This window comes from Dasypus novemcinctus, chromosome 13, assembly GCF_030445035.2.
Source record: "Dasypus novemcinctus isolate mDasNov1 chromosome 13, mDasNov1.1.hap2, whole genome shotgun sequence".
Lineage (NCBI taxonomy): Eukaryota > Metazoa > Chordata > Mammalia > Cingulata > Dasypodidae > Dasypus > Dasypus novemcinctus.
The window spans coordinates 108,159,755-108,231,843 of NC_080685.1; the positions used below are offsets into that span (position 1 = coordinate 108,159,755).

General features: G+C 39.6%; 1 long non-coding RNA gene across 1 annotated transcript; it reads right to left on the bottom strand.

The window, feature by feature from the left end:
* Positions 1-23,266: 23,266 nt before the first annotated feature.
* Positions 23,267-32,030, bottom strand: LOC101441093 (uncharacterized). Its single transcript, XR_189231.4, has 5 exons — positions 31,837-32,030; positions 30,992-31,165; positions 30,021-30,137; positions 25,317-25,442; positions 23,267-25,189 (listed from the first exon to the last, which is right to left on the bottom strand). It is a non-coding gene; the product is annotated as an uncharacterized lncRNA (long non-coding RNA).
* Positions 32,031-72,089: the final 40,059 nt, after the last annotated feature.

Genomic DNA, 72,089 nt, shown 5'->3' on the forward strand with positions numbered 1-72,089 from the left:
CCAGATATATGTGCTTGCTAGAGATCTATGTAAAACAAAATGTTAAGAAAATTTGAAAATAGATAAAGAGGATATAAGAGACAAATATTAAACTACTAAGAGCAGACAATAGAATTCAAATAAAAATCATTAAATGAGCTAAGCAAAAATTTTATTGGTAAATTATATATTCATCCACTTGTTAGTTAAACAATATTTACTAAAGATCTATAATATGCTAGATATAACACTGATCCAGAATGACATTACTGAATATATAGATGTTTAAATATCATATCATGTTAGGTACTAATTAGAGCTATGAAGAATAAGAAAGCAGATCAGGAGATGGAAACCTCTGGTTAGGGCAGTCAGAAATGTCTCTCCAAGGAGGTGGCCTGAATGGAGTGAGCAAGTCATGGGACTAATGGGGGTGGGCTGGGAGAGAAAGGGTTCCTGGGCAGAGCCACAGCATAATGCAGTCTTTGTACACAATGGGTACGTAAGTCAAGAGAAATCTACCAATACAACATCAAAATAAGTAAGGCAAAAACTGGTGGGAATACAAGGTGAAATACAGAAATACAATAATAGTGAATTACTTTAAGACTGTTTCTCAGAAACTGATAGCGTCATAGCTAAGGGTATAAATTTAAAGGTTGAATTAACAATGTTAACTGAATATATATGCATATATCTCATTAACCAAGAAACAGAAAAAGCACATTTTTTCCCCCTCAAATAGAAGTAAAATATTTCTGAAGATTGGCCCTATAAGAGTCACAAAGAAAATATAATATATTTGATAAATACAAATAAATAGGTGAAAATTCTCTATAAAATGCAATAAAACTAGATTTTAAAAATTGAAATTCACTTAGACATTAATAAAACACTCTTCAAATAAAACTAGGGTTAAAAAAATTATATTGAAATTAGAGACCAATTAGAAACATATACAAATGAAATTGCTATATGTAAAATATATGGCCAAATCAGTTCTCAAAGGACTATCAATTATTTTAAGTGCATTTCTTAGAAAACAAGAAAGAAAGAAAAAATAATTGTGTTCAATTAAAGATATAAAAATAAAACAAGCCCATAGAAAGTAAATAAAAAGGGCTATTAAATAAATTAATGGAATATAAAGCTAAAAAATGAATAAAAATTTAAAAAACTTTAAATTAAACAAAAAACATTTTTCTTTTAAATGGTCAATAAAATAGATATATATCTCATTATTTAATTAAAGTTAAAAAACAAATTGCATTATAAATGAGAAATGGGAAAAATAACCACAGATAAAAAATATTTTAAAATCTGAGAATATGCTATTATTTTTATATCAATGAGTTTGGAATGTAGATGATTTTCTAGAAAATGATTATTTTCTAGAAAAATACAAAGTTATATAATTGACTCTAGAATAGGTATAAATTATGAAAAGAACAATAACCATAGAAGAAGTTGAAGTATTTGTCAAACACGCACTTATCTCTATGAAAGGGTCAAGGTGATTTTCCTGGAAAATCCTATCAAACTTCAAGAAACATGTAATATCTGCTACATAAACTCTTTCTGAGTATAGAAAAATATGAAACATTTCCTAACTCATCTTTCAATATTAGTATAATTTGACACTAAAAATGAATAAGAAGTGTATCCAATCTTACTCCTGATCATAGATGTAAAAATCCAAAATAAGTAATTACTAAGAAAATCCAGCAAGATGTTAAACAAGTAATACATCAGGCAAGAATGGTCCAACATAAGAAATCTACTGATACGATATTTTACGTTTTCAGATTTACAAAAAAAAATTACAATGGCAATCTTAATAGAGACCCCAAAAACCTACCTCATAATAATTCCTCATAAGTAAATAGAAAACCATCTTAAGTTTGATAAAGGACATCTACCAGGAAACAATTACAATCATCATACTTAATAGTGGAACTTCAAATACTTTCCCATTGACAGTAAGAACAGGACAATGCATGAGGTCACCAAAATGACATTTGTCAAGACACAACTTGTTGATTAGAGAAAGAGAAAAATCACTGAGTTAGCCAATATTTCCACAAAGCATGCTTATTCCATGCATGCCTTTCAAATGAGACTTTTTCATACTTTTCAACCAAAGTAATTACCTGTTTTTGTGACACTGTTAAAAAAAATACTCCCTTCTAAGGAAGGGAAACTATTTTTAGACAGTGTTCAATTTTATTTTTTCATAATTGTAATTTGCTAACTACATTCTTCTGGAGCATAGCTCATAGGGCAGGAATGATATTGAGTGAATAAATTAATAGTTGGCTTTACGTGCATGGCTTATTGGAGGCAAGAGCTTCAAACGCAGCATTCAGGTGTTTCCTGGCTCTGTGCTCTGTGGAAGTCATGCCACTGACACCAACCCTCAGGCCCAGAGCCTAAAGTAATCACGCTGGAGTCCACACACGCTGCTAGAGAGCTAAAAACAGTCTCTAAAGGGGAATTCTTGGGAACCAGCGCAAGCTTTTAGAGATCTAAGAATTTTTTTTGACCGAACTTGAAGCAGTTTTAAATTACATCCACTTAGCTGACTCATGGGAATAACTGACACTCTGTATTCCCTCTATAAAAATTCCGAAGCCCAAGACTTGAGAGCATCTAGGTGGCAGGCCACTCTCCAGGATGTCCTCTCACCATTGTTCCCACCAGCTGAGTTCAATGCTTTCCAGGAGGGGTCGTGTTTATTCCCAGATGTGTTTATGCCTGTAGTAATTGTTACCGAAATTAGATAATTTAATTAAATCATATGGCAACTGATAAAAAACGATAATGTAAAATAATTACTGTTTCTCTGTAAACAAAGTTGAAAGTTTTGAAGACTTGATTAAAGTAAATGTTCTAAAAGAATAGGTGTGAGTGAAACCTTTATGAATTATTTTTTAAAAAGGTCAAAATAGGGGATCTATGTGCCAATTACTTTATGACTGTTGAATTTTTTGCTCCAGTTCAAATAAACCTGATCTCAATTGCACACAGCAACAGTCTTACTTGATGGATTTTGAGTAATAGTTTATACAAGAAAGAGAACGTGACTCTTATATGCAAGAAAATTGGTAGGTGAATGCATATGTATATATTTTAAATGAAAATAAAATATTTAAGATAAATATATCATTTTCATATCATTCTCTCTTTTAACCGACTTTTAAGGTAATCGACCATTGGCATACATAACGACAGATGAACACCTTTACTCTGTTTGTAAAGCAGAACCTGGAACTCAGGCTACAGCAGTTGATACAGTAGTGAAAAAAACTAATATTTATTGATCACATGCCAATCACTGTGGTTAGTACTTTTGCATGCACAATTCTATTTTATGTCCACAAAAAGAAATCAGCAGATTAGGTGTTAATATATATGGTAACAAGGAACAAACAAACCTCAGAGAGATGCACTCACTTGCTTACAGTCAAACAGCTTGTATGTGATGGAGATAGGATGTCTTCGGAGTTCTTTTTTTTTTTTTAAGATGTATCCCTAATTTTTTTTTCATTTATTGAAATATACCACTCATACATAAACAATAAATGTATAATAGTTGTGGACTTAAAAAAAAACATATATAACATCAAACAAACATATATATCATCTCACCCTACCACCAATTATTTGCATTGTTTTTAAAACTTTTTAGCTAATGATAAAAGAGCATTGTCAAAATATTACTACTAAACAAAGTATTTTTCCCCTAGCCAGTCCGATTATTATCTTTATAGCATTTATATATGAACATACATAAACAATTAAGTGTACAGTAAAAGTTGTGAACTTAGAACGCAAACATGTATAACATCATACAGGGGTCCTATACATCAACCTCCACCAACACCTTGCATTGTCATGAGACGTTTGTTACAAACTATGAAAGAACACTGTCAAAATCTTACTACTAATCATAGTTCTTTTCTTTCATTTGGTGTGTTTTTCCTCCAACCCACCCTACTATTATTTTTTAAATATATATTTTTTATGACAGAAGTTGTAACCTTATAAAACAATCATGCACATGTGCAGAATTCCCAAACAGTACCCCTCCATCAACACACCACAATGTGGAGTGTCATTTCCTACAGATAAAATATCATCTGATTATTGCCATGTCCATAGTGTACATTTAGCTCATATTTTCCATACTGCCTCAGTATCAACAGAGTACATCTTTTGCATATATGCAAGAATATTATATTATCACTACTAACCACCGTCCATAGGTCACTCCAGCTGTATTTTTCCCATGCTTCTCCACATTCCCAACACCCTGCAGTAGTGATATACATTTGTTCTAGCTATTAAAGGACACTCTTGCATCTGTTCCATCAACCACAATTCTCACCCACCTCTTGGTTTACTGTGCTATCCAGTTCCTAGATTATTCACTAGCATTCTGTCAATTGGCATTTACATAACTAGACTACCATTTTCAGTCACATCCCAATTTATAAACTAGCCATTACTCACTGTATGTTACCATCCACTCCACATTTCCACAATTTTACAGTAAAACTAATTAAAACTTCTACATACATTAAACATCAGTAGTCCACTCAGTCCTTCTCTTATCTCCTTTAAGAATCCACCACTAACCACCAGGTCTTGAAGATATTTTCCAATAATTTGTTCTAGACGTTTTATGCTTCTTGCTTTTATTTTAGTTTTTTGATCCATTTTGATTTAGTTTTTGGATAAGGTGTGAGATAGGGGTCCTCTCTCCTTCTTTCAGCTATGGATGTCCAATTCTTTCAGCACCATTTGTTGAACAGATTGTTGTGTCTGAGCTGTGTGAGTTTGACAGGCTAGTCAAAAATCTCTTGACCATACCTGTGAGGGTCTGTTTCTGAACCATAAATTTAGTTCCATTGGTCTGTTGTATATGTCTTTAGGCCAGTACCATGCTGTTTTTACCGCTACAGGTAGGTATTATGATTTAAAGTCTGGAGATGAGGGTTCACGTTTCCTTTTTATGATGTTTCTGGCTATTCAGAACTCCTTATCCTTCCAAATAAATTTAATGCTCATGTTTTCAATTTTTTCTTTAAAGTTCGTGGAATTTTTATCGGGATTGCATTAAATCTGTATATGAATTTGAGTAGAATTGACATCTTAATGATATTTAGTCTTCCAATCCATGAGCATGGAATATTCTTCCAGTTATTTAGGGCTTTTTTGATTTGTTTTAATATTGAGTTGCAGTTTTCTGAATACAAGTGCTTTACATCATTGGCTAAGTTTATTCCTGACTATTTGAGTTTTATCTGTCATATTTTATTTTCACCACTCTTTTGACAGTTTTAGTGACTTTTATTGATATAATCTTCATTTCTAGACTCTCTTCCAGGCCCCTCTCTCCTGTCTTGTCTTTTCAGCCTCTAGCATACCCTTTAGTATTTCCTGAAAATCTGGTCTTGCTTAGAAATTCTCTCCGTTTCTGTTTATCTGTGAATCTTCTAATTTTGCCCTCATTTTTAAAAGACAGTCTTGCTGGATACAAGATTCTTGGCTGGAAGTTTTTCTTTTGTAGTATCTTAAATATATCAGACCACTGCCTTCTTGCCTCCATGGTTTCTGGTGAGAAATCAGCACTTAATCTTATTGGAAATCCCTTATATGTTATGCATTGCTTTTCTCTTGCTGCCCTTAGAATTCTGTCTTTGTTTTTGGCCCTTGATATTCTAATGAGCATGTGTCTTGGAGTTGGTCTATTTGGATTTTTTCAGATGAGAGTATGTTGTGCATCTTGGACAGGGATATCTATGTCCTTCAATAGGGTTGGGAAATTTTCTACCATTATTTCTCTAAATATTCCTTCTGCCCCTTTTCCCTTTTCTTCTCCTTCTGGGACACACATGACACATATGTTTGCATGTCTTTTGCTGTCTTTTAGTTTCCTGAGACATTGTTCAATTTTTTCCATTCTTTTCTTCATACATGCTCTTGTATGTTCACTTTCAGAGGCCATTTCTTCAAGCTCACCAATCCTTTCTTCTGCCTCCTCAAATCTGCTATTATAGGATTCCAATGTTTTTAAAATTTCATTGATTGCACCTTTCATTCCCATAAGATCTGCTATTTTTCTATGTATGCTTTCAAGTTCTTTGTGCTCATCCAATGTCTTCTTAATATCCTTAATCTCTTTAGCCATCTCATTGAATCTTTTAAGGAGACTTGTTTAAACATCTGTGATTAGTTGTCTCAGCTCCTTTATGTAATCTGGAGGTTTATCCTGTTCCTTTAACTGGGCCATAGCTTCCTGTTTCTTGGTGTGGATTGTAATTTTTTGTTGGTGTCTTCGTGTCTGGCTTATTAGAGTATTTATTCTAGGTGCAGTTTTTCTCTTTAGTTTAGGGCTTCCTATCCTTTCTCCCTTGCTGGTTGTACAGTAGGAGCCAAGCATGTAGTTGGTGCTGTAAGCTGTGGAGGCTCAAGCTGCCCTCATTGCACCAGGGACCAATGAAGCTTCTTCCAACTTTCTCCTTTGCCAGGGGTAGGGACAGAGTCACAGCTATGTGGAATAATCCACATGTAGGCCTAGACTGTAGTTGTCCAGAAAGACTGATGAAGCTTCACATCCCTTTCTCCCCTACCTGGGACAGGGATGGAGCTGCAGATGTGGGCAGCAATCTATGCAGTGTGGGACCTAAGATGACTGCAGTTTCCCTGGTACACTTCTGATTTTCAGTCTATGCCAACCCAAGGTACCTGCAGTTACCTGTATAGGCTGGTGCAGGGCTCCTCAGCCTCCTCCCTGCCAGAAGCAGGGCTGAAGCCTAGGCGGGCTGCAGGCTGATGTCCATGAAAGAAACTGTCAGCCCAGCTTCCCCTTAGGCTGGGGGTGGAGTCAGAATGGTGGCTACTGGCCTCTTTCCAACTTGGGCTGGTTCTTACCCTAGCTGTTCCCAGGGTTATCTCTTAGCCAGCCAAGTCTCCCAATCAGTAGCTGAAATCAGCAGCCAACCGTCTCCTCCCATTTCCGGGAAATGGAGCTTCCATTTCCCATCACAGAGCTGCTCCTGGGGCAGCTTGTGCTGCCAGAATGGGACAATTACCAGCCTCTGCGGCTTGGCTTGTAATTTCCCAGAGAGGCTGGCGCAGGTCCCCGCAGCTTCCTCCTTGCTGGAGGTGGCACTGGGGCCTAGGCTAGACCTACAATATGATGTGGATGGGAAGAAGCCAGTCCCCACCAGCACTGGGATTTTCATTCCGCCCCACTTCCTTGTGCCAGGTATGGAGTTAAGATGGCGGCTCCCAGCCTCTTTCTGACTTGGACAGGCTCGAACCTTAGCTGTTCTCAGGATCATACTGTAGCCCATTGAATTTCTTCATCATAGGTGAAATTGGTGCCTAACTGTCTCTTCCTCCCCCATTTTGGGAAAATAGAGTTTTCAATTCCAGCTGCAGAACAGCTCCTGAGGTGGCTTGTGTCTCCAGTGGCACAGAAGCTCTACTTATGAGTCTTCTCTGCAGATGGGCAGTCTCCTCCTTCCACTCCTTCAGGGACGTTGCAGGATGCTCTTCTGGCCTCCCAGAGCCCCCAGACAGGTGCTTCAGCTAGCTCCAGAGAGTTCTGGGTGTTTACTAACTGCCCTGTAGCAGGAGCTGACTCTAGGAGCGCCTTACTCTGCCGCCATCTTGTTGGTTTCTGTTTGGAGTTCTTTTCGATGTTAAAGCCCATGTTTCTTTTTTTTAAACAAATCAATTTTATTGATACATATTAATAAAGCATACAATTCATCCAAAGTGTACAATCAGTGGGATTTGGTATAATCACATAGTTGTGCATTCATCAATTTAATCATCTTTAGACCATTTTCATTATTTTAATAATAATAATAGTAAACAAAACAACAGACAAACAAACACGAAAATTCCTCACCTCTCAATCTCTCTATGCTTCCCCAGTGTACATAGCTGCTGTTTCTGGCTAGTCTATCAAAGATATATAATCAATGGCTTTTAGTGTAATCACAATGTTGTATGTTCATCATCTCAAAAAATTTAAAGCAATTTCATTATTCCAAAAAGAAAGACTCCACACCCCTTAGCATTCCTTCTTCAGACCTACATAAATACTAATCTCATTTTATCTTTATAAAATGATTTATATTTACCTTTTATATAAATGGAATCATACAATATGTAGTACTCTGTGTCTGGTCTCCTTTACTTAGTATAATGTTTGATTTTTAGGTCTGATATTAACATTTTGGAGTATAACTTACATTTCTTCAGCTTCAAAAAAAATGGTCTTATATATGCAATTCTATCCATATTTATATTTCACATAATACATTTAGTTAATAATAGGGCAATCAGACATTATTTATCCTTTTGTGTCTGGCTTGCTTCACTCAACATGATGTCCTCCAGATTTATCCATGTTGTCATATGCTTCATGATTTCATTTTTTCTTACCACCACATAATATTCCACTGTGTGCTTATGTCACAATTTTTTAGTTCCTTCATCAGTTGATGGACACTTGGGTTTTTTCCAACTTTTGGCTATCATGAATAATGCTGCTATGAACATCAGTGTGCAGATGTCTATTCGTGTCACTGCACTCATTTCTTCTGGGTATAAACCTAGCAATGCTATTGTTGGGTCCCATGGCAAGTCTATATTCACCTTCCCTAGGAACTGTCAAACAGTCCTCTAAGTGGCTGTACCATTCTACATTCCCACCAACAATGAATAAGCATTCCTATCTCTCCATGTCCCCTCCAATATTTACAGTTTTCCAACTTTTTTAATAGAGGCCAGTCTAATAGGTATGAAATTATATCTCATTGTAGTTTCGATTTGCATTTCCCTTGCTAGTGATGCTGAACATTTTTTTGCATTTCTTCACCATTTGTATTTCTTTCTTGGACAGTTACTTTTTTAAGTCTTTTGCCCATTTTTAAAATCAGATACTTTGTCTTTTTATTGTTGAGTTGTATGATCTCCTTATAGATCATGGATATTAAACCCTTATTAGATATGTGATTGCCAAATATTTTTTCCCATTGAGTCATTTGCATTTTCACCCTTTTGAAAAAGTCCTTTGAGGTGCAAAACTTGAATTGTGAAGAGGTCCCATTTATCTATTTTTTCTTCTGTTGCTCGTGCTTTGGGCATAAGGTTTAAGACCTTACCTCCTACCACAAGATCTTGAAGACGTTTTTGTACATTTTCTTCTAGGAGTTTCATGGTTGTTATTTTTATATTTAAGTCCTTGATCCATTTTGAGTTATTTTTTTTGAGTTAATTTTTGTATGAGGTGTGAAATAGGGGTCTTCTTTCTTTCTTTTGGATATGTCTAACCAGTTCTCCCAGCACTATTTGTTAAATAGACTGTTCCGGCCCAGCTGGGTGGGTTTGACAGCCTTGTCAAAAATCACTTGATGTAGATGTAAGGGTCAATTTCTGAGTTCTTAATTCAGTTCTATTGTCAATCTATTTGTCCTTATACCAATACCATGCTGTGGTTGTTTTTTGTTTGTTTGTTTTTTTTTTCCCTCATTCATTTGTCTGTTTGTTTTTATCACTGTAGCTAAGTAGTATGCTTTAAAATCATTAAGTGGAGTCCTCCAACTTCATTCTTTTAAAAGACATTTTTGTCTATTTTGGGGCTTCTTACCCTCCCAAATAAATTTGATATTGGCTTTTCTATTTCTGCAAAAAAAGGCTGTTGGGATTTTTATTTGGATTGCATTGACTCTGTAAATCAGTTTGGGTAGAATTTACATCTTAACAATATTTAGTCTTCCAATCCATGAACATGGAAAATCCTTCCATTTATTTAAGTCTTCTTTGGTTTCTTTTAGGAATGTTTTGTAGTGTTCTGAATACAGGTCCTTTATGTCCTTGTCTAAGTTTATTCCTAAATATCTGATTGTTTTGTTATTATAAAAGGATTTTTTTCTGACTTCCTCCTCAGATTGCATGTCAGTAGTGTATAGAAACATTATTGATATTTGCCTATTAACCTTGTATTCTACCACTTTGCTGAAGTTGTTTGTTAATTCTAGTAGCTTTGTTGTGGATTTTTCAGGATTTTCTAGATATAGGATCATGTTATCAGCAAATACTGAAAGTTTTACTTCTTCCTTTATTATTTGGGTGCCTTTTACTTCTTTATCTAGCTTAATTACTCTAGCTAGAACTTCTAGCAAAATATTGAATAATAATTGTGACAGTGACATCCTTGCCTTTTTCCTGATCTTAGCAGGAATGCTTTCAGTCTTTCACCATTGAGTACAATGCTAGCTGTAGGTTTTTCATACATGCACTTTACCATATTGAGAAAGCTTCCTTTTGTTCCTATCTTTTGGAAGTTTTTTAGCAAGAAATGGTGTTGTATTTTGTCAAGTACCTTTTCTGCATCAGTTGAGAGTATCACGTGATTTTTCTTCTTCAATTTATCAATGTGATTTATTACAGTAGTTGATTTTCTCATGTTGAAGCACCCTTGCATATTTGGGATAAAACCCACTTGATAGTGGTGTATAATTCTTTAATGTGCTTTTGGATTTTGTTTGCAAGTATTTTGTTGAGGATATTTGCTTCTATATTCATTAGAGATATTGGTCTCTAATTTTCTTTTTTTGTAGTATCATTATCTAGCTTTGGTATTAGGTGATGTTGGCTTCATAGAATGAGTTTGGTAGCATTCTTTCCTGTTCAATTGTTTGGAAGAGCTTCAGTAAGATTGGTATTAGTTCATCTTTGAATGACTGGTAGAAATCACCTGTGAAGCCATCTGGTCCTGGGCTTTACATCTTTGTGAAGTTTTTGATGACTGACTCAATCTCTTCACTTGTGGTTGGTTTGTTGAGGTCTTCTATTTCTTCTACAGTCAATGTGGTAGCTCATGTGTTTCTAGGAATTTGTCCATCTTGTTTACTTTTTCTAGTTTTTCGGCATACAGTTGTTCATAGTATCCTCTTAAGATCTCTCTTATTTCTACAGGGTCAGTAGTAATGTCCCCACTCTCATTTCTGATTTTATTTATGTCTGTCTTCTCTCCTTTTTTCTTTGTCAGTCTAGCTAAGGGTCTATTGATTTTGTTGATCTCAAAGAACCAACTTTTGGTTTTGTTGATTCTGTTGTTTTTTGTTCTCGATTACATTCGTTTCTGCTGTAATCTTTACTATTTCTTTTGCTTGCCTTGGTTTGGGATTAGTTTGTTGTTCTTTTGCTAGTTCTTCCAGGTTAGATCATCAATTTTAGTTCTTATTTTTTAATATAAGCATTGGGGGCTATAAATTCCCTCTCAGAACTGCCTTTCTGGTGTACCATAGGTTTTCATATGTTGTGGTCTCACTTTCATTCATCTCAAGATATTTGTTTAATTCTCTTGCAATTTTTTCTTTGACTCACTGATTGTTTAAAAGTGTATTGTTCAATCTCATATATTTATGAATTTTCCCTTTTTCTATCCATTATTGACTTCCTGCTTCATTCTGTTATGATCAGAGGGAATGTTTTGTATCATTTCAATCTTTTAAACTTGATTGAGACTTGTCTTTTGACCCAACATATAGTCTATCTTGGAGAAGGATGGGCACTTGAAAAAAATGTATATCCTGCTATTCTGGGGTGCAATGCTATATAGATGTCTGTTAGGTCTAGGTCATTTATCATATTATTCAAGTTCTCTGTTTATTTATCCTAGATCCAGATGTTCTATCCAATACTGAGAGTGGTATATTGAAGTCTCCAACTATTATTGTAGTGATATCTATTTCTCCCTTCAGCTTTGCTAGTGTGTACCGCATCTATCTTGGGGCACTGAAGTTAGGTGCATAAATATTTAGAAAAGTTATTTCTTCTTGTTGAATTGCATTGCCCCTTTTATTAATATATAATGGCTTTCTTTATTCCTTATAACAGTTTTGCATTTAAAATTTATTTTGTCCAATATTAGTATCACTTCTCCAGCTCTTTTTTTTTTTGGTTACTATATGTGTGGAATATCTTTTCCCAAACTTTCACTTTTAACCTGGTTGTGGCCTTACATCTGAGGTGAATCTCTTCTAGACAACATATGGATGGCTTCTATTTTTTTTTTTTATCCATTCTATCAGTCTGTGTCTTTTGATTGGGGAGTTCAGTTCAAGCCAATAACATTTTTTTTAATCCATCATTCTCAACTTTATTGTTTCCTCTGGCAAAATAGGATTTTGTAGAGAACTCCTCTTAGCCAGATACTAAAATATAATTGAGTATAATATTAAAAATCAAGATTATAAAAACACATTGATAAAGGAAGACATTTATTGCAAAATTGAAGGGTAAATTCCTTAGGCCAAAGAAGATATTTGGACAAATGTTATGTACCATTTTTAGTTGTTAAACAATTATTTTATAAGCCAATGACATTTAATGTTATAACTGCAAAGGCATTACTTACTAGATTCATTTTGACTTTCTGTTGTCATATTGTACTATAGTCTAGCTTTTTACCCTTTAATTTACCCTTTCTAATACTCTTCATTTCTACACTTTTTTCCAGGTCTCTTGCCCTTGTTTTTTTCCTTTCAGGCTGCATTCCCTTTAGTATCTCTTGTAATTCTGGTCTTTTGGTAACATATTCTATCAGTTTTGTTTGTCTGTGGAGACTTTGAACTCCCCTTCATTTTTTTTTCCTGTATTTATTTTGTATTCATTTCCACCACCACCCCTTGCAACTTGCTTGCTACCTGCTCTCTGTGTACATTTGCTGTGTGCTCTTCTGCATTTTTGCTTGTCTCCTTTTTTATTGTGTCACTTTGCTGGTTGGCTCTCCGCAGCACTTGCAGGCTGGGCGGCACTCCGTGACACTTGTGGGCTGGTGGCACTCCACGGCAGCTCTCCACAGTGTGCAGGCGAGCCTGCCTTCACAAGGAGGCCCTGGGATGTGAATCCAGGGCCTCCCATATGGTAGATAGGAGCCCAACTAATTGAGCCACAGCTGCTTCCCTCCCCTTCATTTTTGAAGGACAGTTTTGCCAGCTACAGAATTCTTGGCTGGTAATTTTTCTCTTTCATTACCTTAAATACATCATACCACTTTCTTCTCTCCTCCATGGTTTCTGATGAGAGGTCAGCACTTAATCTTATTGAAGTTCCCTTTTATGTGATAGTTTGTTTTCTCTTGCCTCTTTCAAAATCTTCTCTTTATCTCTTAGATTTATTCCGAATAGTAGGTGTCTCAAGATAGGTCTATTTGTGTTTATTCTTTTAGGGGTGTGTTGTCTTTCTTGGATATTGACATTTATGTTTTTCATAAGGGTAGAGAAGTTTTCAGTCATTATTTTCTCAAATATTCTTTCTGCCCCTTTTCCATTCTCTTCTCCTTCTGGGACACTGATAATGTATATGTTTTTGCATTTCACATTGTCATTCTATTCCTGGAGACCCTGTTCTATTTTTTCCATTCTTTTCTCTTTCTGTTCTCCTGTCTTTTCCAATTCAGATGTTCTGTTTTTGAAATTACTAATTTTGTCTTCAAGCAATTCAAATCTGCTCTTATGTGCCTCTAATGTATTTTTAATCTTATTTACCATGTCTTTCATTCCCATAAAGTCTGTTACTTTTCTTTCCAGACTTTCAAATTGTTCTTTATGCTCACCCAGTGTCTTCTTAATATCTTATTATCTCTTTAGTTCTTTTTTCTTTCAATTCTCTACATTGATTTAGAAGAGTTGTGTGATTATCATTGATTAATTGTCTTAAATCTTGAATCTCTTCAGGATATTTGGTTTGTTCCTTTGAGTGGGCCATCTCTTCCTGTTTCCTAATATGGCGTGTAGTTTTTTGCTGATGTCTAGGCATCTGATATGTTGGTGAATTTATTCTAATGACCAATTTCTCTTTTTTACCTATTACTATCTTTTTACAGCTCTTCTTTGATATTTGATTCAACGTATCCTAAGTCTTTAAGATTGCCCAGCTTAAGTTATCAAAATTGCACCAGGGAGTCACTAATGGCATGAAGACTTTCTCAAAAGATTGTGCTTGTTGGTGCACCTTTCCACAGAGGTATAGCTCTCTCCGCTATCCTTTGTTTACATCTGGCTAGAGCTGAGATTCAAAGCAGGCTCTGCTGGCCAAATTCACTGAAGAAAAAAATCCCACTCTCCCTCTCCTTTCTCTTGTAATTGCTGATAGGGAGGAAGAGGTCTGCTACCCTCTCAGTCTGCTGCAATGACAACAGGTTTTACCTCCACTGAATATCTCAGGGGTGGGGGAGGGCAACCCTTCCCTGTGGCCAGGAGGTTTAGTAATTCAGTTTGTGGCTTTGGCTTCTTTGTCTCTATGTCCCTCACTCTCCTAGGAGTTGTAAAGCACAGTCCTGGTATGCTGACCCCCAAAGCAGGTGCTTGATGCCCAAGTTTCTTAACCATTCATTGTTTACTACAAAACAAATTAAACAACCAATAAAAAACATGTTCTGCTCTTGAACCTCGAAGTCTATATGAGGAAGAGATAGAGAGATGTTGGATACCAACAAAATTCTGTATAAGTTCTAGAATAGACGTCTTCATAGAATGAGCAATGGGGTATTTCATCATACCACGTTGCTGAGGGTAAAGCTGAACTTTCCCAGCTGGGTATGGAGCTTAACCACCAGTATAGCATGTGCCAGTGAAAAAATACATCTTGCTTTATGAAAAGTTGAATTAATGGACTTCAAAAACATGGGGTAATCATGTCAAGAAGAATGGAATTATTCATTTATTCAAAAATATATTTTGGTGCATACTGTTTGCCAGGCACCATGCTGTGTGCTGGGATAATGAAGTACAAAAGCACACAGTCTCTGTTCTCACTGAGCTTATAGTCTGCTAGGATAGGCAGAAAACCATCAAAGAATGAAAAAACAAAGGTAAATCTGTACTGTGGCAAGTGCACATGGTGCTATGAGGGGCTATGCTATAAGGACCTCATCTTGTCAGGGAAGTCAACTGCTGTGTCTCTGAGCACGTGTCCCTTAGCTGAGATATGAAGGACAGGTAGGAATTAATAAGGTGAAGAGAGGGTGAAGGGAGAAAGAACATTGTAAGCAATGTGAAAAGCATGTGCCAAGGGCCTGAGGCATGAGAGGGAATGGTGTGTGTTTGTGTGTGTGTGAAATGTCAGTGGGGTTCAAAAGCAGAGCAAAGAATGTGTCCTGTAAAGTAAGGATGGTAGGAAGGGCTAGCTCAAGAAAAGTCTTGCAGATAGTGTTAACTGACTTTACCTTTAAGAGCATGAGGAAGGCACTGAAAGATTTTAAACAAGGGCAGACTCATTTTCAGAGCTGTGATTTGTATGAATTGCAAGGTTCTTTTTTCTTGTTACATGAAGAATGGACAACATGGGGCTAAGGTGAATGCTGCTGGGCTGATTAGGAGAAGGTGAAGTTGATAGCACCTTAAAACACATTAGCAGTGGAGGCGGTAAAGAGATGTGGACAGAGTCAAGATTTATTTAGGAGATATACTCAAAGGTATTGGGGATGGGGTGGGGAGTATTGGAGAATGAGATATCCAGGATAACCCCAATGTTTCTGGCGTACAAAACCGGAATAAAGATGGAACCAAGCTCTGCCATTTGAACCCTGGAAAAATTAACTTAAAGCTGAGGAGAAGGCAATATACTCTCTAGCCTCTCCCTTAGCAAGATAACTGTGGTTTTAAGGGGGTTGCCACACCTTAACAAATTTAACATATTCACAATGTTATCTTAAAACAAATTTTTGTTATTAGTGAAACATTAAGAAATGTGCAAAAATGCAACTTGCCCTAATTTCTCTCTAACTAGGTGATGCTTAATATTCATTTACATTTACTTATCCTTCCATCCACCAAGTCCTAACCCTTCAATAATACTGTTGGCTCTGAGAAACAGTACCATGCATGTCTCCTTATGAACACATGTGAATATTACTCTGGTATATGAACTCATACCTTCTAGGTATATTTTATTGGATCAAATACTGCTAGAGTGTTCTTCATATTGTACTAGCAAAATATGAGGATTCCTATGTCCCTTTATTCCTGGAAGCACTTGGTAATATAGTTTGTCATTTCTTTCATTGTTGCTTCTATTTTTCTAGTTGTGACTGAATTTTAGTGTCTCTTCATATGTCTGTTAGCCTTTGGATTTGCCCACGTGCAAATTGCCTGTTTCTACCTATGTCTGCTTCTCTCTTTGGGTTCTTGTCTATTTGTTGGTAAGTTGCTTGTATTAAATATATTGTAGATATTACTGTCTTCTCAATTTCTATGTTAAAAATAACTTTCTGTCATGATGTCTAATTACTTTATCTCTGTTACTCTTTATCAAGCAGAAATCAATTTTCACTATATGATTTGGATTTAGTTTAAGAAGTCTTTCCCCACCCTTAGGTCACAAAGGTATATTGCTATATAGGACTGGCCTCAAAATTTGTGGGTTCATCCAAACAAAGAAAAACCCAGGTCCAGATGGCTTCACAGGTGACTTTTATCAAATTTTCCAAGAAGAATTAACACAATCCTATTCAGACTCTCCCAAAAACAAAAAGCAGAGGGAGGAAGAAACACTACCTAACTCATTCTGTGAAGACAGCCTTACTTAGATACCAAAGAAAGATACCATAAGAAAAGAAAATTATTGACCAATATCCCTCATGAATATAGATGCAAATCCAATAGCACTTTGAAATAATTATATAACACATGATAAATTTATCCCAGGAAGAAGGCAAGGGTGATTCAAAACAAACAAAAAAAAATCAGTGTAATACACCACATTAATTAATATAGGAAAGAGGTAAACCACATAACCATCTCAATTGATGCAGGAAAGGCATTTGACAAAAACCAGCAACTCTCCTTGATAAAAACACACAGAAAACCATGAATAGACAAAACATTCTTAACATAATAAAGGGAATATACTAAAAACCCACCACCAAGATCATACTTGTATTAGTCAGCCAATGGGGCAATGATGCAAAATACTAGAAATTTGTTGGTTTTTATAGAAGGTATTTATTTGGGGTAGGAGTTTACAGATACCAGGCCATAAAGCATAAGTTACTTCCCTCACCAGAGTCTGTTGCCACATGTTGGAGCAAGATGGCTGCCGACATCTGTGAGGGTTCAGGCTTCCTGGATTCTTCTCTTCCCAGGTCTTGCTTCTTTCCAGGCTTAGGGTTCCTCTCTTCCTAGGGCTCCAGCTTAATGTTTCAGCATCAGAATTCCAACTTCAAAAACGCTCAACTCAGTTCTTTGCCATCTCTTTTATCTGTGAGTCCCCATCCACCAAGGGGTGGGAACTCAACACCCTAATCATAACCCAATTATGCCCAGGTACAGATCAGATTACAAACATAATCCAATATCTATTTTTGGAATTCATAACCATATCAAACTGCTACAATACTCAATGGTAAAAGACTCAAATCTTTCCCTATAAGATTAGGGACAAGGCAAAAATGCCCAATGTTGCCAATGTTATTCAATATATCCTGACTGAAAGTTCTAGCTACAGTGATGAAGCAAAAAAAAACAACAACAAAGAAATAAAAGTCTTCCAAAAAGGAAAGGAAGGAAGAAGTTAATTTTCCTATATATAATATATATATATTAAATATATATATTTTATATTTTATATATATTATATATATATAAATATATTATATATATATAAATTCCTGAAAAAAGCTCAACAATGCCAATAAAGCTAAAAGAAAAATTTGGCCAAGTGGTGGGGTATAAGATAAAGCAAGCAAAAATCACTGTTGTATCTATACAGTAGTAATGAACAATCTAAAGAGGAAATAAAGTAAATATTCAATTTACCATACAACTAATAGAATCAATTATTTTGGAATAAATCTAACCAAGTATGTAAAGGACTGGTAGACAGAAAACTACAAAACATTGCAGAAAGAAACCAAAGGCCTAAATAAATGGAAGGACACTCCATGTTTGTGTACTGGAAAATTAAATATTGTCAAGATGTCAATTCTACCAAAGTAATTTACAGATTCAACACAATCACAATAAAAATTTCTACAGTCTTCTTTGCAGAAGTGGAAAAGCCAATTATCAAATTCATACTTTGGAATTTGTGTTCCTGAGTGTGATGGAGTTGGACTCAGATATGACCTTTCTACACATACCTCTTCTATCACTTTTACTGAAACTGTGGTTGGCACTAGGGATGGTGCCTACTCAGGAGACTTGAATCTCTGGACTGCCCATGTGTCAGATGAGCTCTGAGTCTCAGCAGAGTTGCAACTCCTACCCTCTGGTTCATTGGACTTACCCAGGTCAGCTAACAGGGAGGTGAAGATGGTCAAACATCACACCAGCGGATCAAGAGTGCCAACAACTGCAAGCAGAGGAATTGCATCCATCATCCATGTGGAATCTAAGCCCCCTCTTGATCTAGGGGTGGAGTGGACATCACCATCCCAGGGTCCGCGGAATGGAGGAATAACATATGGATTAGAGTGGACTTACTGATATTGTACTATAAAACAATTGTGACTAGTAATAGAAGAAATTGTAGCCTTGAGGTGGAGAAAGTGGCCACAGTAGTTGCTGAGAGCAGGGGGAAGAAAGAAGAGAGGTGATGTGGGGGCATTTTGGGGACTTTGAATTGTCTTAAATGATATTGCAGGGTCAGATGCTGGACTTTATATATCCTGCCATAACCCACTGAATATACTGGGGGAGAGTGTGAACTACAGGGTACACTATTATCTATGTGGTACAGCAGTGCTCCAAAATGTGTTCACCAAGTGCGATGAGTGTGCCGCAATGATGGAGGAGGTTGTTGGTGTGGGAGGAGTGGGGTGGGTATATGGGAACCTCTTATATTTTTTAATGTAACTTTTTTTGTGATGTGTATATCTTCAAAAAAAAATTAGAAAAATGATGGGGTGGACGGTGGGGAGTGGGGTATATGAGAACCTCTTATGTTTTTTAATGTAACTTTCTTTGTGATCTATTAACTTTAATTAAAAAAGTGTAAAAAAAATTTCATATGGAATGCTAACCAGCCCCAAATCTTGATAAAGAAGAATGAAATTGGAGTACCCAGTCTTCCTGATTTTGAAACTTATTACAAAACTACAGTAATCAAACCAGCATGGTATTGGCACAAGTACAGATATAGATCTATGGAATTGAATTAAGGTTCTGAAATAAATATCTATGGTCAATTGATTTTTAAAAAAATATTTATTTATTTATTTATTTATTTATTTATTTCTCTTCCCTTCCCCCCCCCACCCCGGTTGTCTGTTCTCTGTGTCTATTTCCTGCGTCTTTTTGTCCCCTTCTGTTATTGTCAGTGACATGGGAATCTTTGTTTCTTTTTGTTGCATCATCTTGTTGTGTCAGTTGTCCATGTGTGTGGCACCATTCCTGGGCTTTCTTTCACGCTGGGCAGCTCTCCTTGCAGGACACACTCCTTGTGCGTGGGGCTCCCCTATGCGGGGACACCCCTGCATGGCACAGCACTCCTTGAGTGCATCAGCACTGCATATGGGCCAGCTCCACATGAGTCAAGGAGGCCTGGGGTTTGAACCGTGGACCTCCCATGTGGTAGATGGACACCCTAACCACTGGGCCAAGTCTGCCGCCGGTCAATTGATTTTTGACTCTCTTGCCAAGCACACTCAATAGGGAAAGAATAGTCTCTTCAATAAATGGTGCTTGGAAAACTGGATATCCATATGAATGAAAAAGAATGAAGGTGGACCCCTACCTTATACCATATTAAAAAATTAACCCGAAAGGGATGAAGTACCTAAGCAAAAGAACAAAAACTAAAACCTCTAGGAGAAATCATAGGAAAACATCTTTCGGACCTTGGGTTAGGAATGGTTTCTTGGATTTTACACCCCAAGCATGAGCAAAAAAGAAAAAAGAAAGAGAAATGGGACCTCATCAAAAATTAAAAATATGTTGCAACAAAGTGCTTTTCCATGAAAGTAAAACTACAATCTACACGATGGGAGAAAACATTTTTAAACCAGAGCTCCAATAAGGGTTCAATACTCAGAATATATAAAATTCCTACAACTAAACAACAAAGAAACAAATGACAGAATTGAGAAATAGGCAAAATCTTGACTAGATATTTCTCTAAAAAAGAAATACAAATGACCAATAAACACATGAAAAGGTCCTTAACATCATTAGCCATTAGGGAAATGCAAATCAAAACCATAGTGAGATACCATTTTGCACCCACTAGAATGTTTACTATTTTTAAGGAAAAGGTCAATAACAAGTGTTGGAGAGGATGGTGGGAAATAAGAACACTCATTCATTGTTGGTGCAAATGTAAAATGTGGCAACCACTGTGGAAGACAATTTGGAAGTCCTTCAGAAAGTTAAGTATAGACTTACCATATGACCCAGCAATCCCATTTCTAGGTATACACCTGTAAGAACTGAAAGCAGGGACTTGAACAGATAATTGCCCACAGATGTTCATAGCAGATTTATTCACAATTGCTAAAAGGTGGAAGCAACCATCAGCTGATGACTGGATAAAGAAAATGTGATATATATATATGAATATGAATATTATGTAAAAAGGAATGAACTTCTGATACATGCGATATTATGGTTGAACGCTGAAGACATCATGTTGAGTAAGCCAGATACAAAAGGCCAAATATTGTATGATTTCACTCATAAAATAATCAGGGTTCACAAATTCATAGAGTTTGAAACTAGAACACAGATTTCCAGGGACCAGGGTGGATAAAGAATGGAGAGTTAATGTTAAAAGTATCAAGATTTTCTATTTGGGATGATGGAAAAGTTTTGGTGGTGGGTGGTTGTGATGCAAGTAAAACAATGTCAGTGTAACTAGCAGCACTGAGTTACTATTTTAATGTAGCTAAAAGGGCACATTTTAGGTTGTACATATATTACTAGAATAAAAGCTAAAAACAAAAAAAAGTAGGACTGTCTAATACAAACAGTGAACCCTAATAGAAATAATAGGTTATAGTTAACAGTACAATGACAATAATATTCTTTCACTAGTTGTTACAACTATACTGAACTAATGTATCATTTTACTAATATAGGTGGTATATGATATCTCTGTACTTTATGCAGACATAAACCTACAACTTCTCTAGTAAAAATGAGAAAGTGGATAAAATGGGAAATTTTAGGTTTTACATATGTTACCAGAATAAAAACTTAAAATATATGTATAACACAAAAAGTGAACCTACATGGAAACTATGGATAAAGTTAATAGTATAATTATAAAAATATTGTTTAACCAATTGCAGCATAACCATCACACTAATGCAATATGTTAATAAGGGAGAAAGCTGTTACGAGAGGTGTCATATGGGAACTCTGTACTATCTACATGATTTTTCTGTAAACCCTCAAGTGCTCTTAAGCAATAACAAAAAGAAAAAAATGTTGTGCTTTCTTCCACCACAGACACATACCTCTGTAAAATATAACACATATTACCAAAATAAAAATAATTTGATTAATGTGTTTTAATAAACAGAAATTTCCTTTTCTGGTATAAAAAAAATTGTGAGCCCAGTACAGAATGGAAATTTGAACTCTGTTCAAAATGTATTAAGAATTTCAAGATGGTGACACTGTCTTCTATAAATATAACTGTTTTACTTTTCATATTTAAGATTTTAGTCTTGCTGGAGTCTATATTTATATAAGATGTTAAATAGAGATGTAGTTTTATTTTTCTTCATCTGCTTAGCCAGTTTTCCCCAAATCATCTACAAACAGCCTCTTCTTTCTGTATTGTTTCCTGGTGCCATCATTATTAAGTATTAACTTTTTACACGAATCTCTCTCTTGGAGCTTTCTATTCAGTTCCATTAATCAGAGTTGGGTTTTTTTTTTTTTTAACATTTCTTTGGCAGTTTCTCCCTTTCTTCTCTTCTAAATTATCTTTGCTAAACATGGACATTTGGTTTTCATATGTATTTTTAGAATAAGCTTATTGAGTACCTTTAAAAAGCTCTAGCAGGAATTGTAATGAGACTGTATTAAATTTTATAGATTACTTTGGGGGAGAATTGGTACCATTTAATATATGTCTCACCCAAGAACTTGTATTATACCTCCATTTAATCAGATTTTATCTAAGATTGTTTACTGGAATGTTGAAATTCTCTCAAAATGGTTTGTGTGATTTTCGTTGGTTTTTGTTTCTATTGTGAATAGTATCATATATATATGTGTGTGTGTGTATATATATATATATTTCCTAATGATTATTGCTAGTTTGGATAAATGTTATTGTTTTAAAAGAGTATTTAATCTGGAATTCTTCTATTAGTTCTAAGTATTTGCTATCAATTCATGTTTCTTTCCTCTATGTAGATGATCATGTCATCTGCAAATAAGGCCAGACATATAATTTTTAAGGGCCTAGTGAAAAATGAAAATGCAGGCCTCCTTTTTCAAAACACAAGGAAAAGAAGTGCTATTGAAGGTATTCATAGAGAATGCTTTTTCAGTGTTCCCTCTCCTGATTTGTTGTGGTATTTCATATTTGCAGTTTAATATTGTTCTAAGTAAAGTGAAATTAAAATTTTAACTTATCAGCATGAATTTTACCCTTCATGTTTGTATTGTGCAATGTTAGTTTTATATTTATTTTATTTTCATTTTTTAGGAGGTATCGTGGAATGAACCTGGGACCCTGTACATGCAAAGCAGGCCCTCAACCACTGAACTACATCCACTACATCCAATGTCACTTTTGAATGAAAATATAAGAACATTTAATTTGTATTCAGAACTATCACTTTTGAATGAAAATATAAGAATATTTAATTTGTATTCAGAACTATCAAAATTACACAATTCATTTTTCATGGCTGTATGTGCATATATATTTTGATCCTACCAGAGAAGTGGAAATGCTGCACAATAGTAACTTAACTTTTCATTTCACTCCTTTGTGCCCTGAACTTTCTACCAACACTGTCCCTTATGCTTACTGATGAGCAAGAAAAGACTGAAAGGAAAAGGAACTATGAGTTGCCCTACATTTCCTTTTCCTTCTGTGTCATAATTTCCAGCAGAAGTAGCTGGCTAATAAAGGGAAGCAACATGCGTGTGAAAGGATATGACACGGTTCCTTGTTCAATTGTGTTTCTTTAGAAAACCATTACCTTTTTTCTGCCTTTGAGGCAAGTTCTGGTTTAAGTAGTTCAGGGTCCCACTTAGTCATAGACATAAGCTGCTAACGTTGATCTTGCTTTGAGTATTGCCAAACTCCAGTGCATCATGGGCCCACCAGAGTTCTGTACTCATGGGCCGCACAGGCAGTATGGGCAAATGGTGTGGCAAGGAGGGGTGGACATGCATAATACAATCTGCTTCTCTGCTCCTGTGACTGCCCCATCGTCTCATCAGACTTCACGGACAGAGCTCAAGCTCAAACATGAACTTAACAGTTCTAAGATGGCAGCAGCTCAGCATGAGAACAAATTCTGATTGTATAGCTATAATTTCTTTTACTCCCTCTTTGAAAATTTTGCCATTTAGACAAATTATTTGATTATCTTTTGTAGCATCCTTCTGAATTTATCTTATTATTTGCATATTTTCTTCAGTAATTTCTAAATGAGAATTTATGTGACAACTTTTTTTTAAAAGATTTATTTATTTATTATTTTCTCTCCCTCCACTCCCCCCTCCCCATTCTGGTTGTCTGTTCTCTGTGTCTATTTGCTGCATCTTCTTTGTCCACTTCTGTTGTTGTCAGCGGCATGGGAATCTGTGTTTCTTTTTGTTGCGTCATCTTGTTGTGTCAGCATTCCGAGTGTGTGGCGCCATTCCTGGGCAGGCTGCACTTTCTTTTGCGCTGGGTGGCTCTCCTTACGGGGCGCACTCCTTGCACGTGGGGCTCCCCTACGCGGGGGACACCCTGCGTGGCACTGTACTCCTTGCGCGCATCAGCACTGCGCTTGGGCCAGCTCCACACGGGTCAAGGAGGCCTGGGGTTCGAACCGCAGACCTCCCATGTGGTGGATGGACGCCCTAACCACTGGGCCAAGTCTGCTTCCTGACAACTCTTTTTGAGGCATATATGCTTGAGAGTATTTTTATTACATTCTCATATATAAATGAAAATACCGCTGAATATGAAATTTAAAGTTCGAAGTTATTTTCCTTAAAAAAATATTTCCTCTATTTTTTGTAGGCAGGTTGCTGCCAATTAATCTGATATCACTTTGATTCTTTTTACTTTGTAAATTATTTTTTCTTTAATCTCTGGAAGCATTTAAAATAGTCTCCTCTTTTTTTTTTTAGGTACCAGAGCCAGGGGTTGAACCCGGGACCTCATGTATGGGAAGCCAGTGCTCAACCACTGAGCCACATCAGCTCCCCTGGGTTGTTTTTTGTCTGTTTGTTTGTTTTTGTTTTTTGCTTGTTGTTTGTTTTTTTGTTTTTAGGAGGTACCAGAGACTGAACCTGGGGCCATGTGGGAAGCAGGTGCTCAACCACTTGAGCCACATCCACTCACTTAAAATTGTCTCTTTACCTTTGATATACTTAGATTTCATTACAACATTTTCAGATACACTGTGAGCCTTTTAAATCTGAGTTCCTTCATCTTTCTTTAATTCTGAAGTTTATGATGATTATTTCTTTATTTTTCCTCCCCCTCTATTTCTTTCCTTTTGACACACACATTACCTATACATGGCTATTACTACTTCTACCCTCCATATCTTTTAGCTTTTCTGTTATATTTTCTACCCCTTTCTTCTCTTATTGCCTTCTGAGAGTGCTCTTTAGTCTGATCATCCAAATGTCTAATTAATCCTCAAACTTTATCCATTCTGTTATTTATCCCACCTATTGGATTCCTCATTTCATCTATTATATTTTTTGTACCTAGTATTCCCTTTGGTTCTTATTTATTACCTCTTGTTCCTGATTTATATTGTTACTACATTACTTCATCTCCTGGAGTATCTTTTTTTAATGTTTATTTTATATTATTGTTGTGTCCATTCCAATTACCCTGTTGGAAGAATTCCATACTCTTTGGCTGGTTGTTTCACTTGATAATGGATGTAACTATGTTGCTCTGCAAGCTCCTGTTGCCCCAGGATGGGCCTCCTACCCAGTCAGCGAGTGTGCTTCAGAAAAGGGCTAAACCTGAAGTCCTGTTGTCTCCTCTGGATAAATTAAAGAGAGGGGAGATGGTGAGATTCCATTTCAGGAGCTCTTGACACTGCAAAATCATTATAAACCACCTCCATCTGCTTCCACTCCACCCAGCTAATGCTCTGTGCATGGACTTACCTTTAATTGCCCGTCAAGTGATTTTATCATCTCTCGGGGTTGTGGGGGGAGTAGGTGCCCCCGCTGGAGAGTCAGGCATCATCTGTTTCTCTTGAGCTCATCACTCAGTAGGGCTTCCACATTAACCTGAGAGCATTGACTAGTCACCAGGCTGTTACTGCCCATTTTTATGACCACAAGACACCCAATGATTGTTTCACATTAAATAGGGCTAATGCAGGAGAGAACGTAAAAGCCTCCTTGAAACTTTGCCTCTCACAGCTGTGATCTGCAGCTCTCCCTTCCAGGCTGCAACCATCAACTGCTCCAGCTTTGCATGTTTCATTTTTCCCCAGGGATTTCATCAGTTTTCTTATTTGTTTGTTTATATTTCTGAGAGCTGTGTTTCCTTTCGACTTCTGTAGTTTTCTCAGAGTTGATTTAGGAGAAGCAGCCAGCAGTCTGTGCTAACTTGTCATATTATCAGGCATTAAAGTTATATCTACTTTCATAATTTCTGCACCCTGAATTGATCCTCTATGCCTCCTCTCTTTCCTTCCTTTGAATTTTGCCGTATATATTTTGAGAAGATTTCTTAAACATAATCTGCCAATACTTAAAATTTTAAAAATTATAGTACTGGCATTTTTTAAGTCCAAGATCTATTTTAAAGTTTATCGTCTTATTTAATGACTATACTACTCTCAGATCTCGGATTAACTAATTAGAGATTTTTTTTTCCTCTGGATAATATCTCCTTCTTCATTTGATCTGCTTGTTTTTCATAGTATGTCTCTTTCATTGTGATTGTTTTCTTCATTGTCCTGTGATATTTGTTTGATCATATGTCACTCAATATCTGTTAAAATGGAGAACTGATCTAATTTTGAAAAACCCAATTCACTAAAAAATGCCAGAAAGAAGTGAAAAGGGGAATCAAAAGAGAGAGTTCAAACAGAAAATAAATAATAAAATGTTATATATAAACCCAAATAAATCCATAATTATATTATATATAAATGAGATATGTCCCAGATAAAAGCCCAAGATTTTAGACTATATAAGGAAAGTGACTGTTTGCTTGCAAGCTATATATTTTAAATGTAAGGTTAGAATGTGGAAAGATTAAAAAATATGCCATGCAAAGCAAAAACAATGTAGACTCCAATATCTTGGAACTTAATTGGGTAGGATTTTCTGTTGAGCAAAATGACAGTAACGTCATCTATTTATTTATTAAATGCCAATCTTTGGGAGAAAGAATTAAAATTCACAGAAATAAAATTTATCCTTTTTTCTTCCCCTACCAATACTAGGTAAACAGATTAAGTTTTGTTGTTTTAACCGACCTCTAGCCCTAGTCATTTATTTGTGTATAAAAGTGTTTGGGTACAATGCATGCTTATACCAACTTTTGTAATCAAAGAAGCAAACTAGAATTATTTTCCATTTTGACTAGAGATGTTGAATACCAATGAAATCCAGAAGCTAGCTACCTGTTCCCCCCTAACATTTTGTCTTTGATATCCTCTCTGAAGCGATTCAGGCAACAAATTTGATGTTCAGAGCTAAACTACTGACTAGACTGGCTTCTCTCTTAACATCTAAAATTGGCCAGAAACAACTTAAGATTTGTATAAAAATAGTCAAGTGCTAACAATTCCGGAGAATAGAAGGGAGAAGACCAACCCCAGAGGCAGCCGATTAAGTCTGAGAGTGGACAAGTGACCAAGGCACGTCACCTGGCCGGGTGTAGCATGTAATTTAAATTCCTTCCTAGGAGTGGTGCACTGCAGACCACAGCTGGGGTTGGAAATGCTTGCTATGTCTATGGGAGAGCCTTCTCCAGTTTATAAGGAGCTTTCACATCATCATTATTTCTTTTAATCCTCACAATGATCCTGTGCAGTAGGCAATGCTGTAAATTCCCATTTTGCAGGTGAGCTCCCCAAGGTCACTGGCTGCCCCTGGTGGCACTGTTGGCAAGGGGCAGAACCGGGCTTGAATATAGACAGCTCCTACTGCCACTCCACACACAATCTCTTTGTGAGAGAACATGACCTCCCTTATCAACAAGCAAATAGACATAAAATTGGTGAAGGTTTGCTGACTCATTTTGGCACATTATTTAGAATGATGGGCAATAGACAGAAAAGAGTGCTGAGAGTGTAGAATTACCCTATAAAAAAATAGCTGCCTGGATGAGGGCCAGCTGGGAATTTAGCCTCAGTCGGTAAAGGGGTGTGGGGAGCTCAAGAGAAGGCAAAGGAAGGAAAGAGAAGAGAGCGAGAGAGAAAGCGTGATCTTAGCAAGAACTATTTTAGGAGTCTCCTTTCCTGTGAGTTTTATTCCACAGGATTATAAAAGCTAATCCCAGGCTGCAAATTTTTAAACAGGAAAACGGCCTCTTGGTTGACTTTCTGACCTAGCCCTCTTCCCCATAACTCAATTTGTCTAACACCCAGAGCACCAAAGTTATATTTCTTGGACCCAAACCATAAAACATTTCTAGTCTGTCCCATGGGGTTTGTTTACTGGGTTATAAATGGTTTAATCTTATCAGTTCTTCTGAGCAAGATGTTCTGACAATCTTCCTGAAGTCGGCTCTCAGCAGGCTATTCTCCACTCCTTGCTGCTTCATTAATGTCAGAAATCCTGAGGTGAGGTGTTTGCCAAACTGTGCCTCAAAGAAGAAGGGTCCTCCTAATATCCTGTGATACTCATATATAGCACATTTTCCCTGTTGTCCCTCAAACCCCTATCAATAAAAGGAGGAACAGTGTCCTCCACATAGAATGCAGGCGAAAGCATGAGTCACAGTCTGAGGAGAGCAAAAGGAACACAGAAAATGAAGGAAACAAAAGTACTCCTGGACATTGGGGCTAAAAATTATGCCCAATTACCCCAGAGACAGGTCTCAGAGCCCCGGGATCTTTCCTTTTGACCTCCTCAGGGTTTAGAATTTACCTCCGTGTGTGTGAGAAGGGAGAGGCATGGATTGAAAAGGGAGGGACTTGGAAGAGTTTAGGGAGAGGAAAGGGAGAAAGGCATGATGGTGGATTTCTGTCCTCTGTGATGTTCTGTTGGGTTGTGATGCCACTCAACACTAAGAGGATGACAGCGTCATGGCAAAGCCAAGGCAGTCTGGCTAAATACGCCCCCTGAGTACTTCCTTTCCAGTTCCCACTGCTGCCCCCCATGCGGAGACTGAGCAATGACTTACATGCTGACTGAAGCAGTGCTGGGGCGAATTCTGGGAAAACCAGGGAAGAGCTGAGCAAGCTACCTCAGCTGCCATGGAAGCAACCAAAAATTGTATGGCTCTTAAGTACAAAAATTGTGTGGCTCGTAAGTACAGCGCTTCCTCAGGCTCTGAGCATTTTCTGGACATAAATTCACTAATTCCTACTATCTCTTAAGGCAGGCACTATTATACTCCCATTTTCCAGGTCAGAAAACCAAGGCACAAGAGGATAAGTAAGGTGCCCAAAGGCACACAGCTAGTGGAAAGGCTGGGATTCAAACCCAGCCAATCTAGCCCTGGAGTGTGTGCTTTCTGGGTTACATTTGGATACTACCCTTTAAGGCTAATCAAGGATGCTCATACTTGTGTGATTTAAAAGAGTGCACCCTAAATTTACAGCCAAAGGGAGAAGTGGTTTAACTAATGTATAATATACGTTTGAGAGGCATGGAAATTCCTGTTTTAAAACAATATTTAATGACTTAATAAGACAGTCCTCATTAAATAGCATCAAAAGATAAAACACAATGTAAATAATATAGAGTGTGATCTCTACTTGCTTTAGAAACAAAGTCTTTTATAACTACATCTGTTTCACCTGTCTCTGCATAGATAAGCATAGGAAAAATACTGCAAAGAATGTTTTACAGTGTTTACAATTGTTATTCCCAGGTAGTGGGATGAATGATAATTTTTATGTTCTCCTTGGCACTGTTACATAGTGCCACTTTAAAAAAATGGTCCATGCATATCTTTATAACAAAGGAAAATTTTTCACTCTGTAGGGATATGATGTGGTTGAAGCGGAATCTTTCCTTCCAGGAAATGCATTCTGTGACAGTTTGAGATTGTTTTTGTGAATCCCAAAAAGGAGAAGGATATGTTTGTAAACTGGTCTGTTCCTCTGGGTGTGATCCCCTTCAATTATATTAGATTCACCTGGCATTGTCTCTGATTAAATTACCTGTTAAGTTTAGGGGCAGTAAGGCCTGACTCAGGGTTGAGTCCCTGCCCCCTTGGTGGGCTGGTAAGCACGGACACTCACTGAAGAAGACACAGGGAAGAGGAGAGAACTTAGTCATTTTGGTCCCACCATGTGACAGAAAGGAGAAGGCTCAAACAGCCAAAGCCCTGGGAAGAGAGGAGAGCAGCTGAGAAGTCCTGAGAGAGCAGGCAGAGCTCGCCCGCCAACTTGCTTCAACACAGGGCAACAGGCTCTGGTGAGAAAGCAGCTTTGAGTTGGACTCTTGAGGGCCTTGTAACCGCAAGCTCTTACCCCAAACAAATATCCTTTATGAAAGTCAACAGATATCTGGTACTTTGCATCGGCAAACTAATACACCTTTGGCTGACTAATACACCCTCCATCCCAAGGCATGCTATTCCCAATGCTGGCTGCTCTTCATCGGGTGGGCTCCTACCTGCCTCCCACCCCAGGACCCTGCCTTCCTCCCTCTGGTTTGCGTTCTAGAAACCCTTACCTGGGTCTATGGAAAGGACCCGTGTGGCAAACTCTCAAGGGCGCAGGCTTCTTTGCAGGGAGGTTAAGCATCTCCTAATTGTGATGTTTTGAAGTCTTGCTTTTGTGTATCCAATTTCTGTTTACAAGGCAGAGATGGTACAATGGAGCAGAATCAAGATATGCATGAAGACTTAATGAAAAGGTTTTTTTTCTTTTCATTTAAAAAATTTTTTTAAAGATACAAATTACATAAAGGTTACAGAGAATATTTAGGGGATTTCCATATGCCCTGCTCCCCACACCTCCCACATTTTCCCACATTAGTAACATCCTTCATTCATGTGGTACATTCATTGCAATTGATAAACACATGTTGGAGCATTGCCACTGAGCATGGATTATAGTTTACATTGTAGTTTCCCCTCTGTCCCATTCGACTCTGTAGATGATGGCTGGATATATAATGGCTTGTATCTGTCATTGTAATGTCACTTAATGAAAAGTTTTGGCATTAATGGTAACAGTTAATGGATATACTTGTATGTGACTCAGGAAAACAAGAAATTACAGAAGTTCATTTATAATGGATTACCGGTGGAAATACAGTGCACCCTGCTCGTCATAAGGAGTGTCCAACAGCTCCTCCAGCCTCCAGTTCCCTGTGGAGTAGGAGAACATCCACCTCTTCCTGCTGAAAGTTGCTCCCTCAGAGTGGCAAGAGATTAAGTATCCTTGCTACTTATGGGGTTTTTTTTTTTTTTTTGGTTTTGTATAACCCGGACCCTTCCTGCTGTGATTAAGCATGTTTGACTCTTTTTGTGTATTCATAAAAAGGATCCCCAAAGAGCAGGTTTTGGGACTCTGAAGTGAACTAACAATTAATGAATGGAAATGCTCCACGCAGGTCTCTTTCAGTGAGAAAATTCAAATCCATCAACTTTTAGGATCAAATAGGACCCAGGCAGTTTCCAGAATTCCCAAACCACTCACAATTACGGAGACATTTGCTGGTGTCACTGTCACCGTTGTCCAGGTGGCAAAACTGAGGTCCGGGGGTGGGAGGAGCTTGGCTAAGACAAACCCTTTGTCTGGCAGCAAAAAGGCACTATCAGGAGGGCCCAATCTGACTGGTCACCTGGATCCTGCACATCCTTGGCTGATATTCTACGATAAAATGGAGAGCAGATTAGCTCCTGGAGGGGCTGGCTGGGACCACTTACCGGTAAGGCCCGAAAGGGCCATCCCAATCGGGGTGACCGATGTCAGCCTTGGCCAGATGTGGGGCTGGCACACCCTGCCTCCAGGCAGCCCGTGAGCCAACGTCCCGAGTGCCTCCTGGGCCCGAAGGCATAAATCATCAATTTTCTATGAATCAGGGATTACAGCGAAATCGTGTGCTTTCTATTAATAGAGCTTCAAAAATGCTGCAGGTGCAGCTGGAGCTCCCCCTTTGAAGTGCTGCTTAATCGTCTCCTTTCTAAATCCTCATAATCCAGCCCTCATAAAAAACCACGGGGATTATTGATTGAGGGGGCCTTGGGGATCCCTAAAGGCCTGCAGCTCCGACGCCGGCCTGCCCCGTAGGTGCGGCTGCAGGCTGTGCCTGGGAATGCGAGCCAGGTGCAGCCCGGGCCTGCTGCGCCGACCCAGGGGCTGGGCGGTTCTGTGCAGTGGAGGAAGGGCTCCTTGAGAAGAAAGAAGCCAGAGCGGGAAGCCCTGCCCACCGGCTACCTGCTTCTGCCTCTCTCCACCTACGAGAGTCTGGGTTTCGCCCTTATTAAAACGGCTTTCCTATCACAATAGTCTTTGGAGCTAGTTTGGGCAGACTTTCTTACCTGGATTGTGCTTCCTTGTCACCATTGCGTTTCTCTCGTGGACTTCTGTGCCTTTTCTTCTGGTGCTGTACGTCTAGCCACCGGTACGGCTGCTCAGCCAGGACAGACAGGGCCACGTTTAATAGGACTCTGATGTGGCCAATGCAGTTAACATTTTTCTCTCTCCTCTCTCATGAAATCCTTCTCATCCTTCAAGGCCCTGCTCAAATGTCATCCTGCTGAAGAAGCTTTCCCGACTTCCTCATTAGAATTCGTCACTTCCCCCTTTCTGTTTCCATAATCCTTGTTCACGCCTCCTTTTCAGCACTGTTTATATTGGAGAGTATTATAGTTAGTATAGGTGTTCGTTTATTCAGCACATACTGATCACACATTGGGTTCCAGGCCCTGGGCTCTGTGCTGAAAATATAAAGATGAATAAAACCTGATGCCTGATTTTGAAGAAATCATAGGGGATGGGAGAAAGATTTGAAAATAACCGTTCAAATCAGAATCAAAAAGCTCTGGGGTCTCTGGCAGGGAGCCACCGCCGCAGCAGCAAGTCCTCTCTGGGTTGTGAAAACTTGAGAACTGCCTTATTGGGGTGACCCAGGACGGTGCCTGACTTTACCAAATGAATCTTAATGGAACTATTGATGCAGTTGAAAGAGCCCCAGATCTGGACTCATTTCCCAAGCTTGAGTGCAAGTTGTGCTTCTCAGAAGTGTAACCTAAGGCATATCACTTGAACCCTCTGCTTTCTTGTCCCATAAATGAAGTGGATTCAAGGCTGAACTTCTTCAAGTGCTATTATTAAAAGCAAATGAAGGAACAGCTGAAAGCAGGCTGAACACATTGAAGAGGGAAGTCATGGGAGTGCCCCATTGCAAATGCCCTCATCTCGTGACATAGAGCAAATCCTCCTACTGAAAGCAACTCTGTGCATGAAACCTCATGGACTTAACTACATGATCTGCAAAGCTGAAACAAGGACTGGTGTTAAAAGAGTCAGAAAGGGTCAAGAAATCCTATTCTTTCACTCCTCCTGAATGGTGGTCCATATGTTTGCATTATGATTAATTAAGTCTCTTCTACACAGAATGGGATTAGTGCACAAAGATACCCATGTCTTCCAGGAAGAATTTTCCTTATAGATTTTCAGAAGCTGATGGAAATAACTCCTATGACCCAGCAGCAGCCAGACACATGTAGCTACTCTAGGTGGGTTTTGGGAATGGCCGTCATGTTCAGATGTCTTCTCATCACATTGATATAATAGTGGTCAGGCTTGAACAAGAACCTGTCAGTGTGAGTTGAGGGTGGATAAATTTATCATTGGTTTAAGCAGCTTTGCACTGCACCATAGTGCTAAAAACCACAAAATTAATCAGCAGGTAGAAAGGCACCCTTGGAGGTGAGTGGATGGCAGAAGACGTGAATAGAAAGGAATGCATTTGACAGGGATCTATTTATCATTGCCCCTTAAGTGCTTTGTGGACCCATAAAAATATGGAAATGTGCAAGAGTGGAATGCGCAATGAAGGGAAGCCAAATCTTCCAAGGGAAGAGGTGATGCTTTTCTTCTGATAATAATATCCCCTCAAGTAAAAATGTATTTGACAAAATTCTGACTGTCCTTAATTCTACGTGGAATGGTGTTTGTTCTATGAGGAAATTTGAGATGAGAAATGAAACCCTATTCACCCTCAAAGGAGCGTTCCTTAAAAGAGAAGGGAAAAAAGCCCTTTTGACAGGTTCCAGTACTCCTCGATGCTCGGTTCAGTCAGAAGCTGGACTTAGCGTGCATACCTCGTCAGCCCCCAAAGGTGCTCGCCACGAGGGGTGAAGCTGAGACGCCAGGCAGCCATGGCTGACGGGCTGTGGGGTGGGGTGTGGAGTGGAGCGGCACAGCCTGCCTCGTGGCTGGCAAACTTCCACGGTTCCACACATATTGGTTGGCCTAGCAGGCTGGTTTCGTCATCGACCTAGCAGCCTCTGGCTTTGGTTCAGCTGCTCTGCTGTCGTAAACCGAGAAAGAAAGGAAAGTACCCACAACTCCCCCTGGAATCTGAAAACTGAACCAATCCCATCCTTATGACTTGGCGTACCAGGAAGTACTATGTGCCCTCTGACCTTTGACCTCCTACTCCCCAGACTGGCATTTTAGGGGCAGCCACACTGAACCCACTTCCTCAATAGTGCCCATGTTTTCTTCAAATTAATTTGATGGCCACTGAATTGTCTGCAACTGTGAAATAGACAATGGATCAAGAAATTACCTGTAAAAATATATGCCATCTGGGGTTGCTGTCAGTCACTCCAAATCTTTGCTAGTCTTCAATTAAATGCTGTACTAGTGTAATACAATATAATTTCAATGCAACAACAAGAAAAACAATTATGGACAGGAGTAGTTGTCATAGATGCTATTAGATCTATGGCTTTGTGTTGATTAATTATTAATAGAATCAAGATTATAAAACTAAAATGACTGGGAAGAATTAAATCCTTCTTGATCTAACACCTACACTTCAGATAACTTATAACACAAAGTTGGCAATCTTGACTACATATTAGAAACCGTTTAAAAATCTTGACACTAATGCCCCAGCAGAACCCAAGACCAATTAAATCAGACACTCTGATTTTTAAATGTCCCCAAGTGATTCTATCGTGCAGTCAACAGAATGGTGGTTCTATTGTGAGGAACTACTGCTTGAGATCCCATATTTGGGCTTATTTCAAGTATGGACAACTGGAAGTCATTATAATGCAATATGTGTCTTACTGGTGATAGAAGATATTTTAAACACAATAGTGCAGTCATTTTTATTTGGGCCTTCTGCCTATTGGTAATGGAAGCTTTGAATTCCATGGTCTAATTCCAAGTAAAACACACTTAAAGTTCAAATTATTTACTCCAGTAGTGGTATTTGATAGGGGTAGTGACCATTAGAATATTCACTTAACTAAGCTTTGATGCCACGACCACTATCTATTTCTTCAAACAGGTTTTCTTAATGCTCTCCACCCTTTCGGGGAGAAGATACTAACTGCACCATTCATTACTCTTGGAGCCCAAGAGGAGACTGCTCTTTAATTCTCCTAGTGCGACCTCCCTTCTAGTCTTATTACTCCCTCTACCTTTTGATAATTCACCAAAACAAGACTCTGCACTGATATAGAATAATAGTTTCTCCTGAGAGTCATTTTGATTCTTTATTTTGGAATTTGATTCTCTGTTTCATAGGGAATGCTTTTCTTTTCTCCTCTTTGGGAAAAAAAAGTCTAATTCAAGATCAAAAGACCCACAGTTAATGATATTTGGAAATACTTGCCCTAACAGTTGATGAACCCAATCCATGCAAAATGGAAACTCTATGGAAACAATGATGATACAGAGAAAAAGGAATAAAAAAAATAACACTTTACCAATATTCTCAGAAAGATAAATCATTGCACTAGTAAAACAGTAAGATGCTATAAAAAAGAGCATTGAGAAATGATAGATGATATGATAGCAACAATGAAAACAGTTGATAGAATGTTTACAAAATAAAATGAAGATTGTCCAGAAAGTAGTTTAAAACAGATGTGGCTCAAGCATTTGGGCTCCTGATTACCATATAGGAGGTCCAGGGTTCAATATCCAGGGCCTCCTAGTGAAGGCAAGCTGGCTTGTGCGGCGAGCTGGCCCATGTGGAGTGCAGGTCCATGCGGGACTGCCCACCCCATGCAGTAGTGCCACCTGATGCGGAGGGCTGGTGCAGCAAGATGAAGTAACAAAAAGAGACACAGAGGAAAGACAATAAGAGATGTAGCAGAACAGGGAGCTGAGGTGGTACAAGAGAATGATTGCCTCTCTTCCACTCCAGAAGGTCCCAGGATTGGTTCCTGGAGCCACCTAATAAGAATACAAGCAGGCACAGAAGAACACACAGTGAATGGACACAGAGAGCAGACAACAGGGGGAGGGGGGGAAATAAATAAATAAATCTTAAAAAAAAAAGTCATAGGGAAGAAGAAAAGAAAATTAGAGGAACAGCCAGGAAGCCCAATGTCTGAAAAATAAGAATTCTAGAAAGAATGTAGAAAATGTTAAGAAGAACATTATAGGGGTTTTTGATGTTGGCGTTTTGATGTTTGAGTTTGATACTGAAGGCTTAAGCTGGAACCCCAGGCAGAGAGGAACCCTGAACCCAGAGAGAAGCCAGCCCCAGGAAAAGAGGAACCCTGAGCCTGGGAAGAAGCAAGCTCTGGGAAGGAAGGAACCTTGAACCCAGAGAGAAGCAAGACCCTGGAAGGGAGGAACCCAGGATGCCTGAACCCTCACATCTTGCTCCAACATGTGAAAATAGACTTCGGTGAGGGAAGAAACTTACGCTTATGGCCTGGTATCTGTAAGCTCCTACCCCAAATAAATACCCTTTATAAAACCAAAAAAAAGAAAATTACAAAAGAATTATTACAATAATATAAAATTTCCCTGACTTGATAAATGTAGTTTCAATTTGAAGAACCCAGTGAGCACATAGGGGTGGGGTGGTAACACTCAGGCATGTAAGTTTCAGAACAGATTAAGATAAGATTCTAAAGGCTTTAAAAGAGAAAAAAAGTAAGTCAAATTACATAAGAATGATGATCAAAATAGCACCAGATTTTTCAGGAGCAAAATTGGAAACTGGAAAAAAATGAAGAACTTCTAAATCAGTAAGGAAAAATATTTTCAAACTGGAATTCTGAACCCAGCTAAACTGCAAATCAAGATTGATAGTGGCCATAGAGATCTGGGAAAATTTCCCTCCCAGAGTCCTTTTCTCAGGCAGTAAATGGAGTATGTATTCCAACAAAATGGTGGAATAAACCCAGAAAAAGGAAGACATGGGATTTAAGAAGGAGATAAAGGAACCACAAGGTTGAAAGCAAGATGAAAACCATTCAACTGGTCTGAAAAGCACATATCAGATTGTACAAGGAGGTTGGAGGACTCCAAAGGAATGTATAGAAAAAGCAAAAGAAACTTGTTATATGACCTGATGGTTTGATCATAGTAAGATGCATTTTACAATGATCTTGGAGAGATTAGGAAAGAATTTGGGATAGGTAGAGAGAAAACTGAAAAATGAACAAATGAAGAAATTATTACAAAGGAAGTAAAAAGGAAGAAAATGCTATCATAGTACACTGGATTGCTCAGCTATAAATAATCTTTAAATTCTATGTTTAGCCCAAACTTATGATTTAATTATATTGAGAAAATTGGTGGTAATATAGATGGGGTACATAGTGTTTTCATGTATGTGGATTCTTTTAAATGTACTAAATTTTTGTCTTCCACAGGAGGAAGTTAACAGATAAAGTCTAAAATTGGAAAAAAAAAATTCAGATAATGAAAATACATCCCAAAAGACACAGCTAAGGGATCTGAAAGGAGTTGTCCCTGAGGAGTAGAAATAGTTGATTGGATAGGGTGGGATAAGAAATGAATGCTTCTTTTTAATTATAAAGTTTGCAATATAATACGACTTTGTTGAAAAGAAGTTAAACATTAGTCCTGATGACTCGCACCTCTTCTTAAGTCATAAATTTTATTCATATTTTAGTTTGACGGAAGGTAGCCTGCGATTGTTGAAAATACGAGTTCTCAAGCAGTTTTGGGGCGGGGATTACTTTGGCTGAGAGGGAAGTTTCCTGGGTCCCCTGCCCTGGCAGGTCACCACTAGGACTCTTACCAGAATGAATGGGATCCCTGCCTCCCCTGTCGCCGTGATACTGGTTGGATGCTGTTACTTTCTAATGCATTGATTTGCATGATTACGATGAGGCCAGGTTATTGTCCACCAGGAGAGGGCACTCACACTGGTAGGTATCTGTGATCCGGGGGTGCACTCTGCAAACAACTGGCCCCCAGGGAATCTCCCAGCAGCCCAGATTGCGAATCTTTTCTATAAGAAAGCTTTCATGAAAGACTGAGTCATGTTGTTAAGGAAGACAAACGAAAAGGAAATTAAATGTCTGATTTCTTCATATAGCCCTGCATTGAAATTGCCTTTTTTTTTTTGCAATAAAGAAATAACTAAAAAGAGAAACCCAATAAAAAGTCAGTGCTCTTGATAAACACTTGTAAGTTTTCTCCTTTGAATTGCCGTTGGGGATCCATTTCTTTCCCCCAATTTGTCTTGAAAGGTGAGCAGCTAGCAGTACTCAGTTAACTTCCTGAGACAGTCAGTGAGTGCTGCAGCCCTTCCGCTAACATGCTAATTACAGACCTCCAGGGAGCTGAGCTGCTCTCCAACACCGTCCACTACCATCTGGGAGGAAGCGGGACACTTATAAACTGTTTGCCCCAAGTCACCCAACAAAGGTGGCAAAGTCCCAGGGAAAGTATCAAATGAATCTGTTAATGAGTCCAACACTAGGAAAGAGGGCGAGGGAGGGGGTGTGGGTTCAGATCTGGAGACTGAGTAGACTGAAAGAAGCGGAGGATTTATTTACCTGGTTCTTACAGGAATTTAATCTAAAGCTCTCTCAGCTCAGTTGACAGCATTTTCAAGCCAAATCTTAAGCTACGCTGAAGGAAATCTCAGACAAACCAGGCTTCAGAGTTCACATTTGGGCGGGTGGGGAGTGGGGAAGGCAACTTGAGCCTCATAAGGGTAAATATTTTTAGATACATTATGATTACATATTGGCCTGCTTTGAGATTTTTGTCTCCTTTAAGTAAGTGTCTGAAATTAGGCCTTGAGTTTATTTGGAAAACCTTAGAGATCAATTTGTTCAAGCTTTTTATTTTCAAGGGAGCTTAAATGACAGCTCAAATTCATATAAATGAATGTAACATCTGGTTAAGAAATGACATGGCTAAATCCTTCCATTGCATCAATGATGTCACTTCATTAGTTACGTATAATATTCTAAATATTATTTCATCTTATTTAGTACTTTCTACTTGTCCAGTTTATTTTCTAAATTTCTATCCCCACATCCACTTCTCCTGTCTTTCTTGTTTTCAATATATTGAGATTTCAAGAGCTGGCAAAGGCTGCTTCCCGGACCTGCTTTTCCACCACTGCACATCCACCCAGTCCATTCTTCACACTTTAGCCAAATTCCAAAAATAGATATTGGATTATGTCTGTAAACTGGTCTGTACCTGGGTGTGATTAAATTATGATTAGGTCTTTGATTGGGCCACGCCGTTAGGGTGCTGAGGCCCCATCACTTGGTGGGTGGGGACTCACAGATGAAAGGCATGGTAAAGGACAGAGCTGGAGGGATTTTGATGTTGGAGTATTGATGTTGGAATTTGATGCTGAAGTCTTAAGCTGGAGCAGCAGGAAGCAAGCACACGGAGGAAAGAGAAGTAAGCCCTGGGAAGGGAGGAACCCGGGAAGCTTGAACTCTGACAGACTTTGGCAGCCATCTTGCTCCAACATGTGAAAATAGACTTTGGTGAGGGAAGTAACCTATGCTTTATGGTCTGGTAACTGTAAGCTCCTACCCCAAATAAATACCCTTTATAAAAACCAACAGGCTTCAGGTATTTTGAATTAGCACCCCTTTGGCTAATACACTCCCCTTCTAAGAGACTTAGAAAAATTTTAACTCCTAACACATTCCCATTCAATTTATAGTGTTATCCAGTATTTTAGTTCCATCTTCATTTTTTAATTGAGGCAAAATTTACAAATAGTTCAATGCACAGGTTTTAAGTATACAATTCTGTGTAACTTAATCACTGTTTATACCAGTGTAATCCCCACCGCAAGCAAGAAATAGAACTTTCTTTGGAGTTCCCTTATCCCTCTTCCAGTCCCAATTTCTATCACCATAAATTAGTTCTGTCTTGTCTAAAATTTCACATAAGTAGAACCGTGCAGTATACATACTTTGGTGACTGGCTTCTTTTGCACAACAAGTTTGTGAAATTCATCCATGTTGCTGGGTATCAATAGTTTAGTGATGCTTTTTTTTTCATTTCTAAAGAAGCTTTAGATTACATAAATATTACATAAAAAGTATAGGGGATTCTCATTTACTTCAACACCTTCCCCTCCCACACTTTCCCCCATTTGCTATTTTGATGAACACATATTGAAGCATTGCTACAAACCATGGTCTATAGTTTGCATTATGGTTTACACTTTGCACTGCAAAATTTTATATGTTTTGACAAAATGTATAATGGCCTGTATCTGTCATTGCAATGTCATGCAGAACAATTCCAATGTCCCCCAAATGCCCCATGTTACACTGATTCTTCCCTCTCCCCCTCAGAATCTCTGGTGACTACTGTTTTTATATCAATGATACCAGTTCTTTCATTACTAGAATAATAAATCTACTTTAATCCAGATTTCATTCCCCATTATGTTTGTTCTTTCCTCAGTCTTGAAGATTTTGGGATGGTGATGCCAGCGCTGCTTCTTATTGAGAGGGGTCTTTGGTCCCATGGGGAAGATGGATGGAACTATCTTGCTCGCAGTTGTAAATGCTCTCTTTCTGGAATGGTTGTTGTCGATCATCATCCTTTTGTTAATTGTCCTGGGCGAGTCCAATGAACTGGAATGTAGGTGTTGGCTGCAACACTGCTAAGATTTAGGGCTCAACCAGCATATGAACAGCTGGAAGATTTAAGCCTCTGGGACCCATATTTAACAGGTGTAGTGCTAATCATAGGTTCAGATAAAAAGGACGTAAGAACCACATGTAGGAAAATAATAAATGAGTACAACTCTGATACATTGGGGGGATAAGTTATCATATATTCCAGAGTTAGGCCCACTGGCAGGGTGCATAATTCCCGGACTTGTCTGCCCTGCCTGTAGTGTCTAGATGTCTCTGGAGTCCTCAGGAGGCACTGTTTTCTGTGGCAGTCAGTGAAAACCTCCCAACACAAGTGCAAGCATAACCTCTTGAATGACCTCCCAACTCACTTTGAAATCTCTTAGCCATAAAAACTCATTTGCATTTAATATATCCCCCTTTTGGTCAAGGCCTTTTTTCCAGATGCATCGCTAGCTGGCGCTGGGTAATAATCCCTTGGTGCCAGGGAAGTTCATCCCCTGGAGTCATGTCCCATGCTGTGGTGGGGAGAGAGGAAAGGTAGTGAGTTTATCTGCTGAGTTTGGCTTAGAGAGAAGCCAACTTTGAGCAACGAGGAGGTTTTCAGGAGGTAACTCTTAGGCAAAAGATAATATTAATCTAAGTTTCAATTTCACAAGAACAAGGCTCATAAGTAGAGGCATCAATATCAAGGGCTTGGTATTTTGGTCTGTCCTCCTTCACTAGGCACTGCCCATGTACTCTAGAGATTCTTGCCACTTCAGTAGAGAATGTAGCAGGACTCCCCAAGATGGGAATTCAATATCCTTTTGGTTATTGTGTAGGTCTCTGCCCACCGAGACAATAATCCATGACCATTTGAACACATTCATATTCCATGGAAGCATGCCCCAGGTGCACCCACCCCATACATCCCCTCATATGACAGCCCGTACCAGTGATCCTCCCCTGCTACAGCTGCAACCCTTCTGTAATCCAAAACCTTCCCCAAAACAAACCCATAAAAATACATACATACATACATATATGCATAAATAAAATAAAGTAAAATTTAAAAATAAAATTAAAAAATAATTTAGTGATCCTTAAAGTGAACACTGGGGTCTTCTAAGAATATTCAGGGGGGCCTATAAGAAAAAAAAAACTACTTTTATAAGTACACTGAGATACTACTTACCTTTTTACTCTTAATCTCTCACGAGTGTATAATATAGTTTTCCCAAGGCTACGTGAAGTATGCTAATGCAACAGTTTGAATGAGGAAGTGGATACAAGCATCCAGTTGTCCTTTTTTAAGCAAGACATTGAAGAAATTTCCAAAAAGTAAAGCAATATCAATCTTCTCACTAAACATCTTTGTTTTAAAAAGTCATTTTCATAAAAATTTCATAATTTTAACATGTAATATGACTATTATTGCTCATTGAAAACTAATAGGTATTTTAATTTTTTCATTTTAAGTTTCTAATATGGTAAATATTGATAGTTATAAGCCTCATCAAGAAAGAACCTTTGGGATCCTCAATACCTTTTTTTAAAAACATTTTTTAACAAATCAGCTTCATTGATACATATTAATAAAGCATATAGTTCATCCAAAGTGTACAATCAATAGTATTTGGCATAATCACACAGTTGCATGTTCATCATTTCAATCATTATTAGAGCATTTTAATTATTTCAATAATAATAATAAACAGACAAACAAGAAAATTCCTTACTTCTCAGTTTCTCTCTGTTTCCCCTGCTGTGCATAGCTGCTATTTCTGGCTATTCTTCCACAGTTATTTATTTGTTTATTAAACATTTTTATTGTGATATTTTCACATACTGTATGATCTATCCAAAGTGTATAATCAATAGCTTTTAGTATAATCTCAATGTTGTACATACATCATCTCAAAAATTTTAGAACAATTTCATTACTACAAAAGGAAAGACTCCACAGCCCTTAGCATTCCTTCCCCAGCCCTACATAACCACTAATCTAATTTCATCTTTATAAATTGATTTATATTTATATTTTATATAAATGGAATCATACAATTTGTAGTACTCTGTGTCTGGTCTCCTTCACTTAGTACAATGTGTTTTTTTGGTCTGATATTAGCATGTTATATTATCCTTAATAACTTTAAGACTGGAAAGTGGTCCAGGGACCAAAAAGTTTGAGAGTTACAGGTGTAGTTCATCCTTTTAATTTGCCAAATAGCTTATCATTGTATATACTCCTGGTTTTTATTAATACATGTCCTGTTCAGTTGTCTCCATTTTTTTTTGTCTATTATGAATCAAGATGCTATTAACATTTATATATATATAACATATAATATATATCTTTTAATTAACATGTTTTTCATCTTGGATAAATATTTAAGAGTAATTGTTAAGAAACAGGGTAGCTGTACTTAAAATTTATATAAAACTGCCAAACTATTTTCCAAAGTGGTTGCATCATTCTACATCACCACTAAGAATGGATGAAACTTCCAGTTCCTCCATACCCTTCTTAACATTTGGTATTGTCAGCCCATCTAATTTTGTGATTCTAATAGGCATGTAGCATCTATCTTATAATGTATTTAATTTGCATTTCCCTCATGACTAATAATTTTAGATACCTTTTTCTACTAACAGTCCATTCATATACCTTCTTTTGGGAAATAAAAATCCCAATGTTTTTACCAATTTTTCATTGTTGTTTGATTTTTTGTTATTGAAATATAGAAATTATATAATCTGGATAAAAGTCTGTTTTCAAATATATATACTGCAAATATTTTCTCTTAGTTTGTCGCTTGCTTTTCATATTTTAAATGGTACCTTTTGATTAGCAGAACTTTTTAATTATAATGAAGTTTAAATTTTCAATTTTTTGAATCGTTAGTTCTTTTTGTGCCTTTTCTAAAAAATCATTGCCTACTCCAAAGTCATAAAGAAACTCACCAGAGTTTTCTTAACCCAGACCTTTAGAGTTTCGGCTTTTATGTTTAAGTCTATGATGTGTTTCAAATTAATTGTTGCGTGTAGTGAGAAAGGGGATTGTCTTTTCCCCCTGACCCAACTTCTACCTCCAGGGGCACAGGAATCAATTGTTCTAAAGTGGTCACATAGACACTTCAGTCTCTGGCCTTACAGATAGAAGTTCTTCCAAGAGCATCACTGAGACATTTAAGATCCATGTCAGAATAGTTCCAATCTACCCTTCCTACTTGTTCTAAATGTTTGCATTTCAAATCATGCATCAGTTAATCTATAGATTGTTCTATAGATAGAATAAAAACAAGAAACGCTGTGGGAAAAATCCCTGAATTGTTTAAAATAAAGTAGGAATGATAATAATGGCATACATTTCTTCAAGGGCTTTGGAGTAGTGTCCTGTAATTTCAGGTTCTCACTTCAACTTCACTTATAAAATCTTTCAGATGAAGAAAGAAAGCCTAAGCTAAAATTTTATGTTTATTTACTTCTTTTTTTGAAAGCAAGCATTATTTTCTAAGGTCATAGAGTCAAAGAACTTGGCAAGCTAAATGAATTTAGTCTTTTAATTAGCTAGGTGCATGCAAAGCAAATTGACCTTGAACAATTTAAGAAAGAAAGAGAAATTCATTGGAAGAATACAGGGTAGTTCTCAGAATCAATGAGAATGTTAGATCGCTGGGTTTCAGAAGTTTTGGATACCAAGGAATTAGGCAGCAGGAATTAATAGAATATTTATTCGGGCTCTACCCCTTTCTGCCCTTGTGTCACTCTTCTCTGGATTTAAATTCCCTGGAGAGAGAGACTAGCCTATCTTGGATTATTGGCCCTGCCTGTAGCTGGGGAGAGGGAAGGGCCCTGTGATGGACAGGATGTCATGGGATGGCAAGGGGTTGGTTCCAGAGGAAAGTCTGGGCACTGATACCAGGAGAAGGGGGACTGGGTGGTGGGCTGTCAAAACACAGCAGATACCCGGCATGGGCTTTCAAGCCATGGTTCCTGTCCCCCATGCTAAGTGCTTCCTCATCCTTGATCAGAAACAAATCCTTACATGGTTAACGAAGGAGATTCTGGAACTTGTAATAAATAGTGGCATAAGCACTTTTCCTCGTATATATTTGACTGTGGCTGCATAGAATGTATTAATTTATCTTTACTCATCTATGTTTCCCGTGCAATAAAAATACTGTTAAATACAGCCAAGATCCACACCTTGACTCCCATCCAAAGGAAATGAACTCAAGGTAAGGTAGAACGCTGTCACAAAGGCTTCTCACCATATGCATGCATTTGTTTTCTCACTTACAGATACACACCAAAGCACGTGACCAAGAGACTAGCTTTATCAGCGAGTTCCACGTGCCTCCATGGACTCAACATGCAGGCATAATAATAATAATACACATTTAATGAGTGTTTGCAATGTGTAAGGAACAGAGCTAAGCACTTAATACACACCATGTCATGTAATCAGCAAAGAAAGTTTTCAAATGTTTCTCAACATCTAGACACAAGTTCATGAAATATCATATGGGGCCAGGGTAGTGGACTAGGCTCATGGATTTTTGTTGAGTCCAGTGTAGTGGACACTGTATTGCTTCTGCACACAGTTACCCCTTGAGGGCCAGCCCAGCTTGAGCAAAGCTCCCTCTGCTCAATCCCGCTGCCGTCCCTTTCCCCACAGGTGTCCATCCAGGAAGCATTTCTTGCACATTAATTTGCATCTCTGAGTCTACATCTTAGGCAGCCTGGCCTGCACAGCCATAAAGCCGGGAATCTCCTTAGTTCAGCTTTTGTGCTGCACAGGAGAGCAGTTTCTGGTTGGAAGGCAAATATGAATCTTGTAATGGTCTCCTGGGCACTGTCATCTCTACTGCCTTCTCCCAGTCCAGGTTGGTGCTATTCTCAGCCTGCAGCAAGAGGGTAATTCACACTGCCAGAGCTTGTCCATCACCCTGCCCAGGGCCACAGGAAATACCCCTGAATCGGGAGTCTGGAAATCAGATTCCGCGCTGAGACACTGGAATGACAACAAGCCACAAACCCTTAATCTCTGGGGTGGGTAAAAGTGGGGAGGGGAGGCCCAGAATTTCTGCTTCAAGGTGAGAAGTTCAAAGTGGAGACTATTTAAATTTCTTTCATTTAAAAATTCTATGGTTTTATAAAAACAATAGTGTGTGTGCCTATGTAACTCACCTGAATCTAAGTTTTGTTTTTCTCTATGGAATGGGACCACACTCAGCTTTAAGTGCTGGTGCAAGTGTTTAATAATGAGTGAATATGCTTTATAAACTGTGAGTTGCTATACAAATATAAGTTATCACTCTTAGTTCCAAGTCTCTCCCTCTTCTTCAGGGAGAGCAGAAATATAATGCATCTCAAGTTTCTGCAGTATTCTTTGACTCACTCGTTTGCTCATAGACTAAAATAGTTCAGTTAAAGTGGAGAAAGAACTTGACTTAATATTTGCCTGCCTTTCAAAGGATTTATATAGTTGTGCAATCTAAAAATAATGTTTTAGGTGTTGTTAATAAATAAAAATCGGGTTTTGCTTTCTGAACACATTTTCATGTACTAGCTACTTACTTCCAACTTGCCCTCAAACACCAGAAATTTCAACATTATCCATGGAAAAATATTTTCACACTGTTTTGCCATAGTACAGGTCTGGTACACTGACTTGCATTCCTAGAAGTTAGGAGGTGAACAATACAGCCCTCTGGGGTCTCTTCCAAATCAATATTTCTATTAAAAGAGCATTGCTTCCCACCAGCATGTCTCTTTTCTTAGCTCCACTGGAAGGTGGTTGAAGGGCAGGTTCACGTAGTAGAGGGCAGATCCCTCACTCAATGGATCTGTTTCTCCCAGAGCCAAAGTTCTCTGAGGATTGTGGTTCCCCTTGGCATCTTAGCTTTCTTCTCTGTAATTTTTAAGGAATAACTTCATCTTCCCAAAGCCTTCATCTCCTCTATTCCTAGACAAGTGTATGGCTAAATTGCATTCTGTGACACATGCTGACTGCAAGCTAATAAAAGAATACCAGGTAGGTAGCAAGTAGGTTTTTAATCAGAAGACTATTTGAACTGGAGATAGTAAAATCCTACATAACTACCTACAGATGCTAAAAGTCTATAAAGATATAGATGGGTCAGCATGGTTTGCCGCCTTAACATGTTTGTCTTTGTTTTGCCCATAACTTCATTATTGAACTTAATAAACTGTAGCATTTTATTATGTACAGTACATAGCTCCTGAAGTTTTACTATAGTAACTCTAATTCTATCATAGCTGAGACGAGACTAAGAGAACAGAAAAATGAAAGAAAAATGAAAGCAATCATTTCATGGGTGGATATTTGGAAACGAAATTGACTAAAGATGCATTTGTTGAGAACACTTATTTTCACTACGCAACCTGACTTTTGGGAAAAAATGTTGAAGAAATCATCATTGAAATTAATGTTTCACCACTCAATTCCTTATAGTGGGTTTCTTATGATACAGATCCAAACAGTCCCTTGAAATATTGAAGCATTTTGCCAGTACTGTTATTATGAATTCAACAGAATCAGTGTGAAATGAAACCAAAGGGAAATGTGGGCTTTACGGAAAAGCGACACCCTTTGGACAACCCCACACTTCTTGTAGAAACACGGGCTAAAAATATCAGGAAGGAGAGAAAATACCTTGGAAGACCTGTGGGATCTTGATGGATTTTTCAGACTTTCTTTTACTTAGTGGTATATTTAAGTTTGTGATTTTGGCATTCACGTGTCTGAATGCGGTTTATAAAAAGGCGGTTTGCTGTCATTTTACTCAGGGTTCCTCTTGAGAATGCTCAGTTAAAACTAGATTACCTTGACTTGAAATCTAACTCGACTAGACAACGTCCAGAGAAATTTTCAATTTGTCACCAGTCTGGTGCAATGAGAGGTTTGTTTTTGGCTTGACTTTAGCTTCTATCTCATGAGGGGGAAATAACATGCTTGAAACTGAGTCCATTTCCTGAAACACACAGGAACCCACATTAAACCAAGGAGTAGCAGACCTTAGATTATAATAAACATCACATTTGCTTTTCCTATCTATTTGTATGTTTGAACCCTAGAGCTGATGGCCCAATGCTTTGAAAATAAGGGTTTTGCTCAGTTTGATGTATTTATTTTCAGTCCAATGGGCAAGCTGAAATTTTGAGGTCTCATTTTATATTTATCACCAACAGCCAAACACAAACCTTCTGAGATAGAAATCTTGTCTTCTATTTTATTTTTTTCCCCTGTCCCACATCTCCCAGCAGCCACCTCAGGAGGAGAGACACACTACAGTGCAACAGTAATTCATTTGGTTTACCTGGAACATGGTAAGATACAGCAGGGGAATGGTGGGCATGAGGCTGGGGAAGAGGGGCAGGCTTAGCCTCTGAGCTCCCTAGTTCTAGAGCTTCAGTAACTCATATACTGGGTCTTACTAATCTCACACCACGGCTATTCTGTTCCATCGGGAAACTTAATAGGTGCTTATTTTTAGTAAGAACCTGAATGTTTAAAGAGCTAAGACTCTATCTTATTCTTACCTGAATTTCTCTCAGAGGGTTGGTATCTCTTTGAGATGGGTTGGAGAGGTGAAGGGATGGACTTGGAGTGTTACTGAGCATTTGTCTCGGCCACTGTGGCCACGTGTACATTGTGCTACGCTTCTCTGGAGAGAGATTGGAGAGATGTAGGAGGTTGCCTTCAGGGGGAAAAGTCCTGCTCAGCTTCCATGATTTTACCTTTGGGTATGTCTTATAAGGAATTCTTCCAAAAGAAATGTAACTTTTTAAATGAAGAAATGGCCCAGCAGTCATTTGATGTCGTCACTGCCCACGATCGGGGACCTTTTTGGGGAGAAGGATGGGAGGTGGTACTTGCTTAGAACAAATCCCAAAAGAATTAGTGATTCCCATCACACTTGAGACAGTCATATTTTCTTGGACAATTTAAAAACCATTAGCATTGGTTGAAATGAACTTCGGGAGAAGAGAAGGAAAATGAAGTTTTCAAATAAATAAATAGATTTGCTATTTTTTTAGAACTAAGTGACTTAAGTGTCATTTGTTATTGTTCAAGCAATGGAAGAACTGGTATCACAGATCTAAAGGCAGTGGCCAGCAGAGGTTCAGAGGGGAGAGGGAAGAGTAGATGTAACATGGGGGCATTCTTGGGAAATTGAAATTGCCCTGCATGACATTGCACTGACAGATCTAGGCCATTGTACATTTTGTTAAATCTATTCAACTGTGCAGTATGAAGTGTAAACCATGGTGTAAACTATAGTCCATGGTTAGTAACAATGCTTCAATATGTGTTCACCACTTGGAACAAATGTACCCCACTAATGAAGGATGTTGTTAATGGGGGAAAGTGTGGGACGAGGAGGGGTGGGGCAAATGGGAATTCCTTATATTTTTGATGTAACAGTTCCGTATTCTAAAGCTTCTTTTAAAAAAATTAAGAAAGCATCACTTTTATATCCAATGTACGTAATCTCTGGATAATATGAGCATTTGGTCTAGAAGCATATCCAGCACTAAGATCCCCGCCCCCCCCAATATTTATGCATGAATATTGTTTTTTTAAACTAGATGGTCAGAAAAGAACACAGATCCATTCTTGATGTGGAAAGATGAAAGTTCAAATGCAAACTGCACTTCTTTTTCTGTGGAGTGTCTGTGACTGACTGATCCATCTTTTGTAGGTCATGTACTTTGAGTCATTTCTCCTTTGTTGACAAAGGCTCATGTACACATTCTATGGTTTATATTTACTGTCCTGTTTGACTTGGGGCAAAGAGCATATTTGTGACTCTGCTGGCTAAGATCAAGATCAATGTGGCCATAAAGTAATTTTTTGCAGTGAAATGCCAAGCCAGTATCAGTCAGAAGAGTGCGCATGAGTGTGGCAGCAAGGCCATGTGCATATGGGTAAACTAAGCCAGGGAACGCTCTGGGTTCCTAGTTCAATGCAGTAAAAGGCTGTAGGCATCGCGAGGTCATCCTTGAGGGAAATCAGCTCAATACGGGGCATCTGTCAAGATCCCAGAAAATATCGCAAGAATAGTACAGTATGCTGAATTGAACTCTCACCTCTTATCCAAACGGTGGTTGAGTCTGGACCTGTAACACCTTGGGACACTGTGATCACCATCACTTAATAGAGATAAGGAACCTGGAGAAAATCCCCAACAAGACAACTAACATTGACATGGGATGGGAAGAGCTTGGGGAAAGATGTTGTCTCAGGGTACAAAGTTTAAAGACTGGATTTGCCTCTTGGAAAAGCAAATATGAGCGGGAGTAAAAGATTTGGATAGAGTAATCAAAATAACTTCTATTTTATTCAAGGAATGTAATTAGGAGAAACCCATTAAAATTTGAGGGCGCCAATAACAAGAATATTTCATAGGTATTAAATGTTTTTATCTATGTTCTTTATTTAGCATTTTTTTTTGCAAATCAAGCACAATGGCTTTTAAAATTAATTTTACCCAAATGTGATACATGCTAAAAATAAAATAATTTTGGAAGAAATGGTTCTACCATTTTACTGTGTTTCACAAAGAATTAGTCTAGCATTACTTTAAACAAATGCTTCCAAGTTACCACAAATTTAGAAAATGCTATATTTTCATCTGATCCTTAGTTTCAATATATCTTACATATTAAAGGCCCTGAGAAATCTCACAAAAAAGAAATTTGTTTAACTTTCTTTAACTTTAAACTCCCCTCATTTATTTTATCAAAGAAACCTTTCGCCCAAACCCTTAGTAATATCTACAGAATGTTAAACTTACCTTGAGAAAAGCTAATCTAAATTTCTTAGTGACGGACTGATTTCTAATGGATATCAAGGGAAATTGAGATTTTGATGTGTTCTAGTCCCTAAAATTTAAGGCTATATCCAGAAGAATTCTTACTTGGTTTGTCTGTTTGTGTCTAAGATTGGGTGGACCAGAGCCTGACTTGGGGAGAATCATTCGTTTTGTGAATATGATAGCTAGTATTTGTTGAGGACTTACTGTGTTCTGTTCTAAGTCTTTTATATATATGATTTTATTTAATCCTCACAACAAAACCCTACTGAAGAGGGCACTAATCTCCACTTTTCGGAGGAGGATGTTGAAGAACAGAGAAGTTAAGTAACTTGGGTAAGGAGACTCCATAAGTATCAGAGCTGGGACTTGACTCCAGGCTCTCTGACTCCAGCTTTGGGACTTCAACCCACCAGGTTAACTCTTCCATCCTCCTCTGGGTGGCTTAGCAGACTGTGGGGAAAACTAGCAGCACAGAAGTGCGATGATTCACTTGGGTCACTATAAAAACCAGAAAGAAGAAACACAATACATCTGCTAAGAAATAGCCAAAATGGCAACCCTTTTTACCATGGCCAGACTATTTTTAAACCGAAGAAGGGGAGCTCGTGTTGGAGAAGCCCAGGTTGCCTGGGGTAATGGGAGCAAAGTCCTGGTGCTTTCGGGCCTGGGTTGTTTCACCATCTCCAAGATTACCGCCTTGGCCCAAGCCCACAGCACCTGTCAACGGGACTCCAACAGCCAGGTCCTCCTGGTTTTTCTCCGTCACGCCTACTTGCCTGAGGTTTACGCCGGCAGAGCAGCTGGAGCAGAACTTCACCTCCGGCGTCAGCTCACAGATTCCCCTGCTCAAGGTCCTTCGGCAGCCAGCATCTCAGAGGAAACCAAAACTTCTGGAAATGCCCTAGAGGTCCCTCCATGTACCGCTCCTGCTGCCTCCTTCTATACTCTCCTCCTTGTTCACTCTACTTGAGGCACAGTGATTTCTTTGCTCTTCCTGGTGCATGCTCCTTAGTCCATCTGCAACAAGTATTTTTGCCTTAGATATCCATCTGGCTCATCCCTCCTTCAACAGGGTCTCACTTCAGACGGAGCCGTGTGTAAAATAGCAGTCCCATCTCTTCCTGTGCTGTCCCCTGATACGCTCTTCTTTCTTTTTCACAGCAATTATTATAGCACTACAATATCTGGCATTATATTATGCATATGTTTATTTGTTATTGGTCTGCTATGAGAGCAGCGGCCCTAGGAGAGGCAGGGTTCTTTATTCACTTTATGTAAAGTCATAACCTCAACATGGACATCAGTCTCTGGCGTGCGATGGTTTTACAAGAAATGTTTGCCGAGTGTCTACCCAGTCTGTGGAATGTCTACTCACTAAATCAGCAGGACGGCATCATGTAGAACTGCAAGTCTGGAACCGGATGAGCTTCTCAGCTCAGTTCTTTCGTGGCTTGTCCAGATTGCAGAGGGCTGGTGAGTGGCTGAACAAAATCTTCTGACTCCCTGACTGCGGTGCCTTTTCTTCCCCCATACTGCCTACCCCATTCCTGTGATTCCTTGATATATTTTTGTTACGAAAGCTAATTTTGGGGTGGAAGCCTATTCAGGTTTTCACCAGGAAATGCTCTGGGGTCCAACGCAAAGCTGGTCCCACATACTGCACTTCTAGGAATCCCACTCTGCCAACCTTTGACCTCCTGCTTCTGAAATATGGCCATAAAATAATGGATCTGTAAACTGCTCTGGGCAATTATGGCGCTTCTGGAGTGAAAGTGGGCTGTCATTAGTTGGACTTATGAACACCAGCTTGCTGCAGCTGGCTCTCAGCCAGCTGGGGAAACTGCATTCAATTGAAAGGACACAGGTTCAATGGGATAATTAGGCAAGGTTTTGTGCAAGTTTGTTGATATAAATGTGCTACAGATTAGCCTTTTCCCCCCTTGGTGCTGAGGAACCATCAGACAGAACAGGTGGGAAACTAATGGGGGAACGTGAAATTAATACTTTGCTTCCTGGTCCCGCCTTGGTTGTTTTCGTAGAGTGGATTTCTGTGGAATCTTCAAACGCTGTTGTAAGCACCTTTACCCTCTCCTGTTTTATTTAGTTTAGTCTAAAAGTTCTGGCCCAAAGATGTGTGAAACTTCCTGGTTTTCAGAGGGAGTTCCCCCACTTTCATGGGAAATTATCTAGGAATAAACATCTGGAATATGCAATAATTAAAAACGATATGAAATAAAACACAAGCTTTCCAAACTAGCTATTAAATCCCCAACATGGCCCAGTCCAGAGTCCAAATGTCAGCTCAACCTCAGTCTAAGCAATCTGAGAATCATGCCAGCCCCGCAACATTTCTGCCACTCATGCCTATTAGCAGAGCCTCTCGGGCGCTGAGTGATGGGTTTTCATCATGTTTACGTGCCCTGCAGGTACTGGAGACCCCAGAGCTTACTGCTAGATGTCAACTGTAGGCTGCCAAAGAAACAAAGCAAAATAAAACAAATTGGTCCCACCTCTTTATTGTGATGAGACGAAGCCCCTTTTCCTCGTCCTGGGACTAGGGTTAACATGTTGCTGAAAGATTTGAAGATTCAGGGTTTCTTCTTTTAAGGAAGATCCACCACAGTGAAAATTTGTCCTGTGCTATTCAATTATATGTACATGTGTACATGTATGCAGGTGTGCGTGTGTGTGCAGCTGTGCTTTTGTCTGTGTGTGTTCAAGAGCGAGACCCACCCTGACCTCCTTCTATGCCCTTCACTCTGGTATTCTGCCTTTAACAGGCTTTCTCTCTTCACCCTCGACTGCCTCACGATCCCCTCCTCAGGTTCAGGAGCACTTTGTGTGTGTCCATCCACGTCCACCACGAGTCAGGAAGCAATAGGGTGTAGTGAAAACAGGACTTTGGAGCCAGACAACCGTAAGTTTGAGCTTCAAGACCTTTCAAGTACTAATGGAGTACCTGGAGGCAAGTAGCCTCTTTAGCTTGAGTCTCAGTTTCCTCACCTATAAAATGGGGATAATAAAGCTTTGCAAGATTCTGGCAAAGACAAAATAAGCAAAAGCACATAAAGCACCTGGAACACAAGAAGGAGAGTTACCCCCTTGATGGGAGGCCTCAAATCTAGTATCGCTTCGAAATGCCATAGCCGAAGTATCGATTTAGGCAAAGACCTTGGAGCCATCACCTGAGAGGTGGCCGCTTAAAACCAGCACTGCGGTGAGCGGGGTGGAAACCCAAGGCCTTCTTGGTTCTACTGCTGTGCACACATTGCAAGGTAAGGTGTGCAAGGTAAAGCAAAATCGGTCTCCCAAAACTGCTTGTGAAAACTCTTTAGGCGGCCGTCCAGGGAGGTGGCCCCGGGGCAGGTGGCAGCCCCGCTTCCCCACCCGCAGCGGAACGCTCCACAGGCCCAGTCTCCATTTGAGGATAGAGGGAGACGTTCTATTTTACTCCTTACCCCTGCAACCCAGCGCCCAACTCCGGAAAGCCGCAGCCTTCGCTTCAGCCATACAGTCAACCAAGGGGATGGCTTCACAGTGACTGGTTTAGGTTTCAAAATCCTTGTTTATGTGGATTTATTTGGAGAAGTGAAGACTTAAAATAGAAGTCCAGGCTTATCATGTGAAGGCCTTTTCCTATCAACTTATAAGCAATAAACTGTTTGATTAATTTTTTCCTTCTCTCTGAGATAGAATACATTCCAAGAGGAAGCTGATGTCAAGTGTTTGGAAAAACAGCTGAGATTGGAGCACCAGTCTTCCTGGGAGTGAGGAGAGGTTTTCCCTAATACGTTGCCAGGCTGACCAGGCACAGGTTTGTAGCAATGCCTTTTTTCTTTTTTCTTTTCTTTTATTTTTTTTTTAAAAGATTTATTTATTTATTTAATTCCCCCCCCCTCCCCTGGTTGTCTGTTCTTGGTGTCTGTTTGCTGCGTCTTGTTTCTTTGTCCGCTTCTGTTGTCGTCAGCGGCACGGGAAGTGTGGGCGGTGCCATTCCTGGGCAGGCTGCTCTTTCTTTTCACGCTGGGCGGCTTTCCTCACGGGTGCACTCCTTGCGCGTGGGGCTCCCGCACGCGGGGGACACCCTTGCGTGGCACGGCACTCCTTGCGCGCATCAGCGCTGCACATGGCCAGCTCCACACGGGTCAAGGAGGCCTGGGGTTTGAACCGCGGACCTCCCATATGGTAGACGGACGCCCTAACCACTGGGCCAAAGTCCGTTTCCCGCTTTTTTCTTTTTTAAAGCATTTTCATCTTACCAGGGAAAAGGCCTCTTCAATAGAACGGCAAGCATGCACCCATCATCCCTGGGCCTCTGCACCTTGATCTCCAGGGCACTTGTTTTGCCCGAGGAGGCTGCCAAGGTAGCTTCCTGGGGACCTTCCCAAGGGGAACTGAACACGTGCCCAGGTTGGTGGAACCTGGTGAGAATTCTCCGGAAGTCGTGGCCCAGCAATGTTCCATTCCAACAAAAAGGAGGAGAAGGGGCAAAGCAAACTGCTTCCAAGTGCTCCCTCAAAGCAGCCTCCTGGGGAGAGAGAAGCCACCAGCCACTGTGGTGACAGCCAGGAGCCAAGCCAGCTCCTGAAGCCAGGAGGAAGACAGGCACCCGAGTGGGGAACCATTTCCAAATGCAAACCGCGCTCGTTTTGCTTCTGTCCCCGAAGCAGCTGGTGTATTGGGAGATTTGGGGATGCAGCGGCTGTCACAGCGATGGGTAACTGACTCGCACACAAAGCGAGGGTTTATGGTGTGCCTGCGTGTGCAGGGGTGCGTGAGCGTGTGTACTGGGGGCTCGGGGGCTCTGCAGATTTGATTGTTACTCAGATCGCCATTACCTCACAAGAAGTGGTGACTGATGGAGAAAGCCCTCGAGCCAGATCTCTGGTTCCGGGCTGTTGTGTGGAGCAGAGGAAGCGACTGAAAATCCACTCTAGTGAGGAGTTCGGACTGCAGCTTAGAGTGGGGCGATAAAGGAAGATAACTTCAGAGGATCCTAACTGCCACATTTTTGTGGTTCCTCAGAGATTATATAGGGAGTGACAAAGATGAAACGTTTAATCGTCCAACAGTCCAGGGTAGAAGCCGCCCTCCCGTTTCTGGCCATGAGGACCATTCTCGGGCAAGCACTGCCCAGCTGCGGTTGCCCCTGTTTGAACATGGGAGGGCAGAAGGAGCTATCTCGTGGCTGAAGGGTTAGGGCTTGGAAACAACACCAACACAAGAACAACAAGCTATAAACCCCGAGTCCGCGAGCACCCCAGGAGACCTGCCTCCTGGCTCCTCCAGCCTGCCCTGGTCCACCCTGGCAAGTGCCCACTTCGCTTCCCCACAGAGGTTTTCTAGGCCGCTCTGAAGCCGTGAGCTGCCCGCGCAGGCAGAGGGGGCAGCTCCATTTGTCTAATTTGGTGGTGCGCAGCGTTGAGAGAAAATCGAACAATTTTTTGGAAAATTATTCACTCACGGACAGAGACCTGGGGGACGCGCAAGGAGTAATTGCCCTATCACCCGTGGAGGATGAATTCTGAGTCATTTCATGACTTGTCTTCACTAGAACAGCCTTGGCAGTGACTGGGGGGGGTGGAGACTGGGGGTCGGCGAGCTCCAGCCTGCTCTTTGCCTTGGCCACCAGGTAACCATGTCACTCCAGAAAAATTACTTCATTCGCTTGGACTCTTTACCTCGTCATCAAGAGGTAAGTGGTTGCTACATCCAAAGACTCCAGTCATTTTCTTCCTTATTTTCTCATCTTGACTTTTTTTTTCTATGATACTCTATTTTTTCTAATGTCAGGGATCCCAGAAAAAACCATGATCTGGCACCTGGCATGGACAATGCCAGCGAGCTGGGGCACGTATCAGAATGACAGGTGCTTCTTCATGCCCACCCACTGGCCTGCCCGCTGGGGTCTTCTCAGCATATTAAGTGAGTTCAAAGACCACCTGGTATTCTTCAAAAGCCCAAATTACATTTTTCTTCAAGCTCTCTTTATTTTCAAAATCAGGGTTGCTTCTTATAAATACTACTGGTCCTACGTGTTGTGCAGTATCTGCTTACAGAAACATTGTTTAGTTACTAAGAGATGCAGGGTCTGTTATTTTGGCATTCTGGGCCTCCGTTTCCCTCTCTGTTGCAGAGTAATAACCAGACATTCCTGCTATCAAGTGCTCTCAAGTGCTTAAAGAAAAAGATTTGGAAGTGTCTTCTGTTAGCTGCTTAGTTAAGTAGTAATAGGTAAAATCTATTCTCAGTCATTGATCCCCGGGGCTGCTGTAGTAGAATACCACAAAGTGAATGGCTTACAATAATCGGAATTTTTTGCCTCCCTCCTCTGCAGGCTAGAAGTCTGAAATCAAGGTGTCAGCAGGGCCAAGCTCCCTCTGAAGTCTGGAGGGAAGACTCTGTCCCAGACCCGTCTCCTGGCATCAGGAAGCACTCCTTGGCTTCCGTGCCATGCCGTAGCGTAACTCGGATCTCTGCCTCTGTGCCCACACGGCCTCGTCCCCGTGTCTGCCTGTGTCAGCTCACCCTTCTTGTAGGCCCCGAGTCACACTGAACGAAGGGCCCACCCTACTCCAGGATGACCTAATTTTAACTTGCCTAATTCCATCTGTAAGGACCCTGTTTCCAAATAAGGACCCCTCTGAAGTACTGGGGATTAGGACATCAACGTATCTTTTTAATAGAGACACAAGTCAACCCCTAACGCCGTCTTATTTGTGATTGCCATGCTCAGCAAGAGCCCTCTCATCAGAGACTGTTGGGTCTTTTCTGGAATGCTGGGTTACATTTGAAATAATCACTAGGCTTTATGTTAATACCAAGGCTTTGAAACCTTCATGGTTAATGGCTCAACCAGCTGCCTTCCATCATCTTTAATAGTCACCTCTTTTTAGGAATTACTGCCACCTAATACCTCCTTCTCAAATACTAGGTCAACAGAGAGTCATTTGGTCGATTTTTCCATCAGCAAGTGGGGAGATTGGGGGCTGGCACAAACTGGTCGTATCCATTTCATTCTTCAGCCTCTGCATGTAGCCACATCTCAGCATTTCTCCAGTGAGTACTAGTTGCACCTGGCCACAGTAAAATGATGGTACTAGTCAAACCCAGTTTTGTCCCTCGCCCTCCCCGCCAACAACATATACACATAAACCATGTGCGGATAGCATCTTTGCTCTAAACACATGCTCCAGATATTTAAATAATATAAAGAACATGAATATGGACTTCCATCTTCGTTCACCACTCTTTTGCCTCCGCTCAATTATGAGAGGCAATTTCAATCAATATCAAAGCAGCCATGCTCTTAGCGGGGAGGTTAACAGTTGCTTGGATAATAGGCTTGCTGGGGTCTAAATCACGGGAGCAGAGGGTGATGTTCTGGAATCTGGGACCAGCTCCACCAAGGTGAGCCACCCATCATATGTACTCAGGGAATTTAACCCCTAGTCGGGACCTGTCCCTCCAGATGAAATGACTGATGCAAAATAAGGAGCCTGGTACCAAGCTGTCTCTGTACTGTTAAAGTCACTGTGTTTTGCTCTTCTGCTCAGTATCTTTCCAAGGGTTTCGTTTTCATACTCAGACCCCTCTTTCCTGTGGGCTGATGGCCACCATCATGGAATTATGGCGCTAGCGGGGTCACAGTGCCACCACCACGGTAGCAACTCAACCCCCTCACATTTTAATTTTTGACTGTTTTTACATTATATATGATTGACTGAAAAGTATTAGTAGATGCGTTTATAGGTGAGATTATATAGTATTAGGAGCACAGGCTTTGAAGTTGGAAATTTGTGGGCTCAAATATTGTCTCTGCTCATTGCTGGCTGTGTGGCAGGATGCCAGTTGCTTATCGGAGCCACTTTTCTCTGCTGTGTAAATATACCTGCTTGTAGGGGTTTGTGTGAAAATTTAAGGAGATGATGCATGTAAAATGACAGCATGGTATTTGGCATATGTTAAGCTTTCAATAAAAAAGAAGGAGCCTTTATTATGAATAATATTGAAACTTAATTCACACACACTGAATAAGAGGATGTTTGGGCCTATAAGTGAATAGATTTTCTGTTCTGTCTGGGGCTGATGGCCTAAGAAACATAGTAAGAGCAATAATTAAAATCAGAGTCTTTTTTGTGTGTGTCACGTTCAGCTCCATGGGCACTAATCCCACCCAGGTCATCAGGATTCTCCTCAAGAAATTTATGGCCTGATACCTCTTGTTCAGGGACTGAAAGTGTGGAAACCTTTGGTCTTTTGAGTAGAGACAAGTAAATTATCCTTATTGTCAAATATCAAACTTAGCCTTTCCCTTTGCTGTGGGACAAATAGGTGTTTCCAGCCTTAAGGAAAACTGCCAGTCAACCAGAGAAGGTCCTGGTGGAGAAGGTCGAGGGAAAAGACATCAGCAAAAGTCCAAAGTGATATAGTGGATGCTATTTAACCATCTAAGCTTTAGTGTAGGAGGAATCTAACCACTGTGAAAATGGAATCTCTTATTTTGTGCTTAGGCTTTTTTCTCCCATGGCACTGTTTTGAAGTTTTGAATCAAGTAGGCAAGAGGGAAAAATATTGCTTTGATACATTCATTCCGAGAAGAGAGGTTAAAGATGCAATTCTGTTTTGCCTTTTTTTCCCCCCTTTAAGCCATAGAGAGGCAAAAAGAGAGCTTGTATGTTTTAAGGTGTGTATGCGTGCATGTGTGTCCATTCCCCAGGGGAAATAATTACCCTTGATAATTTAGGATTGCTTATAAAGCACATTTACAATGACACCTCCCCCCTTTTTTGCCATACTCTTACTTTCCAAAACCCATATGTTGTAACTGACATGAGGCACTGGCTGCCTTGACACGTGAATTTAATAGAGGCAAATTTAGAATCATTCAAACATCACATTAATTAGTTTTCCAAATTGATGGTAAAGCTGAGCCCTTGAAATGAATGATTGATAGCATTGCCTGTGGCCAGGCAGGATGAGCACTGGTGTTTGCTCTTCAGAAACCAGCCTGTGAACTGCCCTGAATCCCTCCTGCTAATTGGTACTCATTTACCTACCGCCACAGAGCTCTTGGCTTTTGGCTTTTCAATGCTGGTATCTCTGCTCTGTGTGATTGGATGGATACAGTGAGATCACAGCCCCAGAGGGGAGGGCTTTCATTGGTCTGCTGTTCGGCCAAGATCACTGTTTGCAGCTCTGCTCCTTTCCTTGGAGGTTGATCCAAAAATTTGCTCAGTTCTTCTCTGTTAGTTGCTCTAACAAAAGTTTCTCCGAGGTTGCTCCTAAAGCCACATTTCCATGTAGGATTAATTCCTCTGCTCAATTTGTCCACTTTATCCTCACTTTAATTCACGAAATACCAGAGGAGGGACATTCCACCTGCTCTTCTATACCAACACCAGACTTGCAAATTTTTGTTTCCAAAAGCTCTACTTCAGGCTGGTCAGAGTACCAACAAATAACAGTGAATGTTGCTTATAAAGAATACTTATGCATCTTATTTTATAGTGCCTTCGAGAAGTCCCCTGGACCTAATATTATCATGACGTCATTGTATGTCACACACAAGGACACTGTAGCTCAATGAGATTGACTTGCTCAAGGCCACACAGCTACTAATTCAGACAGGAGCTGAACCCAGGCCCATTATCTCAGAGTCTGTGCTAATTCTACTATGCCATGAATTCCAAAAGCCTGCAGGTCTGAGTCCTGCCAAAAGAAGGCTATGGAAGCATTTGTGTTGTTTTTGCTTCCCCAGACCTCCCTTCTAAATTTTGAGCCAGGAAAAAAGCTTGGCAAGAGTGGAGGAGGAGAGGCCACCAAAACTGTGAGAGCAAGCAGGGATAAAAACTGAGGGAGAAGCAAAAGGCCACATACTCAAAAAGGAATGTGACAAAGAAGTTAGAACATGTGTCAAAGATGGGAAGTGGATAAATGGGGTCAGACCATCAGAAAGCAGAAGAGAGTAAGAACTTAGGTTGAGAACAAGGAGGGAGTGATTCAGAACGGTTTTCCAGAACCAGCTTTGTTTTCTAAGTCATAATTAAAGTTCCAAGGATAGGATGCACTTTCAGTCAACCTGCAATTTCCTGAGCTGATATTCTCATATTTTGCTGTTGATGTAGCACTGATTCTGTGGTCTCGGAAAAGGAATTGGAGGTGAGGTTGGCTGCACCCCAGAATATCTGCTCAAATTTATTAGGAGGTGCTAGCAAATGCGAAGAACCACTGATCTGATCTCCGCTCTCTGTATTCTCTGCCCAGTGAAAAGACACAGTAAATGGCATATTTACAGAAGTCAGACTCCATTTTCCACCTTTACTTTCATGGAATCCTTTTGTTTTCTCAATGTGGTTCTCAATGTGTGGATTGCACCCAGGACTGGAACACAAGCCCACCCATTTAACTGGTAGAACTTCAGAGAAATTAATATTATTTCCCTGTGCCTTCCAGAGCTGTAAAGGGCAGAGTATTCTCTGGGGCAGATTCCACCTTTGTTTTTATCCCTGGAATGTCAAGGGCCTAATGGAGCTCTAGGCTCCCTTGAAGACTAATCTGTCCTACTTTGCCAACTTGGGGTCCAAGGAAAGAACAATGCCTCTTACCCTGAAATACTGCCAATGGCCTAGCTTGGAATTCTTCCACAGCATGGGATGGAGTTTGGCTTCTGGTGGCAGGTGGTAACCTTGGCATTCCTTGGTTTGCATCACTCCAATCTCTGCCTCCATCTTCACGTAGACTTCCCCTCTGTGTGTTTGCCTTTTCTTCTTCTTATGTGGACAATCATTGGATTTAGGTCTCACCCAGTTAATCCAGGAGTATACCATCTTGAGATCATTCATTTAAGGATCTGCAAAGATTCTTTTTCCAAATAAGGTTGCATTCTTAGGTTCTTCGACTTAGGACTTAAACATAACCCTTGGGAGTCCACAATTCCACCTGTTCTGGTATTAAGTACAGTGATGATCAATATTCAAGTACCAGCTAGGTAAACTCTTCTTCCTAAAGTAGGAAAGAACTATTATCAATTGAATGAGGATTCCTTGCCCTTCTGCATTCATTCCGACCTTCATTTGAGAAACATTTATTGAATCCCTATCAGGTTCTGAAGCAGAACTGATGAACCCTTTGATGCGTTTTCCTGTTTTCCCCATCCTGTTCTGGGAGTTTAGGAACAGTCCGTAATCTGAATAAGCAGCCTTCTGAGGATAGGAGCTCAGCTCTGGACCTGTCTGCCGAGGTAAGCAAGAACATCATACCCTCATGGTACAAGGTGTTGGCCAATTAACTCCCTAAGAGGGAGCATGAGGACCCTATAAACTAGGCACAATAAAATACACTCATCCTTTTCAAGGAATAATAGTGGTATTATACTTTTATTCTGAATCACGTTACCTTTAGGTTATTTGGGAAGAAAGTCTTCACAGACTTCTTGGTTTTCTTCTATTATCCACCATTCACATTTTTTGTCACTTCTTAAAGCTTTTGATTTTTTAAATTAGAATTTAATTTATTATTCTAATGGATTCTAAGATTCCTTCAAAGCTTTTTTACAAGGTATCTTTAAAAAAACATCATCGGATATCTTATTGCTCTTTGGTTCTTTCCTATTCCCCGATTCTGGCTAATGTTGGCCAATTTTCATTACATTCTTATTGCAAAAAGATAACCAATATCTCAGGGCTCTTATAGTTTGAAAATCAGATATCAAATTCATTGATAATTTTCTGATCTCAAAACTAAACTGATTCTGCAGATTAGGGGTGAGTCAGGTCTTAATTTCCAAAATAGTTGCCAAGGAAACAAATGCGGGACCATTCTTTTATTTATTTAATAATTTTCTTTTCAAGTTTTTAAAAAAGATTTATTTGTTTGTTTGTTTGTTTATTTATTTATTTATTTATTTATTTATTTATGTATTTATTTCTCTCCCCTTCCTCCCCCACCCCGGTTGTCTGTTCTCTGTGTCTATTTGCTGTGTCTTCTTTCTTGTCCGCTTCTGTTGTTGTCAGCGGCATGGGAATTTGTGTTTCTTTTTGTTGCGTCATCTTGTTGTGTCAGCTCTCCGTGTGTGTGGCACCATTCCTGGGTAGGCTGCACTTTCTTTCATGCTGGGTGGCTCTCCTTACGGGGGTGCACTCCTTGCGCGTGGGGCTCCCCTATGCGGGGATACCCCTGTGTGGCATGGCACTCCTTGCGTGCATTAGCACCGCTCATGGGCCAGCTCCACACAGGTCAAGCAGGCGCAGGGTTTGAACCGCAGACATTTAAAAGGGATATTTAGAATTGTGGCAAGATGGCATTAGATAAAGTGCACATTCATCATCTCACAAAAAACAGCTGAGTAGGGGCAAAACGTTGCCTGAGTGAACAGTTTTGGGAACCCACAGAACAGGAGGCTTCAAGGCATGGATCCAGAGAGCACACAACAAAGAGATTGATTCCTCAAGGTAAAAGTATGAGTTTCAGCACCTAAGTTTGGAGCTGTGGGAAGGCTAAGCCCCATCCTCAGGTCAGGAAGATGCAGCAAGCTCTGACTCTTGCTGGTCACCCAGCCGGAGGAGGCATTCCCTGAGAGTAGAAGGATTCTGGTGAAGAGTGGAGAGGGGTTTCCCTTCTCTGAGTTGGATTGCCCAGACTACCTTTTTGGGCTTTGAGGAGCGAGGTGGCACCAGAAAGAGGGGAAAGGCGAACCTGCTGAGGAAGCCCAATTTACCTAACCCCCCTGGGATAGGGAAACTTGGCCTGGGAGAAGGTGGAGGCAGGCAATTAATTAGTCTGTTGCAATTCCCCTAAGGGAGGCAGGCAGTAGGAAGTGCTTAATAAGCTTCCAAGAACATATTTAGGGTCCCCTGGGAGGAGGGAGTGCTCTGGAAGAGGGTTGAGAGTAATTTTTTTCTATGGTGAGTTAAGTCACCAGGGCCCAATTTGAATTTCAAAAGGGAACTCTCAGGCAGGCTATTGTATCCTGCTGCCCTGTGCAAGAAAACAATAAGAATAGAAAGGGGGCAGGGGCAGATTCCTAATGAGCAGGAATTCCTCCAACAGCAAAGAGTCAAACCTGCCTTAGGGAAATGACTAGGTAGCTTTCTGAAGAGCTAATTGGCCCAACAAGAAAGTTTGGCTCAGTGGAGGAGGTTCTACTTTGAATACACAAGGTCCCTAGTTCTACCTCCAGCTCCTCTTAGTGACCCACTGGGAAATTAAGCATCCAACTGGTACTTCAGGACAGAGAAAGCATAGACATTATTCTTGTATCAACTTTTCTTGGGTCTCTTATTTTTCCCAAAGGGAAAAAAAAAGGTTACTTTTGTTTTATAATTTAGTTTAGTTTACTTGCTAAAACCCGCTCCAAAATCTGTAGCAGAAAGTCTGCAGGTAGTTGATTGATAAATACCAGCAGCCTGAGAAGCTCCACAGGGGCTTAAGAGGGAAGGCTGTTTTTTCTTAGTGTTTGGTTGGCTGCTTAGTTGTATGTCTGTTTGTTTGTTTTTGTTTTCTTGTCTTTCTTTCCTCTTTCTCAACCTCCCTCCCCCCTCCCTAGTTTTTAAGTTTTAAGTTTTTAAGTTTTTAAAAACTTAGGTGCTGCTGGCTTGTTTCTTGTTGGCTGTGTTTCCTCTTCCTTGATTTCTCCTTTTCTGTGTATTCCAATTTTGTCTACCAACATGTTCTCTGTCTTCTGCTTTCTGTTGTTGTTCTTACATTCCACCTCTTTGTTTAGTCTCCAATTTTTCTGATTTTTTATTTATAACTCTTCTATTCTGTTTTTTTTTTCTTTTATTGACTTTTTTCTTTCTGCCTTTCTTTCCTCTTTTCCTCCCTCCTCATCATGCTGGCCTTTTAATTCATTCTATATACTTCTCGATACTCGGTTTCCCATTTCATTGTAGGTACCCCACTTTTTTATTCCTATTACTCTACTCTGCCTACAGAGTTAAATGCTCATTTTTTCTAGGTCTTATACTGTTCCATTTCTAAATTTTACTATAGTATTACTATTATCCTTTTGCTTTTCTAACCTCTTTTGCTTTCTCTGGCTGTAATCTTTTCCTTCAGTGGAACATAGACAAGAATAGGGAAGCAGAATAAGAAGAACAAAGTGTCAAAGAGAAAACTTAACACACACACCCAAAACAGTAACTAAACAAAACCTGGAGAGATGCTAATCAGCTGAGTAAAATCATCAAGATAAAAAGCAACAAAAAATTACAAACCATACCAAGAAACAGGCAGACAAGATCCAGTCCAATGAACAAACTAAAAACCAGGAAGAGGAGCAGAAAATCTAATCAAAGCTGTCCAAACAAATATCATGAACCTACTTAATAAAGTGAAGGAAGAGATTAAGGATATTAAGAAAATACTGAGAGAACATACTGAAGAAATGGAAAGCACACATAAAAAGATAACAGACATGATGGTGATGAATGGTACAATTCAAGAAATAAAAAATACACTAGGAGCACATAACAGCAGATTTGAACAGGCAGAGGAAAGAGTAATGTGGAAGACAGTACATCAGAAATCAAACAGATAGTATAACAGATAGATAAAAAGATAGAAAAAAATCCAGCAGAGGCTTAGGGATTTGAATGACAACACAAAATGCACAAACATACACATTATAGGCATCCCAGAAGGAGAAGAGAAGGGAAAGGGGGTGAACGGGTGTTGGAAATAATGGCTGAAAACTTCCTAACCCTTTTGAGGGAGATGGATATACATGTTCAGGAAGTGCAGTGCACCTCCAACAGGCCTACTCCAAAACATACACTTGTCAAATTATCCAATACTCAAGACAAAGAGAAAAATACTGAAGGTAATCAAGAGAAAAGAGTACCATCACATATAAGGAAAGCTCAATAAGATTAAGTGCTGATTTCTCATCTGAAACTGTGGAGGCAAGAAGGCAGTAGTATGACATAGTCAAGGTACTAAAAGAGAAAAACTTCCAGTCAAGAATTCTCTATCCATCATTTTGAATTCTCCATCATTCAAAAATGATGGAGAGTTCAAAATATTCACAGGTAAACAGAAACTAAGAGAATATGCCAATAAGAAAACTGCCCTTCAAGAAATACTAAGGGGAGTTCTGCAGGATGAAAGGAAAAAACAGCAGGAGACAGAGAGTTGGAGGAGAGTGTAGCAAAAACTAAAAAGACAAAAAGAGAAATAAAAACAATGTATGACACACATAAACCCAAAGAAAATATGGTTAACGTAAGTAATTCCTTAAGAGTAATAACCCTGAACATTAATGGATTAAACTCACCAGTCAAGAGACACAGATTGGCAGAATGGATAGGGAATACAACCCATCTATATGCTGTCTACAAGAAACCCACCTTAGGCCTAGGGAGTCAATGAGGTTGAAACTGAATGGCTGGCAAACAATTTTACAAGCAAACAATAACCAAAAAAAGACAGGAGTAGCTTGCAAATATCGGACCACAGACTTTAAATGCAAAACTATTGTACGAGACAAAGACGAATACTACATATTAGTAAAAGGGGTAATTTTTCAAGAAGAAAAAAATCATCATAAATATTTATGCACCTAACCAGGGTTCCTCAAAATACGCAAGGCAAACACTGTAAAAACTTAGTGGAGAAATAGATGCCTCTAAAATTATAGTGGGGGGACTTTAATACACCATTATCACCATTAGACAGAATACCCCCACAGAGGATCAATAAAGAAATGAAGACTGAGTAAATCATTAGAGGATCTGGACCTAATAGACATATACAGAACACTTCACCCAAATACAGCAGGATATACATTGTCCTCAAGAGCACATGGATCATTCTCCAAGATAGACCACATGCTAGGCCACAGAGAAAGTCTCAGTGAACTCAGAAAGATTGAAATTATACAAAGTAATTTCTCTGACCACAATGATTGAAGTTGGAAATCTGCAAGGGCAGAGAATCAGATTAGGCCAAAGTTATGGAAGTTAAGCAACAGACTCTTAGACAAACAGGGGTTTAAGAAGGGAATCACAAAAGAAATCAGTAACTACCTTGTAATGAATGAAAGTGACAACACAACGTATCAAAACTTATGGGATGCAACAAAAACTGTACTGAGAGGGATTTCATAGCCATAAATTCATGTAACAAAAAAAGAAGGAAGAGCTAAAATTGAAGACCTAACTGCACACTTGGAGGAATTAAAAAAAGAACAACAAACTAATCCCAAAGGAAGTAGAAAGAAAGAAATAACAAAGATCAGAGTAGAACTAAGTGAAATAGAAAATAAGAAAACACTAGGAAAAATACACAAAACCAAAAGCTGGTTATTTGAGAAGATCAATAAAATTGACAAACCCTCAGCTAGACTAACAAAGAAAAAAAGAAAGAAGATGCAAATAGACAAAATAAGAAATGAGGAAGGAATAGATGGAAGAGGGGATAATTAGGGGGCAATGGTAGTGTTCTGCATGATCTTGCAATGGTGGATGCAGGCCGTGTTAAATTTCATCAAAAATTTATGAAAGCATATGGTCTGAAATGTAAGCCATAATGTAAACTACTGATGATGGTTAGTAGTTATGTTTCAATATTTGTACATCAGTTGTAACAAATGTACCATCCACATGTAGAAAGATCATTAATAGGGAAGAGGGAAAAGGGGGAGGATGTTGGTGACCTAAAACTTCTTATAGATAAAATGAAAAAAAAAAAAAGACATGGGAAGAAATGGAAGAAATCACCACTTTACATACAGGACAAATGTTATTACATCGATGAAAGGCAAAATGTCAAAAAAAAATTTTTTTTAAAAATATTTTTCATCTTTTTAATACTTCAATTTTATTTTACTTTATCTTAGTTTTTCTAAATTATTAAGTATTTTATTTCTAATGTTGAAACCTATCATCATTATTTCATTTTCCTATTAATTGAATTTGACAATACACTAGGCTTCATTTTTTAACAAGTTTTGGATCACAGAGGGGTTCAACTATGGCTGGGGAGGAGCACTGGTGTGGGTGTCATTGATGGGGGCTGCATGGGAGGGAGTTCACCTGGTCATGCATATAGGATACATAGATACGTTTGGATGTTCATTGGGCATTGACACAGTGGGTAGAGATTCACACGACAATTGAGAGAGCGCTATATTCCCATCCTGGGGAGCCCCGCTGCATTCCCCAATGGAACAGCAACAATCCCCCAAGTGCAAGGGCAATGACTGGTGAAGGATGGTCCATTGTTGGGCTCTTGATACTGATGACTATGTTTATGAGCTCTTTGCGCTTGAAATTTCAACTTGGCCTAGTGTTTCAGGGTGCCTAAGAGTTACCTCCTGAAAGCCTCCATGTTGCTCAAATGTGGCCACTCTCAAAGTCAAACTCAGTATGTAAATGCATTACCTTTCCCCCAGCATGGGATATGACTCCTGCGAATGAGTCTCCCTGGTGCAGAGGGATTACTACCAAGCACCAGCTGGTGATGCAACCAGAAAAAGACCTTGAATAAAAGGGGGAAATGGTAGAGACAAATTAGTTTAAATGGCTAAGAGACTTCAAAATGAGTCAGGAGGTCATCAGAGGGTTCATGCTTATGCACGTCTCAGCAGGATCTCATAGCAAAGTAGATACTACTGAGGTAGTGGGGCTTCTGAGGGCTATGGAGATACCCCCATCCTACAGTGATGGCAGATGGCTCTGGAGTTTGCCAGTGGGTTTGCCAGGGGTCCCTACTTTGGAGTTTGTGCTCCCAAGTGTGACAGAGTTGGACTCAGATGTGACTTCTTTACACATGCCTCTTCTGTCCTTTTTATTGAACCTGTAGTTGATGCTGGGGTTAGCGGGTACATGTCCAGGAAACTTGAATCTTTGGGCTGTCCGTGTGCCAGCTGGGCCCTGAGCCTCAACAGAGTTGCAACTCCTACTGTACAGTTCATTGGACTCACCCAGGACAACTAACTAGGAGGTGAGGATGGACAACCACCACACCAAGGAACTGAGAGAGTTTACAACTGCAAGCTGGAGAGTCCCATCTATCAGTCATATGGATCGAAGCCCCCTCTCAATTAAGAGATGAGTGGGCATCCCATCCCAGAGTTTTCAGGATTGGGGAATAAAATATGGACTAGAGTGAACTTAGTGATATTCTACTATAGAATTATTGGGATTCTAGCAATGGAAGAAATTGTATCATTGATGTGGAGACTGTGGCCATTGGAGTTGCTGAAGGCAGGGAGAGGGAAAAAGAGGTGTAATATGGGAGCATTTTTGGGACTTGGAGTTGTCCTGAATGATACTGCAGGGACAGATGCAGGACATTATATATCTTGCCATAACTGACCGAATGGACTTGGAGAGAGTATAAACTACAATGTAAACTATAATCCATGCTATGTAGCAGTGCTCCAAAATGTATTCACCAATTGCAATGAATGTACCACAGTAATGAACGAAGTTGTTGATGTGAGAAAAGTGGGGTTGTGTGGAGTTGAGCATATAGGAATCTGTATTTTAAATATATTTAAAGAGCTATTTTTTAAAATTGATTTCTCTCCCGTTCCCCCCCCTCCCCCCCCCCGTTGTCTGCTCTGTGTCCATTCCCTGTGTGTGCTTCCATGACCACTTCTATCCTTATTAGCGGCACTGGGAATCTGTGTTTCCTTTTTTTTTTTTTGGTGCATAATTTTGTTGTGTCAGCTCTCCGTGTGTGCGGCACCATTCCTGGGCAGGCTGCACTTTCCTTCGCGCTGGGCGGCTCTCCTTACTGGGTGCACTCCTTGCACATGGGACTCCCCTATGCCGGGGACACCTCTGCGAGGCACTGCACTCCTTGCGCACATCAGCGCTGCACATGGGCCAGCTCCACACAGGTCAAGGAGGCCCGGGGTTTGAACCTTGGACCTCCCATGTGGTAGGTGGACGCCCTATCCATTGGGCCAAGTCTGCATCCCCCCTATATTTTTTAACATAACATTTTGTGTCATCTATGTATCTTTTAAAAATAAATTAAAAATATATTTTAAAAAAGAAGATGGTGACAGATCTTTTAATTGTAATATACGTTAGAATTGGTTCAAATGGAATCCTTGCCAGATACTAATAAACTGAAATCTCCTTATAAAGCAAAGAAAAATAAATAAATAAAAGGGGTTTTTAGTGAGACCATGTGGCTCCTATTTTTTGCTTGCTAACCTTCAAAGAATTGCTCTGACTGAGCTCTTTTTTTTTTTTTTTTTAAAGATTTATTTATTTATTTAATTTCCCCCCCTCCCCTGGTTGTCTGTTCTTGGTGTCTATTTGCTGCGTCTTGTTTCTTTGTCCGCTTCTGTTGTCGTCAGCGGCACGGGAAGTGTGGGCGGCGCCATTCCTGGGCAGGCTGCTCTTTCTTTTCACGCTGGGCGGCTCTCCTCACGGGCGCACTCCTTGCGCGTGGGGCTCCCCCACGCGGGGGACACCCTTGCGTGGCAAGGCACTCCTTGCGTGCATCAGCGCTGCGCATGGCCAGCTCCACACGGGTCAAGGAGGCCCGGGGTTTGAACCGCGGACCTCCCATATGGTAGACGGACGCCCTAACCACTGGGCCAAAGTCCGTTTCCCCTGACTGAGCTCTTTGGACTGTTGTGTATGTTAGTACAGGATACAGTGCTGTAGAGTAGGGATGCCAGGAGTTGCAGAAAGGGTAGAGTAGTTGAGAAAAGAATGGATGCAAATGGGTCCTGGGGCTTTGAAGGACCTCAGCGGGCCTGGAAGGATCCCATGTGGTTTAGATTAAAATAAAACAAATGTTCTCATGTTCCCTATGCCCTGAATATTTCAGGACCTCTCAGAATCCCCCAACAGAATAAGACCTGCCAGTCTTCTAAATCAGGTTCTCAAGAGAAAAAAATAAAGGAGTTCAGAAGTTAGTTTCAGAGGTTTTTAGGTTCAGGATGGGGTCCCTCCTGCCCAGTTGAGCCAAGAAGCGAAGAATATGAAAGTGGAACTAGTAAGGATGAGAACAAGAGAACATGTATATCTGTGGGATGGAGATGTAATCACGAGCATATGATTGGTATTTTCCTAAGTGTTTTGAATGAAAAGAAAAAGGAAATAACACTTTCTATGAATCTTCTTCTGTCCATCCCAATGCTAACCCTCTGTGAAGAGGGTCAGACTGGTGTGTTGGTTTATGTTCATCTTATTCGCAAGGCTCATTTGTCAAGGAACAAGTGTTGTTTATTACAGGCAAGCGAACTGCCTATCAGGCAGAATAGGGATGCTGGTTTCCTCTCCTTGGTTCCTTTTGCTGCCAGAGATGAGAACTGAACTCCCTGGCAGTGTTTCAGGGTCTGTTTTCTTGACCCGCAAAGTGGCGATAATGGTCATTTCCTCAGTTGAGAGAGAAATGGCATCTCAAGTGGCAAACTGTGGCATATTTAGAAGATCTAGGCTGCAGTTCAATTTATGACATTTGTTAACAGCATCCCCTTGCCCCAAATGCTTAATCTCTCTAAGCCTTAATTTCCTCAATTTTTAAATGAAGATAATAATAACTGTCTCATGGGATTGTTATGAGTATGAAATGAGACAAAGTACATAGATGTGCTTTGCAATTTAACAAGCATTTAAACTCAAGTCATTTTTTGTGCCCCACACTCTCCTAGGGTCTGGGGATAAATTGGTAAAGAACATACTCTCTGCACTCAAGAAACTGGAAGTTCAGTATGGGAACTGAGAGATAAATAAATGATTGCCATAATTTTAATCCCGTAAGGTAATATACTTAATTGTGTTAAGGGCAAAGAACAGTGGGATTATAGATAAAGAGAGGAAAGTATCTGAGCTGGGAACAAAGATGAATTAAAGATAGCCAGGTAGACTTATCTGTGGAGATTTCAAGGGGAAGTTGTGTCAAGATGTATAGCTATTATCATTCAATATTAGTTATTTCTTAAATCACATAATCTGAATACAGACCATTTAATCCTTTTGATAACAAGTGATAGCATACAGAATTTCATCAGGTTTCTTTGACATAGGTATTGTTTTTAAAAATAAAATAATCTACATATGTTAATTGGTTAATACATTAGTTCATCAGAGACATTTTTGAGGCTTTGCTGAAATTATGATGATGCAATGAGATTTCTTTTTGGAAATAAGAACAGGCATTAATTGATGCTAGCTTTAATTGTACTTAGAAGATGGCTAGTATCATCTATCAAAATATATGCTCATTCACTCCAGATCACTCCATGATTTCCAGTGAAGGGTTCTCTATTAACTCTCCGAGATGTAAAAATAGAACTCATTGACCCTGTACAGGAGTTGCTGTAGAAGTTTCTTCCCCATTTCTGCCCTGCTGAGAAGTCCCATGGAACTAAAAATCTTCTGTAAGGGTTTGTCTTTCTTACCCTGAACCACTTACATGTGTTACACACAATAATGAAGCAGGGTCCAGATTTAACTGTGCACCAAAGGAAAATCCAGACTTCTCTGTCCAGTTGGCTTTGTCAAGATTTAAACAAATGTAGACTAACTCCAGCTTCAGCTGAATGTGTAGGTTTGAAAGAGCCCACTTAAAAATCTGGTTAACATAGAAAGGAGGGAAGCCCAACATGGAGTTTTCAAGGGAGGTGGTTGTGCCCCACCCTCAACACTACCATCGCTTTCCTGACTCAGAAGGGTAGGACGCAGCCTTTATGCTCATCTCAAGGGATTGAATTGAATTGAAATTTAGCAAATGATGGTGGGCGATGAAACCCACACTCTTCCCATTCCCCACTGCAAATCAGATCTGGGAAATAAGGGCTTTATAGGAACCTACTATTTTCTAAGAAAGGCATTTAGGATTGACAGAAAAGCTCCAAATGTGATTCCATGATATTTATTGTCTAATTTGCCTAATTCTTCTTAACCAACA